This window comes from Micrasema longulum, unplaced genomic scaffold (assembly GCF_059751315.1).
Source record: "Micrasema longulum isolate JH-2025_06_02 unplaced genomic scaffold, ASM5975131v1 h1tg000049l, whole genome shotgun sequence".
Taxonomy (NCBI): Eukaryota; Metazoa; Arthropoda; class Insecta; order Trichoptera; family Brachycentridae; genus Micrasema; species Micrasema longulum.
Genome location: NW_028277256.1, coordinates 41,587 through 113,675, shown reverse-complemented (window position 1 = coordinate 113,675; position 72,089 = coordinate 41,587). Strand labels below are relative to the sequence as shown.

Here is a 72,089-nt window from a genome sequence, read left to right as displayed (position 1 = left end):
GAAAACACATGACTGCTAGAATACAGATTTTAAGACTATCATTAACTAGAAAATACTCTCTCTCTTCAATCTGTGCCTCATATCTGAGGATGGTGATTACGCCTGACTCCAGACATGGCTCATCTGTGGACAGTCTCCCTCCAACTGGAACGGTCTTGTGCTCTTCTATAGGCATTCGTCAGTGATGATTCTGATAATTTAGTGACTGTGCCACATCATCTTGTCGGTTGACGTCCACGCGACCTTGTCCCTTTGACACATCCCAGGAGAATAGTATTCAACTATCAGAGTTTCCCCTGGAAATATGCCCAAAAAACTGCAGGGTTCTTTTCTCGCACATGTATGTTTGTCTTTCTCCTATGTCCAGTTCCTGGAGTATAGATGCATTCAACGTCTATAATTCACATATACTTACAAAAACAGTGCAGTGCGCACATGGATGTTAGTCTTTCTCCTATGTCTAGTTCCTGGAGTATATATGCATTCAACGTCTGGCCGTCCACGGAATCTGCAGCATTCACCACCAACACATGGCTGCTAGAATAAAGATTTAAAGACTATAATTAACTAGAAAACACATGACTGCTAGAATAAAGATTTTAAGACTTTATTTAACTAGAAAATACATGCCTGCGAGAATCTTCTTCTTCTTGTGCCCCTAACAGGTGTCGCCGCCGCTGGCAATCACTTCTTGAAAAGTATCTCTCTCTTACGCTGCTGGAACAATTTTTTCACACATCTTATTCTGGTCAAGTCCATTTAAAATTATTTGAACATAAAATTAAAATGATGGAAAAGTTTAACGCTTCTGAAAATAGCACTGAACTTGATAAAATGATTATTTATGTAGGCAATAATAATACTTAAGCAATGTTAAATAATTATATTACATAAACTAAAGTCATGTCTAGAACAAACACTTGTTTTCCTCATTTTTATCACTTTTAGAATACCGATAGAAATACCGTCATATTTTTTTTATAAATTACAAATATTTTATATTTACAAATCACAACGAAGACGCAAAACATTTTAGAGAAGGAAATGTAGAAGTCTAGGCATTTGCACGGCTTGTGACCTGTCGTTGACTGGCGTGGCCACTTTACACACTGTAACATTAACCACTCTGCCTATGATTGAACATTAATATTTCTTCAATTCTTCCATCAGTTGATTTTAGGCAAGGGAAAGGGCAGAAACCTTTACTGTTGTGAAGAGATTTATCTGTCTGAATCACATCACATACTAGGACAAGCCTGAAAACAATTTTCCAATTTTCACACTTCTTCTTGGGCCAGTTGATTTCAATAAAATATTTTGAGTGTTTCTAAATGCTTGTGGACAAAATACTGGATTTCACTCCTTAAGGAGTTATTACAGATAGGCCATAATCCCTGTAAATGCGACTTCCACATTTCATTCAAACAGACACGCTCACAATATTGTAATATGGACATAATTACTTAATTAATTCTTTACTTTTAATTTTCTTCATTTTTTAATTTTAATTTTAATTTTTAAACAAGTTTTATTTGTGTTTTTTTTTTCTTATCTTTTTTGTACTTTAATTAATTACCTTGCATATAATTACTTTATAATATGGAAACTTCACTGGTCCATTTGAGTCAAGTCTAACTGTGTAAAATATAAAACTTTGTAACTGTACTGTTTGTTTCCTAAATAAAAGAAAAAAAAGAAAAAAAATACAATAGAATTATGTTTTTAAAGCTTTAAGAAAATGTTTTGTCTACTTTAATGTGCAGTGGTCAGCATGTTTGCTAACCATGTAAAAAGTCTCGGGTTCGATTCCCGACAAGGTGGAAACAAAAAATAATTTAATATTTTACTTTCACCTTGCCCGAAATTGAACCCAGTACCTCCGGCGTGATAGTTAAACAAACCAACCACTAAAATAACAGGCGAATTCGTCTGCGATTTATTTTTTATTCAGGATTTTCACATAAGAGAAGCCATCGAGTCGAAAATACTCGTCCAGGATGCTGGTTCCATTTCGAATACAAAACTGTAATCTTCATTCGCCTGGACGCAGAAGTAGGATTTGGATTTAAATATTGATTTTGTATGTATACAAAACTCTGTTGCCAGGCGGATGAAGAATACAGTTCTGTGTTTGAAATAGACCCAGAACCCTGGACGAGTGTTTTCGACTCGATGACTGCCACCCAGAAAAAATCCCGAGTGCGGAAATCGTGTGAAGATAAGTCTGCCTCTTCTTCACTTAAGTGGTTCTTCTTATTCTTGAGTTCCTGGGTTCGATTCCTGGCAGGGAAAATGTGAAGAATTGATTTTAAAGGTTGTTAAAACTGCAATATTTTATTGTTCCTGGACTGGCATTTGAAGCGTAAAACTGATCACCGTACCTTTATATAACTCAAATAACTTTACCACTTTGCAGCAAAGAACTGATGACTTCCTTATCAAAAATCAAGACTTTGAACTGTAAAAATGTAATCAGCTATTATTATTTTTATTTTTTTTTCTTAATACCTAGTATTGTTTTATTTTTTTACTGTTTCCTATGTTTTTAATTTATTTTGGAAACGCGCCGTTAAACCTTTATTTATTATCAGTTTGGTGATTTTGTTTAAATTTGATGATAAAAATAAATAAATAGATGTTAGTCTGCTTTAGCACAGGTCTTCTCCTTCTAGGCATTACTTTATTATAAAAAAAATAATATAAAAAATAAGTATATCAACAAAAAAAATATGATCGAAATACACAGCATTTGTTTTTCCACTGCAGTGCCTTATGCATCACTGGATGTGGAGAGGGAAATTACGATAATGATATGTAAAAAACATTGTTTTATTAATAATAATAGATACGTTAGGTAAGACTGCGTGCTCCAACAAATAAAAAACCTTCGTTGTATGCCGAGTCCAAATTTCTTTTTATATTATTATTTGTTCCCGTCTATTCAGGAGTATTGGTCCCCTATTGTAAGTGGTCTAGAGAACGTTTGAAGGACTATGTAGATGTTATTCTAGATCACACGTGGGCAACCTCCGGCCCGCGAAAATGTGCAATTTTGATTATTCCAAAATTCATTGCAACACTGAAAACATTTTTGAGAAGAGAATATGAATTTCTAGACATTTAGAGGGCTTGTGACCTGTCAGTGGCTGTTTTAAGCGGCCATTTTATAAACTATGTAATATTCATCATCAAACCTTAAGTTGAACATCTACATTTCCTCTACTCTTCCATTTGTTGACTTTTGTGAAGTTAGAAAATTATATTTATTCCAGGGCCTTAAATATGTTCACTTAAATAGGGAATTATTTGGTAGTAATTAAAATCGTATTAGCAATAGATCCAATAGTGTACTGTAGGTTCCAGGACTCAAAACTAAGTTCGCACTGAGGCACTTCTTACATGTTGGTCCAAGATCATTCAATCTTCAACTAAGGAATTACAAAACATTAAATAACTGGTACAGTTTAAAGTAGGTTTGTGGTCTTAGATTAGCATGGCAGGAAAGGATAGACACCTTTTAAAAAAAATGAATTAAAATTACAAATAAAATGAAATATCAGCATGTGTTGAATTTGTTGCTCTTTTCATTTAAAAAAAAAAAAAAATTTTAAGAAACATTTATTTAAAGTGTATTTTTGTAATATAAATTCTATGTAAATATATGGATGGAAAAATAAACAAATTTTAAAAAAAAAGAGCCTAAACCTGTATGAACCAATTCACCTCCTAGACAACGCCTGGAAACATTTTTCAAATCTTTGTCCTTATACCAGTAAGTTAAATCAACAATGTTTTGAGTATGTCTTAATGTTCGTAGATATGCTGGATTTTCTCCCGAGGGAGCTATTTAGATCTAAATTTGTTGCAACAAAGAGAGAAAACTGTATTTATTCGATTTCTATATTCTCTTCTCAAAAATGTTTTCCCTTCCGGTTGCAACAAATTTGGATCTAAATAACTCCCTAGGGAGGAAATCCAGTATATCTGCAAACATTTGGACATACTCAAAACATTTTCGGATAAGCAGATTAAATTAAAACACATTTTTTTTCAAAACATGGTTTATTAATGGAATTTCAATGAGAAAATTTTTAAAAACCCGTGACGTTTATTTTTACAATTATTAGTATTTTTTTTAATTAATCAAGCCAAAAATATTCTAAAAAAACCACATTGGAGTTAGTACTCAAACCATTAATGGGCTAAAATCTTTATGTAACCGCATGGGGGGGTTACTTACAATCTTTCAGTTGTCGTAGCGAAACATGGATAGATACCTAGCTAATTAAATGCTGATACAAGTCAATGAATAACTCAAAAACGACAAAATGTGAGTTGCGGCGGGCTATGCTCTGCACGGCAGAACTGTCAATCTGACCCAGACTAGAAAAAGGTTGCCCATCCGTGTTCTAGATTGTTCCACTCAGAAAGCGTATCTATACAGTATGGTGATGTAAAAAGGTGTATTTATTTTTTAAAACATTCACTAAAGGTTATAGCAGATTTTAATGTAAAGATGCCCTTTTGCTCACTGCCTGCTTTATAATCTTGTAGAGCACAATTCCTATGGATTATTGAACATATTTATAGTTAAAAGCATAAAAATTATTTGAAACTAATAATTAGCTTGTATAATTAATTTATTTATCAACGGACATTGTCCATTTATACAATTTATAGGGTTTAAATATGACAATAAAAAATAGTTGAAAACCTTTGAAAAAAAAAGCATTGACAAACATAAGGGACATCAAGACAAGATCTGGACTATTTATTGAGGGCTTTTTAAAATCTCTCTAAACTTAAACCAAAAAAGTCCAGATCTTGTCTTGAGTTAACAATACGACAAATATGGGTCATTGAATAATTAAGGCCATAGTTTGTTCTATGCTGATCGATAAACAGTACTTCATTGTTTCTCAACCTACAAATCGGAATAAAGAATGATGATGAAACATCAATTACACCATTTGGTATGCCGAACATATATATGCAATCAATATTAGTTCTACGTTTTTGTATCCTAGAAATATTTAACATTGACTCTAAATCAGCATAATAATAATTACGTCTCTCTAGTCCAAGCATCCACGCTACTTTTCGAAGCAAGCGATGTTGGACTAATTCAATGTGATTTATGAGATTCACATAGAATGGGGACCAGACCACGAAAGCATACTCTAGAAGAGGGCGAACAGTTGAGCAATAAAGAGTTTTGATTGTACGGACATTAGTAAAATCAGAGTATAGTGTTTTGTTATATATATATACATATATATATAATAACCGTATTGTTATATGTGGTATTAATATGAAGGCATTATGGGTAATCAAACAAATAAACTCAACTATTGCGTGATATTGCTTTTATTTTGTTAATATTTTTAAGATTTTTCCTAATGCTTGTGTTTAATTAAAGGTTTTGCTTCTTTTTTCTTTATTATTGTTATAACTCGTATTCTGTATCAGTTATACTTTGTTCTGTTCGTGTATGTGTGTGTCGTTAGTAATTTGTTACTGTCTCAAAAAAGCAAAATAAATTAGAATCAAGAATAACCAGATCTCCCAAAGTCGACATTCATCACAATATTTATGTTAAGAGCCTGTTTTAGATTCAAACAGAGGAGGTCAAATGTCACAAACTGACATTAGCGCCTTGCTATGAAATTCTATTTATTTCAAGTTTGCAAATATTCTATTTTGCAGGACGGAGTACAATAGAGCAAGGGTCCGTTTTTTACCATTGCCTATTGAGAAGAATTAAATTATGTTTTGTGAAATGGGAGTATTTGTTATATTACGGAACTGCGATAATTTTAGCAAACAGGCATATAGATAAAATCATATCAACACAGACAAATACATTCTTAACTGAAATGTTGGTTGAAATACCATAATTAAAAGTAGTAAAGTTACCAATGTTTAAAGTAATACTAAAAAAAGATCAACTTTCTCAACCAAAACATTTCAAGTTGATAAAAAAAAATTAACGCAGGCAATTGCAATCTACAATTAATCTCTACTTACTAAAACAGCATAAAAACAATGCAAGTAAAATTACGCTAATATAGGCAAAAAAAATTAAATAGCCTTCTTTGAGAAAGTAAGAATATAAAAAGTATAAAAAATTGAAAATAAAATTTACGGAACACCTTGAAAAAAAAAACAACATGATTCATAAGAACTAATGAAGAATGTCAATTTATTACATTTTTATTTTTATAAAATAATTATAATACTTGTACCTTGTATTGACGCAGTGTAAGTTTCTTTCCAAGCGCAAGAGCTGGTCTTGTTTTTAGAGAAAAACAACATTAAATTAAAAAAATGAAACTTGTGTATAACGTAATGAAAACTGTAATAAATTTAACGGAATTGAAAGTTAAATATTAAATACAAAATAAATAAAAAATACAAACGCCCAACCTGCCTACCCGGATCCGTCTTAAAAGTTTTGTGGCCTCTTTTCAGATCCGCGCATCGCAAAAAAGTTTATCTTTTATAAAAGGTTAATTATTTTTTTTATTTTTTTTAAATTCTGTGTTTGAAAAAAATTCGTCATTTTTTAAGAATTTACATTTACAGAAACCTCAGTATATATGTCAGTCACCCTCAACCTAATTTTCCCAATTCTGACGACGCCGACGGTAGGGTATGTTAGTTCATTAGCTTGTTGGTAAACTGGAAGAAACAAGTCCGATCGGGAGAACTAGAGCCGTCACCAAAAAATAATTCATTTTACAAACAAAATAAACAACCGAACAAGCAAACCATATTTTCCCGCCGTTTTCCCTTAAGGGTAGGCAGAGAAGATAAAACGCCACATCACTCTGTCTTTGCATACGTACATATCCGAATTACAGGGATTCGATTACAAACACTATCTTCACGAGTACATATCGAGACGATATAAAGTAAAATCAAAAATTTGTACGAAAACTTGAAAGAAAATTTCAAGTATCTTCGTCGGTAACCTGGTAATTGAACATGTTTGAAATAAAAATGTATGCATATTTTATTTTTTATACAGAAAACATCATTTGACTTTGTAGATAATTTTAAAGAAATGTTAACTTCCCATTATAATACGGGCTCTGGTCGTAGATATCTCTTCTTAATTGACTTTCATGGCGGGTTTATTGCAACGTACCAATCTGTTAATGCCAGCAATTCTTTTTTATGAATGTGTCGGTATTTCTAGAATGTTCTTAACAGTACTTAGAAACTCGGTCTGACTTTCCTTTATACCAACGTATCCCCGTATTTTCTCTTTGGATTATGGCATTAGAGTAATGATTGTTTTTACACACTATATATATATTTACTATTAGCGTGTTTCTAATGTTTTGTTTTATTTATAAATAGTTTCTTATAGGAGATAGGACCATACAAAAACCCCTTGAGTACCCAGTTTTATCTGTCGTCTTTGGACGTACGGTGAGCAAATATGATAAACATTTTTGAAAAACGCAAAATACCGACACAGAAAATTTCATGATGATTACGTTATATTTTTTTATACAGAAAACATCATTTTACTTTGTAGATAAAATTGAAGACTGACGCTAAGGCTGTAGTCTGATAAAACGAACGCAAAGTTAGGAAATCATACGATTTTACCATTTTAAAACGAATGTTTTTTTTTAATCACGCAATAATAAAAAAATTTAAAAAACAATATTTTTAACGAAAACGATAAGGACAGATCTGAACGTAAATAAGATGTTATAAATTAAATATTACAACTAGAATTATCTTCTTTAAAAAAAAAAGAGAATACATTTCTATAAAAAAAGGTTTCAACTAAAGTAATTAATTAAATTTTTACCAAACGCATAATTTTACGTGAAATAAAAGAAAATGTCACAAAAATGTATGTGATGCTTGTATTTTTTCTCATTATCAAAAAAATAAAATTTGGCTTCGGCCACTTTTATGTTAAACTAATTATCTTTAAATTATTAGGGAAAATTTTAGTTCAATACTTAGTCTTTATTGAGATCCCAGATACCTCAGTTAAGTCTTAATTTAAAATGGCGAAATCTGCCGGTCTAAAAGTCATTATATTTAAGTTAAACGTATATTAGAAATCAAACACTGCTGTGAGTCTATTGAACACTATATTTTATTTTTACTAATATATATAAAATATAAAAACTAAAATTTCGTGACCATTGTTTCGCCTTGTTAGGGCATTTTCAAACGAATGTGAAGATTAGATGGATTGAATGAAATATCTTTATGTATGTAATTCCTCTGAACGTGTGATGTCACCGTACTTATCCTAAACGGCCAGCCGATTTATGTGCGGTTTTCAGAGAAATAAAGGTCTTTGCGCTGTGCGTGTTCGTAGATATTAAAATCTTCAATCGAAAATGTAAAAAAAAAGTTAGGAGCATAAATTTTTTATTCATCGATCTACCAGGGTTGCATTCGAGCAAAATGCATTTGCAAAAAAATGGAAAGATATTGTTTTTTTGTGTATACGACAAGCTTGTGTTTGAATGTTTACAAACATCATTTGTTTTTTATGGATCTCAATCAGATTCTTTCCTTAAATTCTTAATAATTTCTACCCATTTATTTATTTTTATTTGATTTTTGGAAAAACTAAAATAATATTAAATTCAATACATAAAAAAAATCGTATTCCTACATTAGTACACCCCTTTGTTGGTGAGACGACTGGAGTTTGACATTTGCAAAAAGTATGCCATATTTGAAAAAATATTTATTTTATGTTTTGGAATTCAACAAAAACGGGTACCTACTTAAATTCAATATTTTTTTAATTCTGACAATTTTTAGTTTTGGAATTTTATCACAAACAAGTACTTAGGTACCTATTTATCAATAAAAAGTATTTTTCTAAGGCAAGCCAACGTTCGTGCAGGACAGCGTCTGTCGGGTCAGCTAGTATAGTTATATAACTCAAGGTACTTAAGTAAAAAATGAGTTGTATAACTAGACCTTGAGTTATATAACTATAAAAGGACATTCAATCCATCTAATCTTCACATTCTTTTGAAAATGCCCTAACGAGGCAAAACAATTGTCACGAAATTTTCGTTTTTATATTTATAAAAATAAAATAAAGTGTTTAGTAGACTCACATCAGTGTTTGATTTATAAAAACATAAGTTTAAATATGGAGTTCTACAAAATAAACACTATATCAATCAATATTTTAGTTATATAAAACTTTAATGTATATTTTTAACAGAAGTACCTTTAAAAAATATTGTTTTTATCTAATTTATGTTTTTTTAAAAATATAATTGCGCAATTTAAATAAATCATTTCTTTTCAAATGGCAAAATCGTATGTTTTCCTAATTTTGCATTCGTTTTAATAGACTACAGCCTTAACTTCTCATTGTCATACGGGCCCAGGTCATACTGCCGAACGGCTTTTTTTTACTCGTATAAGCTTTTTAAATAAAGCTAAAAAAACTACACATTAGCAACCCTGCTACAGAGAATACTTGTATGATATAATATACATTTAAAAATATACACTATCGTAACCAGTCTAACTAGGATAAGTGCCTACCCCGGCATTGTACTTTTTTTAAAGTTACGAGCATGGTAATAATTTTTATTTATTTTTTGTATTATGACAAAAACGTAATTTATCAATTTATTTATTGTGTATCCAGACAATTAGTAGAATTCAATATTTAATTTGGTAATGTATTGAAAATAAAACAAGTTTATTGGATTATAATTCTACTTTATTTTTTATAAAATATACAAAGTGTATATTGTGACGCGTTTCGTCTTGTTAGGAAATTTTCAAACAAACACCTGTTTGAAAATGTTCTAACAAGTCACAATATACCCTTTGTATATTTTATAAAAAATATAGTAGAATTATAATCCAATAAACTTGTTATATTTTGGCTAAATTACCAAAATAACTTATCAAGCTGAAGAGAAAATATTTTAAAGAGGCATAGTGATAATATCCTTCCGACTGCTTTCAATTTTTCATTACTTCCAGGTATTTTTTGTTTGGAAATAAAATGTATTTTAATTCATATAAAGTAATAAAGCAGAAATTCAAATATTAAATGCAAACCCTTTGAAAATCCCCGCAGCCCCAAATATGTACATATTATAGTAGACCTTTATTTAAATGGTTAAGGCACATAAATCTGTTTCCGGAAAAGCGGATAAATATATATTGACAGGGACCTGATTTTGTGGGATTTCCTTCCACAAACTACACACGCTTGACTTTTGTATGTCGTGTTGCCCCCACACTAGTGATACCGTAGAAAGCATTCACATTCACATTGCGAATTTGTGAAGAATTGAAATTAGCAAAAGCACCTGTCAAATTCTCTCTCTATTTAATATTTTTTTTCTTCGTGGAATTTTATTATTTTTGTTAAAAATAGCAATGGCGTACTTAATGCAGAGTTGAATTTTTATTTATTCGAAAACATTTAAAATGGAGATGTTCAGCTCTACGGGAAATCATTATTTTTATTAATTAAAATTTCACGCCCATAAGGCTTTTACATACACAGAAGTTGTATAAAACCTGAGTATATAAACAACATAAAATTTAAAAAATACAATTTAAAGCAATAAAAGATAGAACAGTGGTTAGAAGTAAAGTTGGTATAAAATAAGAAGATGAGTGTATAAACAACATAAATTAAAAAAAATACAATAGAAAGAAATAAAATATAGAAGTTTAGTTGGTTTTTAAAAAAAAATCAGAATAATAATAAAAAAAATAAGCTAAAGAAATGCAATTCAAGGTTTAAGGCAGCTAGGTACACACTGTTATAAAATACAATATAAACAGAATTAGATGTAAAAAATGCATTTTTAGACGCCGTTAAAATTAGAGCATTAAACTTTCATGCGTAGTTTCTTGAAAATGTGTGAAAAAATAATAAAAACAAACTACTTTGTACGACATCACTAGTTCTTCCAAATGAGCCGATACGAGAGTTGTGATAGGTTTCCGGTTTACGGAGGGTCAACTGATGAATAAGCGGAACTTATCGAGAAGAAGGGGAAGAGAACTGTGTGGATAATACGTAGTATGTAAATTGAATGAACAAATGACAGTCCATAAGCACTATAGTAACCCAGACAATTGTATCACCTTTTCAAATAGGTTTTTATTCTTTTTTTTTGTTGTTTTTTGTTCATTTTCTGTCAATTTCATTTCGTTATTTCTATAAAAAAAAAAATATTTTTCCTTAAATCATCATTACAATTATTTTAAAAGACCTTTTTTCACGAACATGTAAAAATAACATTTGTCGGCATAGGTATTTTGACGATTTGGCGAAGTGATAGTATTTCGCATGCTAATAAATTTCGCACGCTATTTAAATAAAATAAAAATAATTGCCATTACTACCCTACATACACACATCCTTATATAGAAAATTCGTGTCTCGGAAACTAGGCAAGTTTAAGGACACAAAGGGTTGCCATATCCTTGGCGTATCTTGTAGCCTTGACCGTGACCCAAACTAGGTTGTATACCTTTGACAAGGGTAAACTATGGAAAGGTCTTCATTCACTTCTACGATCTACCTGAAATAGCGCCAGACGGGATTATTTTTATTGATACTAGTAGTACTCAACTAAATGAAATGTTCATTTTGTTTAATTAAAGCAAATAATTTCTCTTTCGTATTCTCGAAAAGATTTTCAAACGACTGATTATAAAAAAAAAATTAGTTTTTATTGATAGTTGAATAGGTACTTACTAATTTACGATGTAACATTGACAATTCTGCTTTTGTTTTAACATCCACTTTTTTAAAATCTGTTTAAGATAAAAATTAAGTACAATTTTTGTAACGTAATATGGATTATCCATCTCTCTTGAGATATACTACAATAAATTTTTATCTTATTCACAGAGGGTTAAGCCCTATACTTTTTACAAAGATTAAGGCATTCTTAAACTATTTCATAGCATTTAAATTTTTTCATAAATTCATAAATCTTTTCTGTATTTAATATTTAATGGAATTTGCACGTAAGTTTATAAGTTAGTATAAATTGCACGTTAGCGCCCTGAAGAATAGACAGCTACGTCTCGAAACTAGTAGACATAAAAAACTCGGTAAGTGGTTATACACAAACCATTACTAACAATTCATTTTATTTTATTTATGTTTTATCTTTACATAAATATATCTTTCTAATAACATCATCATCATAATTCCCTTTCCGCACCTAACGGTGCATAGGGCACTGAATTGGCACACCAATCGCAGCATATCTTTATCATTTTTGTTACATAAAGGTAAGATGATCATGCTTCAGGTACCAGTCTAGTGACTGTAAAATATTCTAGTAAGAAAACATTCTTTTTAAATAGATATTTCATATCAGCCAAATCGAAAATCGAATCCAAGACCTCTTGCAAGCTAGGCAAACGAGCTAACCATTACACCACGAGGCTGACAAAATGAAAAAAAATCTAATGAAGCATAATGTAATCCGATTCTGCAAATATTTCTCTAAACTATTTATTTATTTTTATTTAAAACTTCATATATATATATATACAATAATATATATATAAGGGTGGGCATATTGCCTTAAGGCAATTTCTTCCTACCTACCCAAACCGTTCAGTTTGAGAAAATTACAAATACATGGACATATTGAATCTTACAATTTTATACAAAAAATAAAAGCAAAGATTAACAAAAATAAATGTATATATAAAAAAAAAAAAAATAACACTATACTATGAAGAGAGGAGAGGGGATGGGAAAGTAAAAAGAAGGATAAAGGAACAATTTAGAAATTTAGAAAGTGACATTTCAATCTTGACTTAAATGTAAATAAAGAAGGGGCTATCAAATGACTACAGGGATGGAGAATACCTTAAATATGGGAATATGGAAGTCAATGCATTTACAGGGATTATGACCTGTCATTGGCTGGTTTAAGTGGCCACTTTATACACTGTGTAACATTCACCATTTTGCCTCCACATTTTCTTAAAATGGTTTAATCAAAAATATATTAATGTTCAAACAAAGGCAAAATGGTGAATGTTACACAGTGTATAAAGTGGCCACTTAAACCAGCCAATGACAGGTCATAAGCCCTGTAAATGCCTTGACTTCCATATTCCCTTATTTAAGGTATTCTCCATTCCTGTTGTAATATGTTAATCTTAATGACCCCCGAGGGGGTGAAATCCAGTCTTTTGTCTATGAACATTTGGACAAACTCAAATATTGTAATATATTTTTAACATTGAAAACAATATATTTGTCTTATTTCCAAAAGTTTCGCTTCTTGGAATAATTGGAAAGAGAGAAAAGTTCCGGGTTTGATTCCCGGTGAGTGTGATTTTTCTAAATAATGTGATTTTTCACAAGTCTAGGCGTTCTGTGCCATAACTCACCCCTGTATTTGGGTCTCCTGGCGTGTTGTTATGAAAAAAAAACTAACTTGCATAAAAATTTCCTTTTATAACTTGATATCAGCAAAAATGACTTGTACCGCTTCACCTATTTTAGTTTAGGGAATTAAATTTATTCTAAAATAGCACACACAATTGTATGTGTATAAATTGAACGTAGTTATGCAGAAAGCAGTCAGACCAAAATAAAATTTGCATAAAACATTCACAACTTTAGAAAAATCTAATTATATAGATGCTGATGGGAAGATTAATAACTCCAAATATCTAGTTATCCTAAATAAATTAAGTAGATTTATTAATTTCAAATACCTGTAATAAAAAAAACATGATTTAATGCAGAATGTCACCTCACATATTTAATATTAGATCTGACTGTTTTCTCATTATCATTTCCATGTCCGATCCCTAGTTGGAGCATATGGTGTCCACAAAGATCCTCCAGGCTTCTCTGTCTGCTGCCGGCTCATGTGCATCCTCCCAAGTCTGGTTCGAGTCCCGCAGTTCTGACACGAACCGCCGACAAACAGTCAGCGGTGGAAGACCAGGACGTCGAGAACGTGAAGCCTTGTAAAGCAGGCAAGCGTGGTTGAGGCTCTCAGAAGGCATCCGCAGTACATGGCCAAGCCCATTATCTTAGGACTTCATTCCACACAAAGTCAAAACACCGCACACCAAGATTCTTCTGTGACACCTATTCTAAAACTCAGTATTTTGCTGTTTTCTACAAAATCTATATTTTTGGTTGTGTGGTCAACCAGACTTGTAAAAAATAACTAAAATTCTTTTAACACGTAAGGTAAGTAAAGTTATTATGACAAATGAATTCAATGTTTCTTTACAATTAAGTACCCAAATGTAAAGTAATATGTTCAATACGTATTAACACAACATCCATCAGAGTTTTTCTAGGGCTGGCTGGTTTCTGCAAAATGCAGCTCTTAGGTTGTGCGGTCAGCCAGACTATAAAAATTAAAAAACTGGTCAAATTTTAATTGAAATTATTAAAAAACCAAAGATTTGCATTAGTTATCATTTGAAATTATAAACAAAAACATTCTAACTGTTGTTTGAATATGATTATTAACACTTTTCATAAAAGTGCAATTATCTCAGCTTCACTTTTCTATGGCTGGGTGCTTTCTGCATTACTACGTACAATTACATGGTGTTTCTAATTTGATACATACTTAATATTATGTTAATAAAATTTGTATAAAACCACTCACCGACTTGTCTGTCTACCGGTTTCGAGACGTAACCCGTCCCTTCGTCAGAACAACAACACTACACCAACATGCAAATACACACCTTCACCATAGTAGATTTGCAAAAATATAAAATCGACATGCAGGTTAGACACATGCTTCACTACGCCACGTGTTGTTGTCCTGACGAAGAGACGGGTTACGTCTCGAAATCGGTAGACAGATAAGTCAGTGAGTGGTTTTATACAAATTTTATTAACATAATAATAAAATGTTGGACCACAAAGTTAATGCTTTGAATATTAATAATATGATACATACTTGTTTATTAAAATGTTTTTTATCTAGGATATTAAAAAATATTTTTTGATTAATTTTTAGCGTGCGAAATATCATTTTAATTTTTTTTAATACGTACAAAAAAATATCATGCAATGAACGGTTAAATAATGAGATCAATATGGAACTAAAATTAAATTATATTCCTGCACACTGAGCTAATAGTGACGTGTTCCTCTCTTCCTAAATATCTCAGAAATTGTCTCGATATAAGTTGAGACCGTGTCTTATTTTCAAATTGTTGAGGTCATTCAAGGTTAAATTTGTAGTTCTGCAGAAGCGAGCGATTTCTTAGTTAATTATTATGCAGAAATAGAATGAGGGATCTCCATTTGTCAGTTGGTCTACGTTTAGTCCTGCAGGGAAAAAGGTAGGCGCAATAATGCGCAAAGAACCTGCACCCCGATCGAGTCCGGCGTCCCTTATGAGGTCCCGAGCTTATGGGGCTGCGGCGCGTGTGCTCTATTCAACTATACCCCCATGGGGATGAAGATTTACGGTGTGTTGTAGAAATTCCCATTGTTGATCTTTAATTTTTGCTACCAGAGGTGATTTAATAAGTACAACGATGGCTCAAAAATCTAAGAGCCAGGATTTTTTTAGCCCGATGCCCGTATTCAGGGATAAAACTCAAGGTGAGAAAATTCTATTGTCTTCACTTTGAAGTTATTTTCTGCATTTGAGATTACAATGTACTTTTTTCGAGTTTTGTCTCTGAATACGGGCATAAAAAAATCATACATACACACAGTAATGTACCAAAGAAGGGAAAACATAATTTGCTGAAAGTAAAAAAAAACGCATTCATTCACTTATTTAGGCATTGTTAACCAATATCAAAATTAACATATTACATCATTGAGGTATAAAACTAGAGTAAACGTAAGCGCTCAAAATATGTTCCCTTAACTTGCGGCCAATTAGTCTATGTTTGATAAAATGGACTTTAATCTGTTGTGAGCGTTCGCCGGCTATTTTTCTCCTCGAATTTACTAAAATGCCCATATGTACGCTAAGATACTGCACAAATCGAACTCGAAAAGCGATGATTTAACCATTCACCGGCAAGTAATGTTCTTACCTTAATCGGTACTTGATTAAAACAGCTATTTTCTTGTAAAAAAACGTCTTATTAATATGTTACAATTCGTGAGTTATATTTTGTCTCCGTCCTGCTCAGTTAAAAAGGCGCAAAGCGAAACTATAAACAAAGGTGACGCATATGCGGAAGGGAGCAACATTCTGAATAGAATTTACAGTAGATCGATGTAAACAGTCCGTGCCTTTTACTGTATTACTCGTTTTGCTTGTCAAAGTCGACGTGATATGACGTCACGATACTTGCTTTCTCCGCTGGTCAATCCCTGCCTTTTGAGGACGACTTTTTAGCTCAAACTTGTATGAAGTGTTATCTCTATTTATTATATCTCAATGATTACAACAGAGATAGAGAACATTTTAGAGAAGGTAATATAGAAGTCTGTCGTCAAGCGGAGGTGATACGGTTAATAACTTAAAAATGCACTCAAAGCTTTGTGATACAACTTTCAGATGCCATAAACATCTACCAAAATGTTAAGTAAGACATTAAGCGTCACATCTCCTAAAAAAAATCTGATCATAAAAATCCTTACAAAAATTGTACGAAGACCCAACGGTAAATCTAGCATCATTGTGCCAAGAATATTTGAACGCATCTTGAATATTAATTGCAAGTTTTATTAGATCTCTGATTCTTAATTTATTTGTGTGTCCTTAGTAAGGAGCATCACCCAGATCACGACCTAATGTGGTTTCAATTGAATTCAAATCAAAATATTTCAATTTTAACACCTTTACTCCCGAAAATAATTGTACTAGTGTAATTGTAAATATAAATGAATTTTTTACAGTAGTAACTAAATACAGAAAAATAATTTCAAGTTAAGATTATATCATAATAAATAATGCCGTTAGATAAAACGCACATGAATACAAATAGATTCCGGCCAATTAGTTGGAAGAATAAAGCACAAGAAATATTTTTTTCTAAGTTTCGTCTGGGTGTTGTGGTGTAATTTTTATGACTTCGTTCTTTTTTCTCTCTTTCTCACCCGTTGACAAGCCTCTAGAATAGAGACATAGAGGGGTATTCATAATAATAATTGAACCCACTTTAAAAATTAACTTAACAAATAAATTGATTAAATTAACTATGTCAAATTTATCTCGAATTTTCAATATTCTATACGGTTTCTAGTTTACAATGCTTCATTTTTTATTATATGTTGTTAAATTTTGTTTTAGTTTGTTTTAATGCTTTATTTTAATATGTACAAACAACTAGATCTTTTAAATTGTAAAAATATACAATTTATACATAAATTTAGATAAATTATACAAAAATAATACAAAAATTATCCAAAAATTAAAACTCAAAGCTTTAAGATAATTCATTATATTTTATAGAATTGTTATATTTCATGGTTTGATATTATAATACTACTGTGTCAATCGATTTGAGAGCTAAATTAGTTAAAAACTAGTCACCATATATGAAAGTTAAACTTGGATTGGTTTGTTAAAACTGCTTCCATAGAGCTTCTAAAGATCTCGATTTGCGCATGCGCGAACTTCTGAATTCAGTACTGAAAGATCACTTCATAAGAATCAATAGACTTTTGCAATTCCTTATTCCAAAATTAGACCGACCGCAGTGATTTTTTTTTCCATTCGCGCATAACTGCGTAGGCAAAAGGTTGTTTGTGAGCTCATATCATTTTTTTTGAAATTATTAATGAATGAACATCAAATCCATATCAGATCGCTACGGTTAACAAATAACTAATTATTTAATTATTTGGTGATGTTAATAAAAACATTAGTTATCTCACTGTTGATTTTTTTAGCATTAATAAGGTACCGATTGTTTAGAAGTAAAATTTTTAGGAAAGCATTTGTTTCATTTAATATATGAACGGATCGCGCATGGTAATATAGAAGTAGTCTCTCCAGAATCTTTTGGTCTACGCCAACTCCCGTGAGTCATTCCATGTCAGTCTATGGCTCCTGAGTCAACGCAAACAAACCATCATGCCGTGTCCTCTTAGGGGTAGGATTATAACGACATAGAGGACAGAACGCCATATCACTTCGTCTTTGGATACAGATCTCGCTTTTTAGCCGGATTTTTCGCCGTTCTTTCGTTCTACATGTCCAAGCCAAACTTTTTTAATCTTTTTGAGTGAGGTAATCAAATGATTCTTGATTCTTAAACATTACATTACTTATAACCCTTTGTTTAAAAATAAATAGTTAATAAAACAAAAATAATCAGTATTAGTGAGTATGAAAGGTTCAAAAGGGTTGAATTCGTTATCAAAATACTTATCGTATACAGCGAACAAGCATGTAAATTAACATATTTTACAAGAATCGTATTCATTAGAACTTAATATATTTTTGTTGTTGACTCATTTTTTCATTATTGTTTGAGGACATTGATCTCTAAAATTGTTTTGTTCACTAAAAATATACGCATATTGTTTTATAAATTTTGTGAAACTAAAAGAAAATATAGCGCTAAGCAAAGGTTTTTATTTTTAAAAGATAAAAGGGCGAAAACCATTATTCTTAATATATTACAACAGAGGCGTAGAAAATTTAATAGAAGAGAAAATGGAAGGCATTTACAGGGCTTATGAATCAATGACTGGTTTCTGTGTCCACTTCACACACCCTGCTGTATTCCGTTTTTTTTCAATCTTAAGGTTATTAAATTCGTTAAGGGTGATACTTGCAAACCCGGCAAAATTCAAGATTATAAAATAAAGAAATGAATTGAAACTTGTTCAGAATACAATTGTTTACAATAATTTGAAAAATCTTCAATTCAAAATACGGCTTTATTTGTGAGAATCTCACATCAAATTATTAGGTTTGTTTCAAACATGGCAACCTCTACTTGAGAATTATAAAGTTGGCCATCTCCAAAATTAAATTAATTTACACTATGTGAGTTTGTCCAAATGTTTGTAGACAAAAGACTGGATTTCACACCTCGGGAGTCATTAAGATTAACAAATTACAACAGGGATGGAGAATACCTTAAAGTAGGGAATATGGAAGTCTAGTTATTTACAGGGCTTATGATCTGTCATTGGCTAGTTTAAGTGGCCACTTTATACACTGTGTAACATTCACCATTTTGCCTATCTTTAAACACCCACATTTTCTCATCTGTTGACTTTTGCTAAATTAACGAGCTAAAATCATTGTCATGCGTCAATGACAAGTCATAAGTCAACATCCATATTATGTTTGAACATCCATAATTCTTAAATTCAACTATTTGTTGATTTTAGTGAAGATAAAGAGCTGAAACCTTTATTGTTGTGAAGAGATTCATTTGACTGAATTATTTCACATACTATCCCGAGGGGTCTTTTGTCCAGTCTTTTGTCTACAAACATTTGAGCAAACTCAAATATTGTAATAAAACCAACTAGTCTAAGAAGAAGTTTGAAAATTGGAAAATTGTTTTCAGGCGTTGCCTAGTATGTAAAAAAAATCAGTCAAATTAATCCCTTCACAACAATAAAGGTCTCAGCTCTTTAACTTAACAAAAATCAATTTGTAATTTGTATTTAAATTTGTTGCAACAGAGAGGGTAAACATTTTTAAGAAGGGAATATTAAAGTCTAGGCATTTGCATGGCTTATGCTCTGTCATTGGCTGGTTTAAGTGGTCACTTCACACACTGTGTAACATTAACTATTCTGCTAATGTTTGAATGTCTACGTTTTCTCAACTCTTCCATCTGTTGACTTTTGTAAAGTAAAAGAGCCGAAACCTTTATCATGTGGGAGAGATTCATCCGGCTGAACCAATTCACCTACTAGGCAATGCTCAAAACAATTTTAATACTTCTTCTTTTACCGGGTAGTTAATTCAACAATTTTTTGAGAATGTCCAAATGCTTGCAGACTGTCTGGAACCCTGTAAATGCCTAGACTTCCATCTTTCCTTCTAAAAAATGTTTTCCCTTTCTGTTGCAACAAATTTTATATGAAGAACTTTCCCCAGGGAGGAAATCCATCCAGTCTGCAAGCATTTGGACATACTCAAATAAATATTGTTGAATTATATTCTATAAATAATTTTCACTAACAAACTTGAATATTTTATTATTATTATCAAAACGTCCAAAGCTAAAATCCTGATTTGTTACCCCATGCTAAATGATCGAGGATTCGTGTCCTTCACACATTTCTCACGAGGAGATAATTAATGATAGAATATGTTCTAACTCCTGTTTTGCAAATAGAAAAGGGGTAACAGTCGAGGCTTAGCTATTGCAGATAAAGTCGACAGAATCCGAACACCGTCATCTTGCATACTAAGCAGGAACAAATTAAAAAATTATGCAAACTTTGGATGCCTATCTTAATATTCGAGACTTTTGCAGGGTTTATCTTGCAGGTGAGCAAATCCTGCAGGTAACGCTCTACAATATTACTAGTTTGATAGATTTGACTTGTTAACCTGTTTATAAAATAAAATAATAGGTCAGCATTACATATTTATATACATGAATCAGGTTTTTTGTATGATTATCCATATTCTGAAATTGTAAAGAAGGAGGAATTATGGATGAAAATCACGAAAGTGTTAACTAAGGGGTGAGCCGTAATTGGACAAGTGTTAAAAATTTTCCCAAAGTAAAGTGGAGCATTAGAACTATAAACCATAGTAAACAGAATTAGTGTGAGGGTGTGATAGAATCTCCGGCCTTCGGCTAGGCTGTCATATTTTGAGCTTTTCAGTTGCCAACGATAGTAAGATACATATGTATTTATTCATTGAATGTCGTCATACTTTTTATAAAAAATAATATTTGGTTTTATTTATTTACAAATTTTAGTTTATTAAATTTGGAATACAAACAGATGTACAGGTTGCAATGCCTTTACTTAGAAAAATAAATTAAAAATAAAAACATAATATAAACGAAAGTAAGTAAAAAAATATGGTATTTGAAAGGGATAGTGAGGATACTAACTGCATAATAAATGTAAACAACAAATGTCTCGAACAAGTAGAAAGGTTTGTGTTTCTGGGAAGCATGTTTTCAAGAGATGGAAAAGTAGAAAAAGATGTTGGAAGGAGAGTAAATGCGGCAAAAAAATGAACGGAGTACTAAGGACAGTAATTGCTAATAAGAATATGTCAATCGAAGTGAAACTGGCAGCACAACGGAGTTTTAGTCCAAACACTTATGTTTAGAAGTGAAACATGGAACTGGCAGAGGAAAGATAAAAGCCGAGTGAACGCGGTTAAAACGTAATATCTTAGACGAATGTGTGGGAGATCAATGTATGCCAGGGTTACGAATGATGAAATCAGGCGAGAGTGTAAATCTGAGTCAAGTATAATTGATAAGATTAAGAAAGGGTCTCTGAGATGGTTTGGTCACGTAGAACGAATGGACGACAAAAGAATGGTAAAACAAGTAAATATGGCGAAAATGAACGGTAACGTGAGACGAAAACGACCAAGGAAGACGTGGCATGATCAGATAAACCAAAATTTTAAGTCCGGTCATGTCAAAAGCAGACAGAACCGAAGAGCATGTATGATAAGATATATGAATGCGGAAGAAGCTACGAATGTATGCCAGGATAGACGTGTGTGGCGGTCCATTCTCTTTGCCTACCCCTACGGGGAAATGGCGTGATGGTAGTAGTAGTAGTAGTAGTAACATAATAGGACCTGCTATCCAATTATTCTGTATTCACTTAAATCTTACAAAAAATCGACAGTTTAAACATTACAAACAATAAAATACTAAGTATTCTTGACAAAAATATAAAAAAATTCATTTACAAAACAAGGCAATAATGGGAAGAGAAAATATTGAATGTGATGAGAAGTGCTAAAGGATGAATTAAGGAAGGTTAGAGTGTGAAATTGTATTTGATTTTATTTTTTATTTTATTTTATTTTATTTTTGCACCACAACAGGCCAGGAGGCCCAATTACAGTAGTAAATTACATCACAGAACACTCAGGCTTGAGAAAAATCACATTTGAATTTTTGTCTTCTCACCGGAAATCGAACCCGGAACTTTCCGTGCGTGAGTCAAGCGTCTCGACCACTACACCACGGAGGCCACCATTTCTTGACGAGAAATAAAGAACCAAAAATACGACTATCCTCTGTTAGTTTGAATCAACTTGGTGAGTTTTTTCTGTAGCTACTATATGGAGGGTTTGATTAAATCTCAATTTTTTAAACTCTCGTTAACTGATTCACAAATATGAGGGATTGTAGAATGTTTTCGATGGTCAGTTTTAATGTTAGGAATGTAGAAAATATCAAATCGTCTAGTTGGTCTAAAAGGAACGTGGAAAGATAGTGCGTTAATTAATTCCGGCGAGTTAAACTTATAGTTTACAATTTTATATAGCAAGCCCGATTACAATGAGAAGTTATATTCGACTGTTTATGGAGTATAATGAAAATATAACTAGAATGTATATTCATACTTGTATGAAATCAGTCTTCGTCAGTTACCTGTAATTGAACATGTTTAGAAAAAAATGGATGTATATTATATTTTTAGTAATAAAATTTAAGAACTGTTAACTTCCCACTGTAATACGGGCCCTACAGCTCAATCACAAATAACTATCGACGTGCGAATAAGCGACGTGATAACAATTTTTCACCATGGTTGTTTATCGTATTCGCGATCACAATGGAACCTCCGTGAACATCTAATGTTAAATGTCAAAATATTTACGTTTCGCGACGTATAGCCCCTGTTGCGCAATCACATTTTTTTATTTCACCGGTATAAATATGGAAAATATTCCAAAACTGCTATTTTTATTCATTTATTTATTATTTATCATTCTATTTATTGCATTTAGCTAGTGGTTGGCAAGCCAAATGTCAAGAAAATCAGTCGCCATAGTAATTGTAATTTAGTTTTCACTTTTTGGTTTGAGATAGTCCTTACTATTTTGCGAATGCAATATAGTGTATTATTTTTTTATAGTAAACGCCGATTTTTTGCCAGTGAACTGTATTTATTGAAGAAGAAAACAAAAAACAAACCGACACTCGCGTTGACTTGACTGCGATAACTTTAGTATGTTAAATATTGTTCATTGTGATCGCTCAAATGCTTAGCATGTTTTTAAGCACGTCGACAGTTATTTGTGATTGAGCTACTGGTCATAAATATCTCTTCTTTACACTCGTACAAGTGAAGTTTCATGGCGAGTTTATTGCAATGGAACAATGTGTCAATGCAAGGAATTCTTTTTCATGCTTTAGTCAGTATTTCTAGAATATTCTTAACACTACCTAGAAACGCGGTCTGACTTTCCTTCATCCCTGCGTATTTCCGTATTTTTTCTCTGGATTATAGCACTTGAGTAACGATCTTTTTTACACACCATAGATGTTTACCATTAGCGTGTTCTTATTGTTTTGTTCTATTGATAAATTGTTCCTTATGGGAGATAGGACCATCCGAAAACCCTTAAAAGCGCCCAGTTTTATCTGCCGTCTTCAGACGTACGGTGTACAAATATGATAAATATTTTTGCAAAACGCAAAAGATACCGACACAGAAATTAGATGCCTTAAAATGTTAGCAAGTAAAACCAACATGATTACTTGTCAAAATGACTACGAAAATCTTTTCCCGATGTGTAAAGTTTTGACGGTACAGAATATGATATACTATCGCCTGGTAACAGAGGACTTCATGGATTTCTACAAAACGCCATATTTATCACAATATCACATAAGCATGAAACGCGCCAAAAAGTGAAAGGAAATTTCATAGAAATAAGAGCTCTAAATGCGTATGGAGAGAGGACCAGGGCGTATATACTCCCTCGCATAGTAAAGAGACTCCCGGACGAAATAAAGAATAGTGAAATAAATAAAAACAAAGTAAAATTGGTTTTAAAAATCTTTTTTTAAATTCTAAGTTTAGTGTGTAAATAAAAATATGGGGAAACTAAACAATTTAAAACAGTGTCAAAAAAGGTGTTTGTTTATTATTTTTTATATATTTCGGAATCAAAAAAGACTTGATTTACTTGTATTTAATTTTTTTAAACTTGTATTTTATTAATATATTTAAGATTTTTTTATATTTTTATGCAAACATTATTATATTGTGTTACCAAAATGCTTAAAGAGAGAAATCCTTGCAAAAAAACTGCTTACAAAATCAGTTGGAGTACGGAAAGCGGGATATGAGACCTCGATTTGCTCTGCCACTTCATATCCTCTTAGCAGTGTATTGCGAGATTAATTTAAAAGAATCTAACGATGTCTTTACGACACAAATGACCTACGGCGAGTATTTTATAATGAAATTCCGATGCAACTGCTGACGTTGTTTGACCATTCTTAGCATACCGGAGATAATGCAATGAAAAATGGATTATAATTTCAATGCAAGTCTCGTCTGTCCTTCAATTAACATATTTATGAGCGAACTCGCCATTTGAATCCAAATTAATTATCCCGAAAATGTTAAAATAGTCGGCATTAAAAATGAATGCAATTTATCCAGCTGACTATTGTTAGAACTGTATCCTTTTCTGGAGAATACGGACAATGGTTATTCTAAGGGATGTATTTTGGTTATTTATTCATGAAATCAAGTGTCCAGACCTTTGGGGGTCATTTAGGTGACTGCTCAGAAGGGTAAGGGGAGTATCACAGAGCCCCAGAGATAACATTTAATTTCTAAAATTACCATATTAATCCATTACTCGAAACCTGCGATTCTAAATATTTTAGACATAACATTTGTGTGAAAGTTTTTTTTACCATGTGAAAATATACAAAAAATTCTCTTATCTCAAACTCAATATTTATTACTTCTCAAATTTATTTAATAAAAGTTACACACCTATTTTATATAATTTATGAAAGATGGTGAAGTGTTTTCATTGTAACGAATATAAAAATAGCTCGATCTGTCACTTGTCTTCATACCAAATATTTTGAAATCAAAAAAAAATATGTTTAGTAAAATGCCGTTTAATTTTTTTATATTAAAATTATATTTAAAAAAATAAAGCGGGTCCTTAAATCTTGATATTTTAATTATATTTATAATTATATTAATTCTATTTATATGCTCCATTAAATTTTCATGTATAAATTAAGCCGTTTAAATTTAAATATAATAATTATATTTTGTAAAATGCCTCTTTGAATTTTCATACTAAAAACGTATTTTATCAGCGCGTTTTCTTATCATGCCAAAAGTTTCGGGTTTGATTCATGACTTGATTGACATGAAACGTTTATTTAAAATAGTGTTTTTATGCTAGAATATTTCATAATATCTCGACTGGCACCGGAACCGCAAGACTGATCATTTTACCTTCATGTAATAAAAAAATATCAAAATAAGCTGTGATTGGTGTATCAATATAGTGCCCTATGCACTATAAGGAGCGGAAAGGGAATGATGATGAGAATGGTGTTCTGCCAAGAAATGTCAGGAAGGAAGCATTTAGCAATAGTTAAATTATCCAAATCTTTTTAGACGATTAGGTACTAGATTACATTTTTTATTTGTTTTTGTGATTTTTTTTATTTTATTGATATGCAATTACAGGTATCTTCAATTTAAACATTATAAACATGTACGAGTATGTATATTTTTCAAAATAAATATTTTAGCTTTTTGATTTACCCACTTTCTTGAAAATTTTGGGGGACATTTTCAGTGAGTTTTAAAAGATTCTTTTAGGTTTCAATTCAAGATTCCAGCTTTTATGAAAATGATGGTTAGAGATAAGTGGGTTCGAACATCGGACCTCTGATTCGTTAGTCCGCGATGCCACGGGACTACAACTTGATTCAAATGGTTAGATTTATTCCCTACATACTACTGGCTATAAATTGCACTAGTCATGAGCCTTGAACATACCTAGACTTCCATATTCCCTTCTCTAAAATGTTCGCCATCTCTGTTGTAATATATTAATATTAATAACTCCCCCGGGATGAAACCTTATCCTTGTCTACAAACATTTAAATGAATTCGAAAAATATTCCAAAATAAAATTATTTAACAAAAATACAAAAAAGGTTTGAGAAACGTTTGAAAAACCGTTTACCCTGACCAAAGATTCCTGGTTTTCTGACCCCTGGCATATTAGGGTTAGAACTACAGGTTATGGTAATATTTGATAATGCAAGGGTTTGTGCAAGAAATGTTCCTAGCTGCATCACATCTACTGCACTCTAGAGGCGTGAAATCGACAAATCTTGTTATCTCATTGTTGACTAAACCTTACCTTGCATTTAATGCACTTGCAACCAGTAATGTGCAATGTACATTCAGATAATTTATAATCCTATAAATTTAAAACAGCAGTAAAAACATTAATTTATGTTGCAGTTTACATGCCAGTTTTTTTAATGCTTAAATATTGACGTGTCGGTCGCGTGGTGCAATGGTTAAATCATTTGGCTACCTAACGTAAGATCACGGGTCAGATCCCGGAAAGGTGGATAGAAATAGTTAAACACAATTTTTTTATCACTACTTTACCATCGCACTCAAGGAAAAACTCACTATTATTTTTTTACGATATATAATATATATATTTTTTAATAAATGCTAGTAAATATCAAACACTTACCGACTCTTCTCTGTCTACCGGTTTCGAGACGTACCCATCTATTATATTCTTTCTATTATTTATATCTTTGAATATTATTATTTGTTATATTATTATGTATTTAACTGGTTCTTATAAATTTTGGACTATGATATAAGTCATTTTAATTGCATACATTTTTTTAACTATAACAACTTCAAACTCAATCTATGTATTTAACTGGTTCTTATAAATTTTGGACTATGATATAAGTAATTTTTATTGCATACAATTTTTTAACTATGACAACTTCAAACTCAATCTATGTTACTCGTATTTTAAAATATAATTTATATTTTTTTATAAATTTTGGATTTGAAAATCTTTAAAGTAAGACTTATTTATTAATTGTATATTTATGATAGTTCTTAATAAGCTACAGCATCATATAATTTACTAAAATACTTCATTAACTCATGTGTAATATCCTGCACCTGCATATTTATTTGATGCACTTACTTGATTTTATTTTCTCTAATTTGTCTTATTTTACTTTTTTATTTTTATTATAATTGTTATTATTATATATTTTTTTGTTTTATTTATTTATTTATTATATATATATATTTTTTTTATTATTTTTTTTTTATTTTATTTTATTTTTTTTTCTTTTATTTTGTTTTATTTTATTTTATTTTATTTTATTTTATTTTATTTTATTTTATTTTATTTTATTTTATTTTATTTTATTTTATTTTATTTTATTTTATTTTATTTTATTTTATTTTATTTTATTTTATTTTATTTTATTTTATTTCATTTCATTTCATTTTATTTTATTTTATTTTATTTTATTTTATTTTATTTTATTTTATTTTATTTTATTTCCTTCTATTTTATTTTATTATATTTCCTTCTATTTTGTTTTATTTTATTTAATGTTGTGTTTTACTAATTTTTTATTATTTATTTTTTCGAATATTTTTTTAATTTACAAAAAAAATGTGGTAGGTATTATTGCAATGTAATCAATTTATGACTTGTATTATCTATCAATTTTTTCAATTATTCTAATATTTTAAATGCATTTTATGTAAAAAATTTGGTTAATTTCTCGAGCAAATGAAAAAAAACACAAAATTTTCCATCTCTGTTGGAATAAGATAAAAAAATTTAAATAAATTCAAATAATTTAATTAATTAGTTAATTAAAAATAAATAAATTATAAACTGTGAATCGCTGAAACTTGAAATAAAAACACACAAATTGAAGAAATTACAATCTTCATAAATATTTAATTCCAATAAAGTATTAACTTTACATACGAGTTTTTACTTACTAAATGGACCCAAATAATTGTATTAAAACGCGTTCATTGTTGATTATCGACTTAATGATAGTAAATAGAAAAAATATTATTTATCAATTCTTATGAACGAAATAGTTGTTTAATAACTATATGTATTATGCGTTAAATATTAAATTTACATTATTCGAAGACTAAGCCGTTATGTGGTGTTGGATTTTTATGAAATGAATAGTTACTTGGTCTACATCATTTACGGAGATATTTTTTACCAAATCTGTTTTTTTCTGTGTCCAAGCGGACATAGAATACAGTTCTGTGTGTGAAATAGAACCAAAACCCTGGACGGCTGCTGTCAGGTAAAAATCTTTAATTAGGAAATCGAGAGGAGATAAGTCCGCCTCATTGTGTATGGCTGGTGGGTTCACTACCATTTTTGAGGTTCTAGGAACGTACCCTGTCGATGAAAATTGCAGTTTATTATATTTATGATCTTATTTTCCAGCACCTTTCTAAACACTGAAATGAGGCGGGTTTACATTTACGCGTAATTTTATATATTATGCCTCTATAGATGTTTATTATATTTACGCGCAATATTGTATATATATTATATGAGATCCGGGTGTATATTTGGAGGTAATATAACACACGACTTTCGGATATATGTTTAGTTGTAAAATCATATTTATTTTTTTCAATTAAAAAAAAATTAAAAATATAGGGTTAAGTGCATTTCTGTTTTTAGGTAAAAGCGCATATTGAGCGCAAAAGTCTTACTTAAAAAAACAGCAATTGAATACGACCTTCTATTTGTTTATTTCACATTAAAAATAATGTATAATATCAGTAATAATAATATGCATTTTATTAAAAAAAAAAAAACTATTTTTCAAATATACAATAGCATTGTTTAAAAAGTAAATTATTAGTACGTTTAGTAAGTAGAAAAAACAAAACTATGAAATATGCGTGGGATTCGAACCACGGACCTTTGAACCGTGAGTCCGAGACACTAGCCACGAGACCACAACCCGATTCTAAAATGAATACAAATATTTTTAAATTTCAATAATAATTTGAAGCAAAAGTGTGCATTTTGTATTCTATTAAAAAAATCTTAACATCAATAGTCTATATACTAAGAATCAAATGATAATTAGTAAAAATCTTTCCGAATATCAATAAAAATTCAAAATGAAATAAAGTTATATATATAATAAGGGTGTGTTTAGGCGTAATATTACATGATGTCCGGGTGTAAAAGGAGCAATGTTATATGAAGTCCGGGTGTATAAATAGGAAAAATGTTATGTGAAGTCCGGGTGTACGAGTATATTTAGGCGTAATGTTATATGACGTTCTGGTATAGGTTTTAATAAGGTCTATATAGCCGTGATATTTCGGGTGTTTTAGCAAATTTTTGTACAAAGACCTTGAGTATATTTAAGGGTATTGTGAAATAAAGCCCAGGTGTATATTTAGACGTGATGTTATGTGAAATACGGGTGTATATTTAGGCGTAATGTTGTATGAAGTACGGGTGTATATTTAGGCGTAGGGTTATATGAAGTCCGGGTGTATATTTAGGCAGTTAGCCCACCTGACCTCACTAGCGTTACATCCTCGGCCATTAACCGCCATAGAAGGGAAGTGGAGGGGAGAATTGCAGCGAGAAAAAATCAAATTAAATCTTCTCGTAGTGTGCGTGCAAATGCACATCAGGTCGAATTACATAAATGCCTCCAAATTGCGGCTGACATAGATTTACTAGGAATTTGGTCTTATAAACTGCAAGTTCATTATGAAGTGGCATTCTGGATGTATATGAGAGTACAAGCAGATTACATTCAATCTGAATGGACCGGGACGTGCTCCAGGGCCTCGATTATGATGGGAAGATAAAATTTATCTTCAAGTTTATCTACAAAGTAAAATGATGTTTTCGGTATGAAAAATATAATATGTTTACATTTTTATTTCTAAATATGTTCAATTACTGGTTACTGACGAAGATGTTTTGAATTTTCATACAAATATACGCTTTTTCGTACATAAATATTGATATTAGTTTATACCGTCTCAGTATATACCGATAAAGATAGCCGTTCATAATCGCGGCCCTGGTGCTAGTGTCGCGGACTCACGGATCAGAGGTCTGAGGTTCGCACCCCGCTTTACCACAACTTGGTGCGCATTTTATAACAGTAAGTTATTTACAACTCGTTGGAAATAGTCCCCAAAATAGAAATATTTAAGAAATCATAAGAACGCAAATATTTAAAAAATCAAATATACTATTATAAAACATACTTGGATGAAGTGCAAAAGAAAATACACTTTACAATCGACAAGGAGAACCTATTTAAGAAGATAATTTGAAAGTCTAGATATATACATAGCTTATGAGTTGTCATTGACTGGTTTAAACTGATCACTTTTAACACATTGTTAAACATTACGAAATCTATATATGTCACCCATATTTTCTCCTACCAGGCTTAACCTGAAAACAAATTTAAATTTGTGAGCTCGCGTTTAGTCATCTCATTTTCAATTATTTTTTTTTTTAAATATATACCCGAATTTCGAAGACCCTAGATCATTAAATCGATTTTCGGGATGTGAAGAGAGGGCTTTCACTTCAATTTTCCACCGTCTGAGGATTGGCATCTGAAGATTGAAAGGCCGCTTACACGTAGACAATACAACATTGTTTGGTCCCAGAACTTGGCCATTGTCTATGTAAATAGCAATTTATAGGACAAAAAATATCTCCAGACACCGCCACTGAGATAGACAGACATACTATCTCCGCGGAACAATGATTACCCCTACTACCGGCGTATTATCTTCATGTGAACACGTACGGACAGGAACTTGTGGCAATAGCAATTTGCCGACAACTGCCGAAATTTGCGGCAGGAAAAAATATTTTTTATTATTTGGTTCGTCTTTTAACAATTCTAATACATCTTGGTGTAAAATTCGCTCGTAACAAACGTCGTCGTGTATTTATTTTTGCAGCGTTCACGTGTGAACTATGACCGAATTTTCGTATTGTCCCAGCGTTCTGTTCTGCGTGGTCGAGGTTGTTTGCCAAGCTGGGACAAGAAAATATTGTCATCTATTGTATGGTCCAATGTGAACGGCTCTTAAGACTGATTAACTAAACTTAATTTAACAGATGAGAATTTCGCATATGGAGTACCAATGAATTACCCTATGAGCCATCGGGTAAAGAAATAGAGATGATAATGATAAAAAGAGTTGCGAACTGTGTAACGTTAATGGTTTTTTATACTAATGTTTAAATATTTTGTTTCAATCTTTCGATTAAGATATTTTGTAAATAATTTATTGTTAAGTGACTTCAACCAACCATTAACTGCAATATAACTCAAATTATCCGAACTCCGACTATCCAAATCGCTGATTATCCGAATCGCTTTCAAAATTTCAGAAAAAAAAATAAGACGGAAACATACTGCAATTCGCATAATAATTATTCTGTCTTCACGCGCAATTGTCCTTCCCTCCGCGAATTGTCCTCCCTTCTTCCACTGTTCGTTTTGATCAGGCAGAGTGCTGTTGACCTGCTACGGTGACGGTACTTGGACAGCACTTGTAACTACGCTTAATATGTAAAAGTGTTTCCTCTTCATTTCATTAATTAATAGCTCTTTTTCTTAAAAAAATAGTTTTTACCTCCCCTTTTCAACATACATACAGTACCTAATTAATTAAAATAGACCCTTTTTAGGAAAAAATCAAATTATTCGAATTTTCGACTATCCGAACGGGGTCTGGTCCCAATTGATTCGGATAATTAGATTTCTACTGTAGTAGCAAATTTTGTATATGCCTAAACATTAGTATTCAACGACTTTTCGAGTTTATTTTTTTACTACTAGTATAAACTAATGTGTAATATACAGTTTGTTGCTTAGTTTGAGCGTGCGACTTATATGCATATATATTATGCATTTGTGCTCAATAGTCTTCGTAAAGAAGTATTGGTAAAACTAGACTGTGTAACAGTGTGTGTTCATTTTGGAGATTGTGTGGCGATTTTTTCTTTTATTTGTAGTGGTATGGTAACTAACCCTATTATCGCCGCTCCGATCAATTAATTTCAATGCAAAAAACATAAAAACATTTTTTTATTCGAATAAAATTTATTATGTCCACCAAGTAGTGTGATAGTTAGCGTGTTTGTTTACCCTGCAAAAGGTCTTAGGTTCGATTCCCGACATGGTTGAAATGAAATATTTATTTGAAAAATGTGTTTTTACTCTAGAATATTTCATAGCCCCTGGACTGGTACCTGAAGCATGGGACTTATCATCTTACCTTCATGTTACAAAATAATCAATGAACTCTTTGATTAGTGAACCAATGCCCTATTCACCATTTGGTGTGGAAAGGAAATATTAAAAAATAAATTAAAATATATTATAGGATTTGAATTATGTATGAGGATTTGAAAGCCACCAACAAGATAAAAAAAGTGGCTTGGTGGGATTTTAGTTTTAGTAAAAATAAAACAAGTGAAATTTTTTTAAATTGTAAAAATGTACAATTATACTATTAAATAGAATAAAATAAAAAAATAAAAATTCTGTGGCTTGGATCTAAAAGGGCTAAAGTGTTTTTCATTTGTTTTTGTCAACATTTTTTTATCAATGTACCACTTCATATGCTTTAATTAATATTATTTACGATGATTTTGCTCAAAACTGTTAGTGATAAAGTCATACGATTCCTGATCATTGTGTATCCTAACTCTCTTGCTTTTGTCCGTGTCCAGGCGGATGAAGAAAACAGTTCTGCGTGTGAAATAAAACCAACATTCCAATAAGTGTTCTTGCCTTAATAGCTACTCTCCGGTAAAGTCTCGAAAAAGACAATGGTTTGGGGATAAACCTACCTCATAGAGTACTGGTGAGTGCATCTGCATATACTGTTAGAAGTTTCGGGTTCATTTTGAGAGAATGGAAGTAAAATATTCAAAAGTAAAATGTTATTAAATGATATAAAAAGAAAAAATATTTTATTGGTTGGGTGGAAGAAATTGCCATTTGGCAATAAACCCGCTAATAAACAATTAACATTATGTACATAAAGTTAAATAAATTCATGTTATGATACCTGGTTCAGCCGATTATTTGTTTTTTTTTTGTATTTATTTTTATTAAAGAAAGTAAATATGAACAGAAAATATGAAAGGAAAAAAATAATGAAACCCACTAAACCACGGAACCGGCTTGTCAGCAAGATTCTGATTTTTCCTTTACATAGAAGAACGTTAGAGAGATTATGGAAATTTAAAAAGTAAAATAAAGATTATGAAGAACTATTTACGTATTTTTCAAATTTATTTCAAACGCAAAATATGAATTCAATTTACACGATTAACTAATACTCTATTGTCTATTTTTTCATGCTTTCAATGACTAGAGTTGTAAATGGGAGGCCGCACCTCACGTGCGCGGGAGTGAGTGCGAACACCACCGACATTAGCGAATTCACGAGTGTGTTGGTGCATTTTTGTATGCGCCAGTGTGCATTTTTACTGGTGTTGAATTTTTTAAAGTGTATGCACTTTGCAAGTGTGTGCGAGTCCACGCAACTTGTTTTTGGCAGTGCAATGGCCTAGCAAGCTAGTGCAATGGAAAGAGGAAGGGGGTACAGGGGCGGGTAATAAAAATATTTTAATGCATGTATATTTTAATGAAAATCAATACAGCAGTGCCCAGCCAACTTTTATGCGAGAGACTACACAGGCCGTCATAAAAAATGTATCTTTGTGCATATTCTATTATGCTATCAATTCATTTATTCCAAGATTGAATAGCCTAGGAAACCGTATCAGTTGTATTGACATTTTTCACACTAGCCAAATCAAGTTTACACATGCAATTAAAAAAAATTCTTAAGGAATCTAACTATTGTTTAAATGTTTTTGTCAATCTGTTAAAATAAATATCGTCTGATTAACTTGCAAAACTCCAAACTCGAATAATTTTTTTTTTACAGGAGAGTGAAAAAACAGTATAGTTTTAACAAATTATGCTGTTTTTTTACCCTACTGTAAAATTTTTATTTTTGGAGATTGGAGTTTTGCAAGTTAGTCAGACGACATACTATATGTATGTGTATAACAAGAATTTTGCAACTATATTTTTTAAATATTTAAAATAGGCTTTTTTTCGCCAAATGTCTTTTTTAAACGCCTCCACTCGTCTGCTAGTGATTTTGGCTCTTAAAAACAAGAATAAGAGAGAAAAAGAATATACGCTTTAATGAAACGACAAAAAAACCTACCCCTGAAAAAATTATATAATGTGAGATGTTTAGAATCAGTATGAAAGAGTTATGTGATAATGACATATTATTACTGTCTAAATTAAACGTAAACATCAGATGACATTGTGGGCTAAAAGTAGATAGAGACATTCAATTAATCTTGTTATTTATATTTGCCCTGAGGTCATAGCACAAGACCGTTTGTATTATACCTAGAGTATTAAATATCAAGTAATTACAACAATACCAACAAATGAAGAATTTATGTTTTTTATCCATAGAATTATAATATATCAGAAGGCGTGAAAAACCAAGTTTACAAACATCGCATCGCAAAAAAATCCCAATTAACCCCGCCCCCTCCCTGCATGACATTTCGCCTGTGCGATTGTGTGAAGTGGCCGTGTAATGTTGCCAGACCGCAAACAATTTATTATCATAGCACAAATAAAAGATAATTTTGTCTTATGTTACGTTATGTTTTACCAGAAAAAACATTTACTGACTGGACTATAAAAAAAAACAGGTCGATAGTCAGATGGCAGAAAGGACCATCTGTAATTTTCAAAAATGTTCAGGAGAGCTGAAATACGTCTCAATTTCAAGACTTTAATCCACAAACTAAAATATTTTTGTATTGTTTTTCAATAATAAATTACCATTCTAAATGACGCTGATTTTGTTAATTTTTTTCTGCGTGTATTTACTGAAATATAAATTAAAACTTTTGAAAACTAAAACAAAGACAAAAATACAGATAGACCCTTCTGCCATCTGACTACCGAGGTACTTTCGTTGGACAAATTAAAAAAAAAATATTCATCAATAATTGAGTAATTAAGTAAATTAAAACCGTTTAATATTAAACTAAGGCTTATTAATAGGAAGTCGGGAAAAAAATTCGACTACCCTGGCAATACTAACAAAATGTCGCTCTTGTTTTATTTCACAATATTACAGGCGGTAAAGTAATCAAATTCTTAAAAAACATTAATTGTGAATTCGCTATTTACACATGAAATGTAATCCCACCCTGCCCCATTTAATCCCAGCAGTATTTTGACACTTAATTACGACACAACACGGCATAATTGAATTTAAATCGGCAGTTGCGTACTTAGCGACATCTACAGAGTAAGTAATAACAATAACGTAAAACTACTCATTTATGAGTAGTTAACTCGGTTTCAGTTTGATGCGCGTACGAGGTTTCTAGACTTGTATGATTCTGTATTTATCGTTCTCAATTATCTTTAACTTACGCTACTTTTATTTTTATTTTCCTAAGTATGTTAAGTATAGTATATCGCATAGTATTATAATATGGTACAATGTATTAATATAATTTTTTAATCTGTGTAATATGCACGAGTATAACTATATTGTTTTTTTAAATTTACCGTTTTGTCATAGAATTATGTTATGTTTAATGTAAAAATGTTTAAGTTTATAAAAGATATTTATGCCGAATACACTAATAAAATAAATAAATATAAATACAATGCGTTAAAAACAATAATTTTGGCAATTAATCTTTGTTATCACCATCATAATTATTTCCGTATCTGCATCTAATAGAGCATAGTAGCATATTGTGGTTTGTTTATGGTTATAAAATTTAATAGATCGTTTGTTTATGGTTATTTAGTATCGGCTGTTTATGGATTGTTTACTCTTTCTTTAAATATTAACCAGTAAGAGTTATGTCTAATGTCAAAATATACAAAAACAGTGCCCTGAACAGCCGATTTACTATTGTGACAATAATATTTTGATTGGCTATTTGATTTTAAAAACTTAATTGCGTACTAACAGCCATTACATTTCTTGATATTATATGTTTACTCGATAATTTATATTCCTACTGGTTCAATTGAGTGGTATTATTTCTAAACACAATCCATGGACAGATTTGACACGTCATGTTAAAGTGAGTATCCTGAAGGGAAAATTGTTTTACTTTATATTTTATTAGTCTTAAATGTTTTTTTCATATTGAAATCTTATTTTTGTCCCAAATTGAGTTTCAGTAACTTCCGGGAATTAATACATTGTTATTGCTTTGTATATGATTTAAATTAAAATATCAAAAATACGTTAATAGTTTTATTATTATAATTTAAATGCAGTTCCACCCATTAAGATATGTTCTAACAAGAAATGTCAGTAGAAAAATTCAATCTATAATGTGATTTGGAATTTTTTTATTTATTATTATTTTTAAAAAAATAACCCGCCAAATCTCTATTCAAGAAGCTTGTCAGCAGGTGGATATGGAACTATTGGAGAATAATTAAATAGAGATGATGCTTCATGGAACAATAGGCTCAAATTGTTTTTTAAAAATCAGCGCTGTCGAGTATTACCGCATCAACATTACGCGTATATAAACAAGCATTGTAGAGTAAAAAAGGCTCACGGTCTATACAAGTTTTCTATGAATTTAAAGACGTATGTTGCGCCTATTTAAGCTGCTTTATATTTACTGACCGCTGAGTGTAAAACACTATTTTCCACTAAATACAAGATAAGTTCCGGAACCTCAGTTGAATAAAACACAGGACAGGTGTTTTGTGCCGCATCTAGTTTATGCATATAAGCCAATGATACGGAAGAAAATTATGGAAAATATACCACAACATTATTTTTCAATCCACCAATCGATTTTTTTTTCTTGGATTGCTTTCTTGCTGAGCTGGCGGAAATCGAACCCACAACGCCAGTTCCACAGTTGGCCTTCGAACTAACTACGTCACGGCGCCCGTCATTTTCTAAAAATAAATTAGAAGTCGTGGGAGTTGGAGTATCAGTCGACCTGCTAGAATTATTTAAATACAGCTGTTTTAGTGGGCAGATAGATGGAGCGTGTACATATAGACGTATTACTAAAAATACTCATGTAATATTTTTTATGATAAACAACAGAATGCTTATAATGTGAGTAAGGAATTTGGAAGGATACAGGGAGAATTATTGTTTAAAGGATGTATAACAATGTTTCAGGAACTTCTGAAAGGTGACTGATTAAAATGCATTTTTGATGAGTCCAGTGTTTTACATCTTAAAAAAAAATATATTACTGAACAATGCTGTGGCAATTGGAGGAAAAAAACATGTCTTCTTTTGAGAAGAACAAAGCGATAAACCACAAGCAGAAAGGTATTTTGTTAACAATATATTTTACATTGGTTTATTTATGTGATCACCTTATTTGCTTTGTAACATAAACAATTCTACTTCCGTTTAAAACATCCATCTTCTAATTTTTTAAACCTAAATGTGGTTGATTTATTTCCCGAAAATCACTCTTGCCATCCTTTGAATTTTTGTGAAAAGGTAAAGCATGAGTGAAGACTGTTCTAGGTTTATAAAAACACATTTAAATAGAGATAATTCTGAAAAAACAAAAATCCAAAATGTTAATCCGCTTTGTGGTCAAATGGTCTGTGCATTTGTCTACCATGCAAAAGGTCTCGGGTTCAATCCCGACATAGAGACATGAAAAATGTATTTGAAAAAATGTTTTTAATTTACCTTCATGTTACAAAAAAATAATCAAGATATGCTGCGATTGGTGTACGAATGCAGTGCCCTATGCACTATTAGGTGTTTAAAGGAAATGCTGATGGACAGTTAAAAACATTAATTTCTTTTACATAAGTATTTTATTTGCTATCTACGAGTAAAGGATCTGTTATGAATTTATATAACCATCTTTCAATCATTTAAGTAAATCAAAAAGATAAAAGACTTAATTTATTTGATAAAAAACCCTTATAAACCCGAAAACACGAAACTGGGCAGTGGTTCTTACATATCAGATGTCTGAAGTTAAAATTCCACTCTACCAAAACTTGATTTGCATTTTATAATAATCAGTTATTTACAACTCCTTGAAAATGTGTTTTTGGGAAAAAAAGACTTTCCCTTTCTTCTTTCTTTTCCACCCCCTCTCCTCTCTTCAAAGTATTGTGTAGATTTTAAGTAAATTTTTGTTTCAAATTTTGTATAAAATTATAAGATCCTGTAGGATATGTCCATTTGCTTGTAATTTTCTCAAACTGAACGGTTTGGGTAGGTAGGAATAAATTGACTTAAGGCAATATTTATTTACTAGTGCTTTATTAAGTTAGTTCACAAAATCTTAAGAACTAATATAAACTTTTAATAACATGATAATTTTATAATGAAAATTTCTCAATAACATATTTTTTCCAAGTAATTTGAAATATTTCGATCTTTTCTATCTCCTTAATTTCTTCAGGTAACTCATTGTACTGTTTCAATCCCTTAAATATGCCCGCCCTTTGTTTGTGCATAAATTGTATTTATATATATAAATATAAAGTGTTGAATAAATAAATGTAAATGTTTCTTTTTTTTAAATCAGCAAGTAAAATATTAATGAATATATATGTTAAAGTATGGGCGAAATATTACGCATTGCGTAAACTGATAACTTCAAATCTGTCGGTTATAAGCCCTTGACCTTTGTATTTGGAAGTGGACTTAGAAAAGTTCTTTTAATTTTTTAAAATCAATATGGATATTGTGAAGAAATGTTATCATACATAATTTTTTTTAAATATGTCTTTTAAAAAACGCGATATGTTTGGCCGTCAAGATTCGTGAAGATGTTCTTTTAAATTTAAACGTTCACAAAAAAATTCAAAATGTACACGAATCGTGACGTATTAATGGCGTGGCAAATGCAATGGATCGTTTTAGTGAGAATTTTAGATTTTAAATTGAAAAATATTTTTTATGCTACTTTTTTAAAGTCTTTTGCTCTTGACAGACTTGGCTCACGTTATCTAAGGTTAACTAACCTAAGGTAACCTCAGGTTGCCACACAGTGAGTCCAGGTAGTTTTTTCACACAATATAGTGTACTTTTTTTATTAATAACTTATATGTAAATATAAAATATTACATCAATATATTAAAGGTCAAAATAACATTAAAATCAAAATTTTACGTCCACCCTCCCAAGAATCGAAGCTGGGACTTCAAGAATGGTAGGCGAATGCATCAACTATTTTGTAACGAAGCGGAATTATTTCACTAATCAAAATTTTTACATTAGAACAAAAAAAATTCGTCCTAAGTTCGAGTTTAATTTCACAAATATCAGCCTAGACGCAATATAAGGATAACTGAAATCTACTTCCATTCTGTCATTTTTTTTTTTTTTTTAAATAAATCAATAATTCGCCGCCTTTGCGTTTTGAGGCCATGACTGAATTCGGGTAATAAACAAGTCCATAATGACGAGTGATAGAGACCCCAACATCCGTCCCAATAGGCCAGAGAGAGACGGAGCGATGTGCATGTCAGATGCATTAGGCACGACAATGCACAACTGGCTAAGGCGGATTTCGGGTGCAAGGAAAAAGAAACCAAATAAAACAGCATAGTGCATACAAATATAGGTGTATTATGGCTAACCCCTTCAAGGCTAGTTACGCACTCCGGTTGGCTGAAAAAAACGTCCATTCGATTAAAAAAAACAAAACACTGTCCTGTATTTAAGATCAACTATTTTGAAAGCGTATTTAATACCTAAAACCGTCTAATTCTCATTAAGAAAATTGACTACGTAGTCCTAGTAATCAAAATTTCACTAGTGTGTAGAAAATTTCACTGGACTTGAGGAGAAAATTTCACTTGGACTAAATAAGGAAATTTCACTTGAACTAGAAGAGAAATGTTGACTTGGACTAGAGGAAAAAATTCCACTTGGACCAGGGGAGAAAATTTCAAATGGACTAGATGAGTAGATTTCACGTGGACTAGAGAAAAAAAAATAACATGGACTTAATAGAAAATTTTATTTAGGATGCTGGAAAAAAATATGAGTGAAAAGTTTGAATTGAAGTTAAGTCTTAACATATTACAACAGAGATAAAGAACATTTAAGAGAAGGTAATATAAAAGTCTACGCATCTACTACACTTTACACACTGTGTAACATTCACCATTCTGCTATATTCCTTCAATTCTTTCATCTGTTGATGTTTGTGTGCCTTTTTTTCTAGATTGTGATTCTATGTCATTATAATTTGATCTAATTAATTAAACTATGTATTTTTATTGTTATTTATTGTGGTTTGACACAGGCATAGCCTTAAAAGCCTTAATAAGTTCATAAATATTTAATTTTGTAATTTTGAATGAATAAATCAATAAATAAATAAAGTAAATAAAATTATCTTCTCTTAAATGTTCTTTATCTCTGTTGTAATGTGTAATTATAAACAGCTCCCCAGGAAGTTGAATCCAGTCCTTGTCTACAAAAATTTGGACAAACTCAAAATACAGTTGATGAAGTTAAGTCCATTTAAATCTTCAATCAAGTTATGAACTATAGTGGTGAAAATTGGATGGTTAATAGTGCATCGAATTTTGGTAGGATGAATGGCATAAATTTAAATAAACCTTGTATAATATATTTTTAGGAAAAGTAAGTGAAAAGGTTTAGTTTGTGTCCGGGCGGAAAAAAAATACAGTTATGCCTGTGAAATAGAACCAAATCTTAGACTTATGTTTTTGACTCGACGTCTATTCTTATTTAAAAATGCTATTAAAGGAAATCAAGTGGGAATAAGTCCACCTAGTAGCAGAATAGCACAAGACTGATCGCCTTCCCGTGACAAAATATGATCATGACACGCTGCGGTTGGTGTACCAAAGCAGTGCCCTATTCACCATTAGGTGTGAAAAGGGAATGATGTTAGTGAAATTAATAATGGAACATACGATAAAACTATATATTTTACTAATGAAACTTATCAAGATATGCACTTTGTATCAATCATATTTCGATTCACCAAACGGATGTGTCGTTCATTCGGAAAAATGTATCAGATAATAAATCAGAATAATTTATTGCGTATTCTTAGCCATATCGAAAAAAACATGGTCTCATCTTCAGTGCATTTATAAATATTCATTGCAAACCAAAAGCGCATTCATCTTTCGTCTGTCAAACCCGACAGATTACCTTTTCAAATGTAAATTAATGTTCCAAACATAAAAACGGTTTGATATGTAATTCAATCAGATAATCCATCATTAAAATAAAATAAGCGTTAGAAACACTGACTTGTAATAAACAGACACGTTATTTCTATACCAGCAACATTTCGGAAAAAAAAAATATTGCGTTGGCATTAATAATTAAAAAAATAAATAATTACTATTAATCACTATACACAAGCAATCATTCATGTAAGAAAGAGATAAAAATATTTCTTTAGTTCATATTTATTTCTGAATAAATCGCCACATTCAACAGTTTGAAGGCTGTCTGGAGATCGGATATTTACTCATTGAAAACGAAATGTTGCCCATATAACGCCGCCATAACACCTATTCTAGATCTAAATAACTTCCTAGGGAAGAAATCTAGCCTGTCTGCAAACATTTGGATAAACTCAAAACATTGTGTATTTTTAATAATATAAACTCAAGCTCAAATCCTCTGACTATCAAACCAAATCATTGAAATGGTCGAGAGTTTCAAATACCTGGGAGTATATGTACAGAAAATGGCAGCTTTTAAAAAGAGCTGAATCTGCTGCTAGGAGTAGCAGGCGTCGCATTCGACAGTATGAAGACTGTCTGGAGAATTAATTTCTCAGTAAATACCAAATGCCACCTATGTAACGCCTGCATAATACCTATTCTCCTCTACGGATGCGAATTGTGGCACCTCACTAGGGCCCAAAATAGCAAAATACTGAATTTCGATGATTGGTGTTTCAGAAAATTTTTGGGCGTACAGTGGATTGGCCTTGTGAGGAATGAAGTAATAATAGAACGGACGCAGCAAACCTCAGTGACAAGTGTCATCAAGCGGAGGCAATACGATTGGCTGGGCCATACACTGCCTTAACTGCGCTTGCCTACTTTACAAGGAATCAGGTTTTGTACGTCCTGAACGTCCACTGCTGATTGTTCGTCAGCGGTTTATATCAGAATTTAAGGACGAGAACCTGACTTGGGAGATCGCACAGGAGCTAGCAGCTGATAGAGGTGCATAAAGGCTCTTGTAAATACCATATGCTCCAACTAGGGAGCGGACATAGAATAATGATGATGATGATGACTTAAAATATCATTTCTATAAACTTTTAGAAACGACACTAGCTAGCCGTTTAGTTAATAACAGCATATTTCGATATTATTCCTAGACGATTACCTTTCTATTCCATCTTTCCCTTGACCCGTCCTTATGGTACTTACCTCACATCAAGATATAAGAAATACAAAATAAGAACATTTGGATTTAGAACAAAACAAAACAACATTTTGACATTACAAAAGATTGCATAAAAATACTTGGATTTGTCGCGCGTCGTTGTAAAAGTTATCATAAATCGTTACATAATTCATAGGAAATTTCATCATCCAGTGCATAAAATTAAAAAACATCCTCATTGTATCAAAGGTAGGTACATATTCCGTGTTCCTTTCCTTTCTTCGAATATTTTCATCATTTTACAAAACGGAATGAAATTCGTTTTTTCGCTACTGTCCGCTTTTCGTTGACACTAGCATCTATCACCATTGCGATGAAATGTACGTTCTTAAGATAAACTTAACTAATTGTCGACTTATTCTATAAATTTGATTGTATTTAAGAATAAAACCACGCATTTTTAAAATTCATTTCGAAAACGCAAATATGTGCAAAAATTTACAAAATAATTTTATATTATATTATGGCCAGAATCGGTCAAACAGACTTGTACTTTGTTATGCTGGAGATGGTTCAGAATAAATTTCTGAGGTATCTTTATTTAAGGGAGTGCTGATACTAACCGTGGTTGTACCCGTTTGACTTCATACTGGGAATGATTGGCTAAAATAGTTTGGAGAAAAGAAGAATTGCATACTTGCCCATAGATTTTTTCAGATAAATCAGTGGTATTACGATCAACATAGGTGTAATGGAGAGTATTTCTCTCAATGTTCCTAATGACTACCTTAGACATAGGCAGCTTAAGTTTATCTTGCAGAACCAAAGTGCCGATGGCAATGCTAGTAGGAAAATCAATGTCTTTACTCAACCGTATCTCTTCAGATATCGACATCAGTGAAAAAAAGTTCAGATAGGATAGCATCCTTTTCTTTAATTGCTGGGTATTTTTATTTTACCATCTTTGTATATTTAAATTTAAGTATAAATGTTTTCGTGTTTTGTATGCCTTGAAATATTTGTAAATGATAAACGTATAAAATAAAGAAATTTAAATTGAAATATAGTAAAATATTTGTTCGGATCTATCGGTTCCAACAATATTTGGACAATGTATGTTCTAAGGAACCAATGTGTTGAGTTAAATAATTGATTCCTATTTGGGTAAGACGAAAATCTAAATAATTAAAAAAGACGTAATGATATATAATTAATTATTAATTTTCAAAATACATAAAAATACGAAAAATAAAAAAACAGAAAATATTGCTTATTAAAATAAAATGCTGTTTATAGTAGGATTTTTTGTTTATTAAGTTTACTTTGAATTTACTTACAGATATATTTGTCATTCGGGAGATAATTTTAATTTTTTATTCCTTTGAAAATAAAACTATTTTGACCGTGACTTGTGTGGAATTTAGGAATATTGTTGTTATTTTGGTATCTGAGTGACTTATTCATCTCAAATCCGTTTATTTTTTCTTCTTGGTAAATATTTATTTTGTTTTTTATTATGAACAGAGAAAAAAGAACATTTAATTATGTTTTTCTTTTCATACACGATGGGATATATCTGCGGAGCATCACGTTTAATCATGATGAAAGTCCGTTACACAATAAAGTTCCAGAAGGCAAAACCCACGAATTTATTGTAAATGCCATTTCTTCGCGCTTGTTACGTGTTTGTTTAATTAAACGCCATTGATTAGAAATGTGGCCACTGGCATTAACATCAGTGCCATAGCAGATAGGGAGAGGATGAATGGCGAGTGTCCGGCGCCATAAAACGGGACCCCTCCAGCTATGAGCTAAGCTAACCCCGGCGGAAAATTCCACCGAAGAAGGCAACGGGAAACCACTTCGGTTAATAATTCCCAGGATATCACTATGAAGAGAAATCAAACAATGGCCCCGAGTCCCGGGCGGTCCTTAAATGGACCAGGGGTGCGAAGAATCTCCCGGCTCGACATAGAACTGTGGAGGAGCTGCTTCGCACTGCTCAGTATAGGGAAGCTTTCTCCCAAGTGATCGTCAACGTCGGGGGGACCCGACATGACACGTGAAGAAGAAGAAGATTAGAAGATATCATTTTATAATTAATCATTATTATTGCGCGGCGCGGCACTGTATTGCTAATTTTAACATATTTTGATAAATTTTTATTACATGCATAGTAAAGTGAGCAGTTTCACATTTAAGATGTCAGTTCAGTGACATTGAAATATTGAAGTGTAAAACCACCTTTAAAAAAAATTATTTCCCAATTTTGAATCGAACTTGGAACCTTACGCATGATAAGTGACAGCGCAAACTACTACGCTTCGAAGCGGACTAATTTTCACTCGATTTCCCTATCGGGATACTAAAATGAGATAAGCCATTATGTTGAAAACTTTCTTTCAGGGTTCTAGTCCTATTGCACATATAGAATTGTATTCCTTATACTTCTGGACACGGTTTATTTTATAAATAAACGTATCAAAATATTATCTTTATTGTATAAGTGAAAATACATGTATATATTTGTTTGTCTGTTTGTCCGTAACAGTATCTTCTCCGAAACGGTATGTTGCAGCAACGTGAAATTTGGACACATCATTTTAGATGCAATTTTTTGATCAACTGTGATATTTTGGATTCACATTACACTCGGCCTATACTTGATACGAACTCTTACTTTTTAACGGGAAGTCGTAGAGACTTGAAATTAAGAGCCAACATTTGAAATTGCATTCCTAGATCAACAGTGCTATTTTTAAGCCAATTGTCTCTGGCTTTTCGTTATATTTTTTTTAATGTTTTGTGAAGTTTACAATCAATTATTTCAAGATCAGCCTCGCTGTTTTCAAGCCGAATGTTAAATTGTTAAATTGAAAAATAGACCCTTTTTAAATGTAAGATGAAATTACAATTTAAAGTGAACAAAATAAAAATAACAATACATTATTCTTTATAGCCATTGAAAACTGATTTAAGATCAATTTCGAGCAGAGCCGAGCAAAAGTTCTAGTAACTTGTAAAAAAAGTGTATATGGAATATGAAATATATTTTTACTTAATTTATTTAGAGGCAAAATAGTGATAAATTTTATAGTATCTTATTTTACCTTATCTTACAGTTTTGCAGCGTATCTTGATAATTTTTGTTACATGAAAGTAACATGAACAGAACATTTAAGATAATGTAATATAGAATTCTAGGCATCTACAGGGCTTATGACCTGTCAATGGCTGGTTTATGGCTATATTACCTTCTCTTTAATGTTCTTCATCTCTGTTGTAATATGTTAAAACAAACAGCTCCCCAGGGAGTTGAATCCAGTTCTTGTCTACGAAAATTTGGACTAACTCAAAATATTACAGTTTTACCCTTAAGGTTTCAGCCAAGGGCCCGTGCAATATTCTTACGTTATGAAATAAATATTTAATATCAACTATGGCGAGAATCGAACCCGAGACCTCTTGCATGATAGGCAAACGCGCTAAGTATTAGACGAGGCTGACAAATTGTACAAACTAGTATTACACATATTAACTCTTTGCGTATTATCTACTTCTAATACGAAAAATGCAATATTTTCTAAATGCAGGGGAGTTTCTATTTTCCCTGAAACTTATTGGCATCATTTTAAATACTTTAAAGCCTTTATAAAGCAGTTTTGAGCTCCAGTAGGCCTTACCTTATTAATGAATCTGTCAGAATAATTTAATTACGACTTTGAAAATAACTTTGAAATTACAATTTTGGATAAATCATTATTGCGATAAATTTTACAAATAAATCATTGAGACAATATAACAAATAATAAATTCGCTATACCCTTAAAAACTGCATCTTAAAATACCTATATTTGTTAATATTTTCTTAGAATTTATTACCATAGCCATATAAATAGTTGTCTTTATATGCTACATTTAAATAAAGTAAAAATTACCCTCTAATTATCTAGTCATTTACTAAATTGGATTGTATTTACGACTGAAACAAAATACATTTTATCTGTTCTGCGTTACCGTGCTATTCAAGTATTTTATCATCTCTCCAAGACACTTCATATTCATGTTAAAATGGTCAAGTGTTTTATAATTAATAACATGTATGTTTATTTAATAAATTTACAAAAAAAAAAAGTTATTGACGTCACCTCACTCTGCATCGTAGAGTAATGGTTTAAACGTTTACTCACAATGCTTGAGATTCATTCCGGAAGGAATGATATCGTAAAAAGTGGTTCATTGCAATATTTCATAGCACCTGAAATATTTGACCGATAATCCGATAATCTGCTGCATTGACATGTTTTTATACTTTTAAACTATTTTTAATTACTCATTTTGTATATATACCAATATATAAAATAAATATATTGCTGCTTTTACTATAATGTTTCATTAATTTTGAAGATGTTTTTAAATTGACTTAAATTTATTGTCTTATTTAAATATTCTTCTCGTCGTTTCTTTGAATCCCTTAAAATATGTTTGTAAATACTTATGTTTTTCCTTTTTAAAAATGTTGTTATTATTTTATTTTATTTTTGCATCTGAGCATGTTTTTCATTCTTTATTTTAATTCTTAACGTATAATTACTTTTACAAATTTTCTTCCTTTTTTTAATTTAAATTTTAGTTTTTAAACAACTTATATTTGTGTTTTTTTTCCTTCTCTTTTTTGTACTTTAATTAATAACCTTACATATAATAAGGAGACTTCACTGGTCCATTAGAGTTAAGTCTAACTGTGTAAAATATAAAACTATGTAACTGTATTGTATGTTTCCTAAATAAAATAAAAAAATAACCCATATCTAGTGTAAAAATTGAGTAAAAAAGGAGACGATAGCTATATTGATGATAAAGGCTGTGATTGTATAATAAAAATTCACTACCATGTCGATTAAAGCATCCGTTTTTTAAATTTTTAATGTTTTAATGAGTAAGTTCATACCATCTTAAAAACCAATTAAAACTTTTGATTAAATTACGTATTATGTCTAAATTTATCAAGAAAGTATTTTTCAAATTGATTTTTAATATTTCAAAGCTTTTAATTTCTTGAGGTAACTCATTGTACAGTTTTTAACCCTCGAACAATCAGTTAAGAGACTCTTGTTTTTCTCTTTATTGGTAATCTAATCTTTTTATATCTAGTTTCGTATGTTTGGCATTGTTGGTAAACTTTTTATTTGATTTAACCGATTAATAATTTAATTACGAAATCGTATCATTACACTTTGTTTGTTCCTACATTGAGAAAACCAATTTGCTATGTCATAATTCTGAGGTTTTTTTTTTGTTTTCCTTATTTTCTTTTTATGTTCCATATTCACATTTGAATGTTCAACCTTCGACTTTCGCAGATAAAAAATATTTTAATTAAAATTACTTTCCTGCAAAGTAAATACTATTTTTTGCACTAACATCAAAAAATTTGTCATAATCTTGTACGTAGAGATGTTTATCATTCTCACGTATACGGCATAAAAAGTTATTTGTATATTATGATCGCTTTCATTTTGGCAGTGCAGTTTTGATAAAACTGGGCCCGGTTCTAGAAGCATCCAAACCACAATATACCTACGCAGCTAGTATTACGTTTTGTCTTCTCCAGGTATGTACTCACCTGATATAAATGAGAAAATTTGAAAAATACTACTACATTATTTGACTTTCCATATTTGAGCGGAATCGAAAATATAAGAAAAAAGGTACTAGTTGAAATATGTTTTATGCGAAGGTTAGCTACCAGGGGCGAATCGTCAAAGTAAGCGATGATGCACAGCTTACCATTATATTTGACTTTAAATAATAATAAATTATGGTAACCATGTTTATGGGAAAAAAAAAAAAGTAATTGTCATTTATTATAAATCACCGTTTATATCTTTCTACAAAAAAATACCTATGAAGCGCGCCCAGCCCATTCTTACTGAACGATGAAACTAGCCGATTACCTCAGCTTATTCTTCCATACAAAAAAATACACTCTATTTTTCGTCTTTAACCCAAGTCGGCTTTTTTAGTACTAAAACAAACTCGCAGATTACAAATATTTTTAGAAGATTCTCGATTTGGAAACTAGTATTTTGAACATTATTTCCGAAGGACTATTTTTCTTTGATGGGATACCGTTGACATATTATGTATCACATAGGACAGATGGCGTTCGCAGTGGCCGTTTTAGGCATTATTCATTTTAAAAGAAGTCGGCCAGTGCTCAAGTCTTGACAGTACTGTCAATGACAGATCATAATGGAAATATCTGCGGAATGTCATTGTGGTATTTGTTAATAAACTTTTGTGCAAGTATTGTAATAAATAGTGTAGAATAAAACTACGTTTATCGCGTGGTTAATAATAATTGTTGAGTTGATTTTCACAGAATTACAAAAAAATAGTCATTTATAATTACATTACTTACATGTTATGTTAGTACTTATATGTAGTACAAATTAATGAACATTTTTAATAGATTACCTATTAAATAAATCACGGCTCGCCACTGTTAGCTACATCTACAGCAATTGAAATCATCATTAAAATCATTGAACCCCTTTTTGCACCCAATGGTCTATAGGGCACTGCATTATAAAATCAAATGCAGCGTATAATATGTTAATAAAAAGTAAGGCGATAAGTCTTTCACTTCAATTCCCAGATAAGGGACAGTGAAATATTTCTGTAAAAACTACATTACGTATAAATATTTTACGTCAATCTTCCCAGGAATTGATCTCAAGACCTCAAGAATGGTTTTTTTCTCCACTCGATTACCCTTTTCAGGATTTTAACCTGGTAGCGGCCATCGATTCGAAAACACTCGACTAGGATTCTGGCTAAATTTCACACTCGTAGAACTGTATTTTTCAGATGCAGATAATGCAATTATCCAAGCAGTCACTAAGTTCGGCAAACGTGCATTGAGAGTCGTAGGCTCAGACCCAATAGCATGCAATGCTCTCCCGTCAGAAGTGTGAAACTGTGGAGAGGATCGATGATTCTGAAAATCTAAAAGACTATAAGCTTTACAACAAAAATAAAATTTTTAGCAAACAAAATTTTTTTTTTAAATATTTTTTTTTATTGTTTTTTTTTTTTTTTTGTTTTTTTACAATAAACATAATAATAAAACAGAATTTAAAAAAAATGAAGCATAATTACATAGCAATGAAATACATATTAATAGAAAAATAGTAAACAAAAAATCCCACCAAGGCATTGCCTGTTCATGGGTATACAAGAAAATGTTAATGAATTTTCGCTACTATAATAAATAATGGTCAGTTATAATATTTTTGTATATTACATAAGAAAGAAAAAATAAAATATTCTGTAAAAGATAATATGGTATTTTTTTATAGTAATTAAAAAAGGAAATAAAAAATATTAAAAAAAACACAAAAATAAATTTAAATTGATATCTTGGCTAAGCAAGATTTCAGTTTCTACATCTTCTCTTAATCCAAATCAAAATCACTACCAACTGCATTTAATCACGTTTGTAAGGCGCTTTTGGGGTTTTTGCATAGCAAAAAAGTGTTTTATAAGTTAGCTATTCATATATTTCATTTAATTTCTTGTATTCCTTATTTCCAAGTGGCAATTTATTCCAACTAACTAATAAAATAAAAACAGCATTTTGAGTTGGTTCAAATTTTTGTAGACAAGAACTGGATTCAGCTCCCAGGGGAACCGATATGAAGAACATTTTAGAGAAGGTAATGTAGAAGTCTAGGCATCTCTAAAATGTTCTTCATCTCTGTTGTGATATTTCATTATTAATAGCTCCCCAGGGAGTTGAATCCAGTTTTTGTCTACAAAAATTCAGACAAACGAAAAATATTATTAATAAATCCGCCTGGTCCATGAAGAAGAATAGAAATTGAAAAAAATATAGTTTTCAGGCGTTGCCTAGTATGTAGGTGAAATAATTTAATTAGATGAATCTCACCCGCATAAATAAAGGCTTCAGCTCTTAAACTTTACAAACATCAAGAGATGAACGAATTGAAAGAATAAAGATGTTCAAATATGGGCAGAATGGTAAATGTTACACAGTGTGTAAAGTGGCCACTTAAACCAGCCATTGACAGGTCATAAGCCCTGTAGATGCCTAGACTTCTATATTACCTTCTATTAAATGTTCTTCATCTTTGTTGTAATATGTTTATAAAATAAAAAGTGTTACGTTTAAAATTTATGTTCAAAAACATATTGAAGAAAAAAAAATTGAGTAACTCAAGTTGTTTCCATTTTTTCCAATGTGTGAATCGTAAAGGCAAATACAACGTCTTGTAGAGGAAATTTTCGACAATTTTGCTTTAAAAACATCATCATCATTTATCTACATATTTTATTTCGTAATTATATTTATCTCAAATACCCTAATTTGACTCTGATCTCTGATGTTGTTAAAGCACAAGAATAAAAAAATGCAACCACTACATCTATACTCTATACCGTATAAGGCTTCAGATTCAAGGAATGCACTTTAATGTACCTACTAGGACCAGACATTTAAGGTTCCCGATTTGTTTCACAGGATATGCATCGGGTTTTTTTAAAGCCCTATTGAAAGACTGCTTGAAACATGGGAGATATCCTATTTGAATTTAGCATATACATCTAATTTTAGCATAGTAGAAACACAAATTAGGTAGTGCAAATGACATAGGTACTTATAATATTTTTGTAAAAATAAATGTTTTGAAATAATATTTTTATTTTAGATTTGTATACTTTTTTTAACTACACACAAACAGCATATGCATTTAAATTGTACCCTATGAAAAACATTTATAACAATTTGTATTTTCGATTAATAATTCTTAGACTAGTGTTTTTGACTCAAATTAGTAGAACGATAAGTTCATGCTTTTACCAGCTGAGACAGATTAAATGCATACGCAAAAATTTGCCAGTTGATGCCGCCCGTCAATTAATAAATGCGTTTGTAGTGTCAAGAGTCGATTATTGTAATGGTATCTACGCAGGTCTACCAATAAATAAAATTACTCGCTTACAGTCTGTATTGAATGCCGCAGCGAGACTTATTTTTGGAATCTCTAAGTTCAGTTTTATCACTCCACTACTTCGGGAATTACACTGGCTACATTTATCACACAAACTCTGTTGGCTTATGTATAAATCACTGCACAACTCTGCTCCAGAATATCTAAGGGAACTTTGCATTCCAGATAAACTAGCTGACAGACGTTTTACGCTTAGATCAGCTACATCAACGTCAAAAGGAAAAGTTATTTTACCTCTACGCAAACAGCGCACTAAATTTGGCGAACGCGCATTTGCGGTCGCAGGCCCAACGGCATGGAATGCTCTCCCAGCCGAGGTCCGAAACTGTGAGAGTGAAGTGATGTTTCGGAAGAAATTTAAAACCCACTTGTTCTCTAAATCATTGGAATAAATTCTTAGCATGTGGTGACAAAATAATGTACAAAGTACATTATTTTTTTTAAATTAAAAAGTTTAAATAAAATTTATATAATCTTATTCTTTATATAATCACTTCGTAAAGCGCCCTTGAGGTATTATATTACAAAAATGGCGCTTCATAAGTTATCCATAATTATTATCATTATAATAGTAACTCTCGTGTGAAATACTGAAAAATAAAATCTAGCGGAGATAAGATTGCCTGGTAGTGTAGTGGTTGGCGCGTTTGCCTATGCGATCCCAAACTCGATTTCTATGAGGGTAGACATGAAATGTTTGTTTAGAAGGTACTGCAATATTTCATTAATTGGCACCTAAAGAGTGAGACTGATCACCTGAAAATTAATGTTATTATTTTTTTTTTTATTGTTTGACGTGTATTTTTATTATTACAGGTTGAATACATTGTTAAAACATATAATTTTTAATGACCATGTTTTCGTTTTTCTTCTTCTTGTGTTTAGAAGAAAAAGAGCGTGATGGATTAGTCTTACGCTTCGGATGGGAATTCAGAAAATACTACAGTATAAAAACGCTTTTTAAAAGGAATAGTTCTTTAAAATTTCAATCGAGAAAATTTCATTTTATTTTTTTAAGAAGAAGTCTATCTATTCCTTCTATGCCAATCTTAGACCTCAAACCTACTTTAAACGGTATGAGATACTTAATACTAGACTAAAAATGTTTTTAAACTTATAATAATTAACAATGCACATAATGTTTCATAAGTTATATCTAAATAAGGAGAATCTAAATAAAAAAACTAAAAAAATAATTGTTTGTGCATTTGTGCCTTTATGAATTCAAAATATAAATGAAACAAAAAATAGTATCGCATTTCATTTGTACTTATCCTAACCTACCTATAATGACAATTCCTGTGCTGTAAATTTCCTTAAATTATTTTTTTGAATAGATGTCCAACAAAAAGTGCTAAAGAATGCATTTTCAAAATCTGGTTTTGAGATGCGAATTCCGATGCTTGAATGCAAATTTTCGCGGTTCAAATCATCTTAAATCATGAATAGTGGTTTCGAGTGCTTTGACCACAAAATTGCCTTTGGTCAAACGTCAAACAAAGCGTTAGTGCTTATTGTTGCTTCTCTCATTTTCCGCTTATTCTACACTTGAGCGCCAAAAAAAGGAGATTCCGAATTATGTACACACCCGTGAGGGTTCTTTGCCCTTTAGGGCCGAGTTCAAAATTCGAGAAGAAACATGGCGTCCATTGCCAAACATCGCCGTGCGCGCGAAAGTTGTTTCGCGCCCGCGCATTTTTGAAAACATGGCGGGTCCGTAGGCACTAGGCTGGGACTTGCACTGACCTAACCACAAATATGTATTAGTGTCTACTAATCTTCTAACTTATTGCGTTAGTTTTTTTTTATTCAAGCCTTCTATCTAAATGTTATGAAATCAGTCAAAACACGAAATAAGATATTACTTACCTATTCACATACTCGTAAAAATGAAATTCAACTAAAAAACATGAATTTATTTATGTATTAGATGTAAAAAATTGTACAAAATATTCCCAATTAGCAAAAGTGTTGGTATGAGAGGATATAATATTTATTTATACTTTTACAATATCGTTTTTTTTAAATACAAAATAATGATTCCTCGTGTCTCGTGCCGAAGGAACAATAAGTATTTATTTATTTGTTTTACAGAAATAAACAGTCAACAATGATATAATAACATAAAAACGATTCGGTTTAAAGACAGACCAGCGAAGTTTCTAAATAAAAATCATACATATTAAATTGTGGTACAACAAAAGGGTGTGTTCATGTGTATTTGTATGAGAGTGAGTGTAGAGATGTGTTTATGTGTATTTGTGTATGAGTAAGTGTTCAGGTGTGTGTAAGTGTAAGCCTCATTAAATAGCAAGTGGGATCGTATAGCAGCCAGAAAGAATGTAGCTTAATTTATTTTATTAAGTTCAATGAAACATGCCTTAAATTAGTTATTTAACAAAGTTAACATAGTAAGAAAATAAAAACCTAATTATTATTATTAATCTTATTATCACAGTGAAAATATTAAGCAAAATAAACTAAAGTAATTATAAAAACATAATCACCTCATGTAGACTTGTAGACAAAACTTTATTATTTTTCCCTATTTTCTAATAAGGTTTTTAACGACAAACTAAAAACGGCCCTAAACTATAAATATTTAAGAAAGTCGTGAGAACGTTGATTTTATTTTTTCAACAGCTGAAAATAATATTTTGTAAGTGTAATGATATGTTAGTTGTGCCTTACTTATGTAAACCTGTATCTTAAAGGTAAACTATAGTATCTGTAAAAACTCAACTTTTCAGAGAGGGTTAAAATTTTTGAGAAGGAAATATAAATCTCTAGACATTTACGGGAATTACGACCTGTCATTGGCTGGTTTAAGTATCCATTTTACACACGGTGTAACATTCACCATTCTACTTATGTTTAAACATCCGCATTTCCTCAATTATTACATTTGTTGACTTTTGTGAAGTAAAAGAGCTATAAACCTTTATTATTTGGGTGAGATTCAGCCTGCCTGTCCGCAGACATTTGGATATACTCAAAACACTGTTGTAATAGGTATTTATTTATTTATCAGCGGTACTATTTTTTTTCCTGTAAAACATTATTTAGAGTTTTCTTTGCTAACTACTGTATATTTTCTTTCTGTCCTTTACCTTTAATGTGGTGTGGAGTAAATTAAAAAAATATGTGTGTTAATTGAAGAAATTAGGAAGAATTTCTATTGACATTGCAATAGAGGACGTAAAAATTTAGTTTTGATAAAGTAATAAAACTAAATTTCATCATATTTGGAGTAACCGTAATTTACTACTTGCACACAAAAAAAATATTTTTATCATTCATGATATCTTATTTTGTACAGTGATTTAAGCAACTGTTTATGGTATTAAAGGAAATTTGATAAACTCAGCCACGCTTCGCTGTGGCTTTGTCTGATATGAATTATTAGGGGAGTAAATCAAAATAGTCTAGCAACTATACATTTACCGAGAAACACTGAATTTGCGTTGCTGGGATAGTGTTGTAGAAGATAAGGAAAGAAAATTGTAACTTTAGCTAAAATTAATAAAATGGCAGCACTGGGTAGAACTGTCATTCAGTACTTGTTAACTATGACAAATGATGAGTCAACTAAATACGCGTAGAATGTTCTGTTTCGTACATAGAAACACTCTTCTGCTAAAGTGCAATGTTCTGTAAAAAAAATGAGTCAATCCATCGATTACTTTCCGAGATAAGCGGCTACAAACATAACTAACTAACTAACTAACTAACCATCACGCCATTTCCCCAGAGGGGTAGGCAGAGAGGATAGAACGCCACACCACTCTGTCCTGGCACACTTCCTTTGCTTCCTTCACATTCATACATCTTCTCATGCACGCACGTCGATTATTCCGACTTTTCACATGACCACTTTCAAGAATTTGTTGTACTTGATCATGCCATGTCTTTCTCGGCCTTCCTCGACTTCTACAACCAGTCACATTCGCATCATAAATCTTTTTAGCCGTTCTTTCATCATTCATTCGCTCCACATGACCGAACCATCGCAAAAGACCTTTCTTCATTTTGTCGATAATGCTTAACTCAGCCTTGCATTCTGCTCTAATTTCGACATTAGGGCACCTATCATACATTGTTTTTCCGCACATTCGCCTGAGGGATCGCATTCCAACAGCATTCAGTCTACTTTCGTCCCTTTTTTTCCAACTCCATGCTTCGCTTCCAGAACCTAAATTTGTATGTATATTAAAATAATGCATTTATACGCGTTACTTGCGTACATAAATATTATCTACCTGTTCGGTACATAATGCACAGTCAAAAATGACCCGCACACTTACCCACCCTCTCACACACTCACACACACACATGCAAGGATAGAGAAATCGACCGAAGGTATTTATTTCTACATAAATCATTGCAACTTTCCCGTTCGACATTTTTGTGTACTAAATTTTGGTACACCGGCAATCTGACGCAAGAGCTGAGAGATTGAGTTTTCGAAAAAGTGGCGAGCAACGCGGGCGATTGTGGTCTTTGGGCGGTGCTGGTTAAGGTGCGGTTTTCGCCCGAGGTTCGTTTTGGCAAATTTGTATTGTGGGCAATCTAGTTTTTTTGGCATACACGCATGCAGGTGCTAGTCCGCTACACGGATGCACTAATACACGGGAAGTGGGCTTACTAGCTGCACCGGCGCTGACGTTGCGATATTCGGCGAGCGGTAGAAATTCGCCAACTGAAAGAGTTCTCTACTCAAAATTCAAACTGGGAAACAGTTGAATCAACGATGTTTTGAGATCAGTTCAGTTCAGTTTCGAAATACGGCGTTTATTGGCAAAAAAACTAAAGAAGATATAATAAAATAATAATAGCAGCTTCACTAGATACTAAAATACCCATTCTAAAGTTGCATATATTATATATCGAGGCTATACTAACAGAATGCATTAAGTCAACAGTCTGTATACACTTCTAATAGTTTTTTATATAGATGCAAGATTTTGGTTTCAAATTAAATGTTTTGCCTAGAACAAAGATTACCCTCTCAAAGCTTTTAAAAAAATACATATAAAAGAAAATTGGGGGAGAAATAATGCGTTGAAATAATACAAAAGGCTTTAAATGCGATTATCTCGGAACTTGTTTAAATTACTTAATGCATTCTGTCAGTAAAGCCTCGATATATACTATAAATATACACTATTATAATAAATTATAATAACAACAATAGTGTTATGGTGTAATAAACATGAAGAAATTCCAAAAATGCAACACTTGAAACATTCATAAAAATGTTACAAAATGAAAAACAGAGATAAGAAAAAAAGTAAATGACCAAATAAAAAATAGAATTGTTGAAAAGTTTTTTTTAAAATGGCAACGAACAGTCAGAATTCCAAAAAATTTAAACCGAGTAAAGAAAATTTAAAAAAAATTGTAAATTAGAGATGAATTTTTTTTTTTTTAAGTATGTCCAAATGTTTGCACACAGGCTGGATTTCCTCCTTAGTAATAATAAAAACTGCCTAGGGAGGAAATCCAGCCTGCTTGCAATCATTTGGACATACACAAAACATTGTTGATTAAACTAATTGTGGCTTTTAAATGTAACTAAATCGTTTCGTAAATTCATTCATATCGTATGAGAGGGAAGAAAAGCGAAATAATTTAGATTGTTTTGGAGTGAAATGGAAATATGACGAACGAACGACCTTACGAAAATAAATTGTGACAGAATAGGCCTGCTGGTATAAGATGAAGTATAAAAATTTGAAAGTTATTTTAAGGCGTTGCTAAGTAGGTGAATTGGTTCAGCTGGATGAATCTCACCCCCATGATAAAGCTTTCAGCTCTTTTACTTCCCAAAGGTCAACAGATGGAAGAGTTGAGGAAATGTAGATGTTTAAACACAAAATGGTGAATGTTACACAGTGTGTAATGTGGCCACTTAAACCAACCAATGACAGGTCATAAGCCCTTTAAATGCCTAGACTTCCATATTCCTTTCTCAAAATTGTTTTTGTCTCTGTTGCAACAAATTTAGTAGGAAAAAGTTATTTCTAAAAAATCTATTAAAACTTTCAAAGAATCACTAAGCCCGCCATCTACTTGCTGGTGTTAAAAGTTAGATATTAGTTACATCACTTTGCTTTATTCTTACAGAATAAATATTACTGATTATTAAACTCTATGTGCGAATGACAGTATCTAGTAATCAATAGTTTCTAAAATTGCTGAAGGGTTTAAAGTTTTCATAAAAGATAGTATTTGGAAAATAAAACAGAGTTAATTTAAATGTAATAATATCAGCATTAAGCATTTTAACTAATTTCATACTTTATCATTTAATTTTTTCCAATTTTTTTTAAAATGTAATTTTCATTATTATAATCATTGTATTTTAAGTTTTTTTTACTGGTTAGACTGTAAGAAATTTCCAGTGCCAATAAGACCGCCTTTCAGTCATACATGTCTTTGGGTTTTTTTTTTTATTATGATTAATAAACATTTATTGTTATTATTCTATGAAATTCTAGACATTTACTGGGCTTATGACTGGCTGATTTTAGCGATTTAAGCCAAGCAAAAAGCAAAGACAGTAAAAAATACACTCTAACGACTTAGGTACCTTACTAATTCAAAAATTATATTCGAGTTAAATTCTGTACAGTAGAGAATAAAACATAGGCGTCCAATTTTCGACGTTTTAAAGTTAAAAATGTATAAATTATCGCAGAGCTATTTTATACGTGAATCAAATACCGATGTCCAGTTTTGTCGTAAAAATGCCTTTTAAAGTTGAAATTATTTTAATAATTACTTCAGTAAGTCCATTAATTTATTCTTTTACATTGAAATTTCTTTATATATTGAAATTATCTTATTTGGTTCAAAAGCTGCGATGTTTTGGAAACCACACAATCACATAATTTCGTTTCCTGAACTGAATTGAATGTTACTGCCATGGTTACTTCTTTATGGTAGAGAATTTTAAATCTACATTTAAAGGCAAATAACGTTAATAATAATTAGAAGTTAACAGAGTTTTCATAAATTATCCATAATGTTAAAGTCATTTTTTTTGTGAGAAAAATTTTATATTCATATTTTTAGATAACTTTTATTATGGATTGTGACGAAAATTTTTGTTTTTTTTTACGAATTTCTGTTGAAGTAGTTAAAATAATTCAGTTTTAATAATTCAAATTCAATCATTAAATTTAAAATGATATTTTCACTTGTTGTTTTTATTGCATTTATTAAACCCGGGAACTCTGGCATAATAGGAAAACTACGTTTTTAAAGTTAAAAGAAAACTATTAAAAATATTACTACTAAAATTTTCTGGACAGATACACTAAAACTGCATAGATTGCGTATTAAAAAAAATATGCGTTAAAACGACTATAGAAATTTTAGAAAATATCGTAATATAGTAGAATATCTCGATTTAATTTCCTTTTCGCAATCCTAACGGGAAGCATAATAAAGGTAGGATATTAAATTAATTTATAGTATCGCTAAAAACCGCACTGATTCCGAATTCAGGACCTTTCCACTCACTTCAAATATCGAACATTCCTTCAAACCTCAACCCTCATCCTTTGTACCTCCCTCTCCCTACCCTTGTAACAAGTGGCGAGAGGCAATCCTTTTCTCGCAGTAATTAAATACCCTTAAAGGTTACCCGCTAAGAACTATAATGATTAATTCCCCTAAATACTACTAAGCCAGGAAGGAATTTTAATAAGGGTCATTCATCCTGAAGTGATCATCAATAATATATACCATTGATGCGAATTTAGGATTAATCATATTTAACATATATGAAGAGATAAATAACCTTTTCAACATCTTAATGGAAAGTAAATTCCATTTCCAAAATTTAAAATTTTTGTGTGAATAATAACGAAAATAAAAATTACGTTAATAATTATACTTTTCCAATGTATTATGTCCCACATTTTATGATATAAAATTATTAATCCACGTCAGGGATTGACCCCGAAATTTTAGACATAATAAGCAAATACGCAAAACATTGTTTTTAAATAATTTTACAAACTTATAAAATAAAATTTTTCCATTAATTGACAATAAATAAATATTTATATATATTTATAAGGGAATAAATTAATATTTCTGCTCTCATGACGATATTTCTTTTTGGGATGCCATTTTCAACGATTTGTAAATATCTCTTTATTTGAATATGGGAAAAAAGTTGCGGGAAAGTGGGGTTCAAACCATAGATCTCTGATGCATGAGTTCGCGACACTAGCCATGAGACCACAACCCGATTAAATAGGTAAACAAATGCCCACCTCGTAGTTTACCTACCATTTATCCTTTGCATTTACCTACCATGCAAAAGGTCTCTGGTTCGATTCCTGAAACGGTTGACACAAAATATTGGTTAACTAATGTGTTTTTATATTATGGTGTAATATTTCATAGTAATATTAATATTAATATTATTAACATTCAAAGCATTAACTTTGTGGTCAAACATTTAATTAACACTTTTCATCTTACATAAATGTAACAAAAATGTTTGCGTACCGATGCAGTGCCCTATGCACCATTTGGTGCAGGTACCAAAATATTGATTAAATTGTTTTATTATATATTGCATTTGGCAGGAAATAAAATACTTGAAAACGAGAAAAAAAAACGTAAGGGGTTCAGGGTTTAGGCCAGTCAGATATTCTATAGATTCAAGAACCGATAATGATGATGATACTGAAATACATTACAGATGATGCGCATATAAGTAGATCATCATCATTGCCTATTTGTATATAATGGCACATAGGGTACTACACTGGTACAAATGGTACACTAATCGCAGCGTATCTTGATCATTTTGTAACTTGAAGGTAAGATGATCAGTGTTACGCTTCAGGTATCAGTCCAGAGACTTTGAACTAATATATTATGAAAATACTCTTTTAAATGAATATTCCATTTTAACCATGTCAGGAATCGAACCCGAGACCTCTTGCATGGTAGGCAAACGTGCCACTATTGCACAATAAGGCCGACAAAATAGGTACTTTATTTAAGTCACTAAAAACTGCCATAAAATGCAAAAAATTAGATCTTTTGAATGTGAGTTTTTCAAAATCAATACATGTTATTTAAAATGGGAATAATAGAAAATAAATTAAAATAAAATCAAACCTGATAACAATTTGTTTCTTTTTTGGGTGATACCGTGTATGTTGAATTTATTTCGACGTTTCGGCTACCATTGCAGGAGCCATCTTCAGAGTAACCTTAACACACACGGTATCACCCAAAAAAGAAACAAATTGATAACAGTGACCGTGAAAACCTTCGTACCTATGAAACCTGACAATTTTGTTATTTTCTTCTCCATTTCTTCCAATTAACCAAATTAAACAAGCTTATGTTGATTTTTAATACAATTTGCGAAGGTTGCAAGAAAAAATAATGACGTTTTCTCATGCTACTCGTTTTGTCATATGAGTTTAGTTTATATAGAACGGCCCTTCACCTGTGTTTCATGGGTAAGAGAAGCTAGTACCTAATAGTTCTAGATAACAATTTTTTCATCATTTAGTATTCTTCTAAATTGTTTAAATTTCTTTGGTTATGTTTTTTTTTCTTTTCTTTTCTTGATTTTATTTAAAAGTACAGAATATTTCTCTTTTTCATTTTTTTTTATCAGTTTGTATTTATATATATATTTATACTAGCTACATCAGAAGTAGTTTAAAATAATAATACATGGAGTTAAAAATTTAAAAAAATTCCGTTTAGTGTTAATAATATTATGTATCTTTTTTGGGTGATACCGTTTAGTGTTATTCGAAATTGTTTTATTTTTTTTTAATATGTATAGCTTTTTTACTTTTTTACCGGTTCAAAATAATTATTTTACCAAATGTTTTACTTTTTAAGTATTTTTATAACTGGTTATATATTTTTCAAACTATGTATCTTTTTTGAACTCCCTTATTATTTGTAAATAACGGTTTAGTAAAAATTTGTTTTAAATACTATATTTTACTTATAATTCCATTTACATGAATGTATTTTATTGTATATGCAACTAATACGTAGAAGGCACTAAGTGCTGTTTATTTCAATAAAATAAAAAATAAAAATAAATACCGTATTAGTAAAACAAAAAAGTGCGTAGAAGTTAATAAAATAAAAAAAGATGTTAATTGAAAAAATAATAACCAGAGCACCTGTATTGCATGGTTACCCTATAGATCATGTGGCGAACTATGTGCAACTAGTTGCGAGGAACCGGCAATTGCAGTTTCGGGGCCCGCTAGTCTCCCGAGGAGTGTGTGTGAGTGTGAATGTGAGTGTGAGTGGTACCTGTTTGTCTTATATCTCGGGGGTAGTCAACCTTTAGTCACAAAAGTCTACATAGAATGCAAGACTTGATATATAATGCACTAGTTGAGTGTTTGGTCATAGTGGCGAGGCTTTTGCGGCGCGGCGCGGCTGCGATCAACTCAAACTCAATAAAGTAAAGTGTCGATAGTAAGCGCGCGGGCGCGGCAAGATGTCACCTTCCGCGTCCGCGCTGCGTTGCAACGCAAACGCTTCGTCACTATGGCCAAGTACTAAATTATACAACAATGCTTTTAGTAAGTCCAAATGTTTGTTGACATGCTGGATTTCCTCCCTTAGGAGTTATAAAGATCTAAATTTGTTGCAACAGAGGAAAACCACTTTTGAGAAAGAATATGGAAGTCAAAGCATATACTTATGATCTGTAATTGACTGGTTTAGGTGTCCACTTTACACACTGTACAACATTCGCCATTCTGCCTATATTTAAACATCTACATTTCCTTAACTCTTCTATCTGTTGACTTTTGTGAAGTAAAAGACCTGAAACCTTTATCATGTGGGTGAAATTAAAAAAAAAAAAAAGGAGCATCCGGCTGAATAGTAAATGTTACTCAAGACATAATAACTTTTATAATAATGGATTAAACGTCTTACGTATTTATAAAAGACGCTTAAAGTTAGATAATTATGAAAAACTGGAAATTCAAAAAGCAGTCCATCTTTCCATTTTAATAACCGAATGAATGGTTTAAATAAGTCCTTAACTAAAAATAATTAAAAATATTATTCAATCAAATATCTACTCTAACCCTAGTATTCTTTTCTGAGTAATGTTATGCATTTATGGTTCATGCGTGTAATAACATATACTTTACATATACAGGATGTCCCAGAAGTCGACGTCAAGCCGGAAACGGATAATAGAGCGGATAATAGAGCGTATAATAGAACGGATAAAGTTATGCTAGTTGTAAGAAAAATGTGAAAAAAAATCTAAGTTTTTTAATTTTTTTTATTACAGGCATTAAGAAAAATTGAGAAAATCAACACCCTGTGATGATCTTTTAACTCTCGTTACTACAAATCTTTATTTCAATTTTATTTTTATTATGTAATTCTGAATAATGTTTCTGTAAATTGTAGTCCAAAATTAGGAGTAGGAATTTTTATTAAAAGCGCCAACTTTTAAAGTTACCTGCCAAATTAGCGTAGTATATTTTTTTTCAGTACGGTCAGTTGAAATAGGGCGTAGCGTTGATTTTGAATACTTGGTTGGGCAAAAAGTAACATTTTGTTATAAGCTAGAGCAGTTAGTTTTAAATTTTGGACTACAATTTACAGAAACATTATTTAGAATTACATAATGAAAATAAAATTGAAATAAAGTAAAGATTTGTAGTAACGTGAGTTTAAAGACCATCACAGGGTGTTGGTTTTCTTGTTTTTTTTTTTAAATGCCTATAATTAAAAAATAAGACTTGGATTTTTTTAAACATTTTTTTCTCAACTAACATGACTTGCTCTATCATCCGTTTCCGGCTCGACGTCGACTCCTTGGACACCCTGTATAATATACAAGAAATAAAATACCTAGATATTATATTAGGTAACACTAGTGTTAGTTTATGTTAATGCCTTGACAAAAGAACAATCTTGTTCTGGAACCAGTGGGCAAATTTAATGTATGTAATAATTTTACAAGAAGTAGATATTAAGTAAAAGATTGCGAATGCGATAAAACCAATCACTGGTTTTCACAAATTTGTAGATTATGGTATCACTTGTTTTTTATTTCCATAATAAATATTTAGTTAAATTATTGAACATGGCAGGTTCCAAAGTCAGTACTTTAAATATCAATTTTGTTTTGAAAAAAAAGACATGTAAGCCTTATAATAAACGTCTAGATCCGTATCCTTCTTCCAGAGTATTTTGCAAAAATCGATCAATTAAAGGTTGACAATGTATGCTACCATAATAACATACCTAAATCACCAACCAACACATTCCAACGAGATTGCACTTGTGTATGTATGTTTGCGTGTGCATGTGTGTGTGTGCAAGTGCATTTTCTGTAGGCTCTACAAGTTTCCCCAGTCATTCAAACAAACCCATAGGCATATCCTAACCAAGCAATTGCGAATCATTGAACTGAAACCCGTATAAAAAGATCCAAGTATTTGGAATCATTTGAATGGAAATTTTATCTCCGCACAAGTCTTTTTGATGTTGCTGTTGATTTTAATATATGTGTTTTCTTAATGTTTATAGTTGAATCTATGTAGGTCGCGTATATCAGTGAATAAAAAATATGCCCCTTAAGATGTAACCCAAGAAACCACTGACATTTTTTTTTATCACAGTACGTTATTTATTTTACAGAAACAGTCAAAAATTATATAATAACATAAAAATAATACGGTTTAAAGACAGACCAGCGAAGTTTCTAAATAAATATTATACATATTAAATTGTGAGACATCAAAAGGGTGTGTTTGTGTATATTTGTGTGGGAGTAAGTGTTCAGGTGTGTGTAAGTGTAAGCATCATTAAATAGCAAGTGGGATCGTATCGCAGCCAGAAAGAATGAGCCGTATGAATAATTTCCTTGCCATATCAAGATGATTACAAATTAAGAAAACAAATATGAGAATAGTTTAATACTGTCGGGTTTCTGGTACAAGTTGGTAACCACATTTGACTAGTTGTGAAATACTAGTACATATTGAACTTTTTAAGTAAAAAAATCATCCCAAATCAACTATTCAAATGAAACTGTAAGTTAGATACTATAAAATATATTTTTTTGTATTTCTATACTCTATAGTAGATTTTTTTTTATTAATCTTTTAAATGAAGATTATTTGAAGCCATTTATGAAGACATATTATTTTTTTGGAAAATTTGTAGTAACTAACATGTGCCAGAAACCCAACATATAATAAACTATTGCTAATTGAAACATAAAATTATCTGTTTACTTAATTTTTACAATATATATTATACTGTATACCTAAATGTATTCCTATTTTTTTTTATGAATTATTTTTACTATCGAAAGTAAAAACTTTTTTTTTTTGCTTTTTGCTTGCTTCACCATGTTTTATTAACAAACTTAAATGTATTTTTTTTGCCATACATAAATTTATGTATTTTGGATATTGATGTGTCATGATATTCATGAATATAATAATTTTAGTATAGAAGAAGAGTCTAGACTTGACACAAAATTTTCCAACAAGTCAAGACATAAAAATTAATAATAATTGTGTTATGACAAAATTATTATATTATAATAAAATTATTTTTTGAGCGTTTTAATTTTTTTTTTTTTAATTCATTCAAACAAATACGCAGTTAATTGTTTACTATACGGCAGTAATTTAAAAAAATCGATCAAGAAATTAAGTTTTGAAATAGTCGATGCCCGAAAATATGAAGACTGAATCAAAACTTGTTTATTTAAATATAAATATAAATATGTTATTATATTTACATTTACAACGGTTATGTGAAGAAAAAATTGTACATGAAACTGGACAAAAATTACATAAAACTATGTAGCAAAGACAAACGAGAGCAAAAAAATATTGGTTTACAATATATTAAAAAACCCGATTAACATATAAGACTTCAAGCTAACCCATTCCAATCCATCTTCATTGTTGTATTTATTTATGTGTTGTTGAATTCTATGTTTTATTTATTTATGTGATGTAGATTTATAGATTAGTGTATATTTATGAAAATAATTATAAAAATCAGTTGACTTGCAAATTTTATGCTTGAAAAGAAAAAAAAACAATCGTAATATTTAAGAACCGCATAATTTAACATTAGCAGTTTTAAGGGATCTTTAAAAAACTATACACTGACTTTTATGATGTATGAAAGCGTCTACTTTTTTATTGTGATTTTATTAAAAAGTTAAACAATAATTTATTTTTTTTAAATTAGACGGGTAGAGAATTAAGTAATTTAAAAAAGTTGAATGGCTTGACAATAAGTTAATAAATGACTTATGTGGTTTCAGAAAATTCCAATTGAAATATAACAATATTAATAAATGTTATTAAATATTTGTAAACGACCACTTACCGACTTTTCCATATCTACCGGTTTCGAGACGCACCCGTCTCTTTGTCAGGACACCGATCAAACCAACATGCAAACTAACATGCAAAACCCACTATATACCTTCACCATAGTTGTTGCACAAATTAAAAAAACCAACACGATGTGCATTTTAAAAAGCACATGCTGATTAGGACAAACATGCATTGATTAGGATAAACATGGACTGATTGAATAATGAAAAAAGTGGAGAGAATGGAGGGAGGGAATAAGCTTAATAGGTTTAATAGGGTGAGAAAATACATGAGAAAACGTAATTGTTTTTCCTTGCAACTGTCCCAAAATGAGTATTTAAAAAAAAAAAAATTAACAATATTAGTTTCCTATTGAAAAAATAGCCCTTTCTCGTTTTATTTTTATTCAATGTTCCTAATTTTTGGAGAGAATTATTTTACTCCGAGAGCTTTCCGGTACCAGCATCTTTCGTATATTAATATTATTTCAATGATCTTTCGAAATGGCCGGGCGCGCGAAACGTTGAGTGTGGTTTTTGTTAGGCAACGCAGCGTTTTGACATTTGGCCAGTTATTTTTTGGACAGAATTCTCGGAGTCCCACTTCCGCCTCGAGATGTCGAAAGAAAATAAAATGCATCGAAAAAATGCAGTAAACCATAAGCCGAAAGCCGAAACATCGTCACTCGTGCGTCATTCTGCCATGTAATCATTTTGAAAGATGGCCTGCTACGTCGAATAAGCTTTCAGGCTTTCTAACAATGCATCTGCAATTCGTTGTAAGTCTCTGAGAAGCCAGTTGCACGAATCAGTAAAGTTAAATAAATTATTGTTGTGTTTTCGCCAAAGACAAAACGAGTTGCATGAAAAAACGTAATTATTTTTCCTTGAAACCGTCCCAAAATTGTACCATAAACTAACCTATGCTTCTTTAGTTAACATATTTTAACAAAGATAAAGAACATTAAGGTTAGGGTAATATAGAAGTCAAGGCATCTACAGGGCTTATGACCTGTCAATAGCTGATTTAAGTGGCCACTTTACACAGTTAGTAACATTTTGCCTATATTAACACATTTACATTTATTCAACTCTTCTTTAACGTTAAAGAGCTAAACCTTTCATTAATGTAGGTGAGATTCATGTGGTAGAATTAGGCAACACCTGAAAATACTTAAAATAATTATATGGCTTATTTTACCAGTTAGTTTAATCAGCAATGTTTTAACAAGAACTGGATTTAACTCCCTGGGTAGCTGTAATATTAACATATTACAACAAAGATGAAGAACATTTTAGAGAAGGCAATATTTTAGAGAAAGCATTTACAAGGCTTATGACCCGTCATTGGCTGGTTTAAATAGCCACTTTAGACACATTCCGCCCATATTCATTTTGTAAGGTTAATTATTTTTTTTAAATTTTATTAATTTATTTGGGTTAGTTAGATTAATTAAGGTTACGTTAGATTAGGTAAATTGGAAGAACTGGAGAAGAAAACAACAAAATTATCAGGTTTAATTTTATTTTAATTTATTTTCTGTTATTCTCATTTTAAATAAAATGTATTAATTATAAAACTCGTGTTCAAAAGATCTCATTCTGCGCATTTTATAGCAGTTTTTAGTGACTAAAATAAAGTACCTATTTTGTCGGCCTCGTGGTGCAATGGTCAGCGTGTTTGCCTGCCATGCAAGAGGCCTTGAGTTCGATTCCCGACATGTTTAAACTTTTCTTTTTATTTAAAAATGTTTTTTCCTTTTTTGTTTTTTCATATTTATGTATTTATTTCGTTATTATTTTTGGTTGCTTTTATGTATTTACCTGCTTGTTACTATTGTTATAGTTATGCAATTTTTATAATTTTTTGTTATGTTTCTATATATGTATTTTTTAATTTTTTTTTTTTCATATTTATGTTCAATATATGTTAAAGGCAATTTCTGCCGTTTATGTAAAATAAATAAATAAATAAATAAAATAAATAAATGTTTGATATAAAATATAAATATTGATTTGCAATTATGTTTTCCCTCCAGAATATTTTATGGTCTCTGGACTGGTACCTGAAGAGTACGACTGATCATCTTACCGATTTGTGTTCCAAAGCAGTGCCCTGTGCACCATAAGGTGTGGAAAGGGAATGATGAAAATAAAGTATTGTTTTATCAAAATACTTTTTTGTTAAAAACATTAACATAATTGCCACAGAGATTTAGATCATTTTAGAAAATAAAATACGGAAGTCATGGCATTTAAATCATTTCATTAGCATCAATAAAGGTTTCAGCTGTTTAACTTCACAAAAATCAACAGATGCAAGAATTTACGGAATAAAGATGTTTGAACATAGAAAGAATTATGAATTTTACCAACCAAATTTTAGGTCATTATTTCTGTTAATGCCCAGAATCTCATATTCCTTTTTCTAAAATGTTCTTTACATCTGTTGTAATATGTTAATCTTAAAAACTTACTAAAGAGTGAAATCTAGTTCTTGTCTGCAAACATTTAGACATACTCCAAATATTTTTGAGTCGTGTAATTAGTCAAACAGAAATTGCAGCTTGAATACGCAAATTTCAGATAGTTATTTGAAGTAAATCTATGAGAATGGAATGTTTATGACGTTTTTTTATTGTAATTTCTTTAATACACATTTTTGCATATTTTCAATTTAATGTTTACAATATTTTTGAATTTTGAAACCTTTCTACCTTCTTTGAGAGCTTATGGCAACTCATCAAATACTTTTAAGCCTTTATAAAACGGGTTGTTCTGAGTATCTATCAGTCTCACCTTAAGAAAGCTTTCTTGAAAATTGTCTCTACTTTACTTTTGATGCTGGTGAAAGTTCTAGTTTCTCCTGATACTCTTCAATATGTGATTCAAACATGTTTTTTTATATATTTAAGAGGAAAAAACCACTTGTATTTGCATCCCCAAAATTATTTTATTTAATTGATTTAATTAAATATTTGTGGTGATGTACTCATTTATCTGTGTTAACTTATTACTATCATCTATTATCCCAACTCAATACAGGACTTTTGGTTCTATGGAGTTAGGACTTGTTTCTCAAAAAATGTGTATAAAACTGTTTATAAGTAAATAAATAAGTTAATTTATTAGTTAATTATGAAAAAATAATCGTAGAACTGAAACGATTTCGAATCATTTAAAAGAAACTTAATTTATAGTTCGCAAACCGTCCGAAAAGAGGAAATTTCAAAACAGGTATGTTAAATGTACAGAATTTTATTTAATTATTAATTATCTCAAAACTATCATAATGATAGTAACTTCTGGCCGTAAACCAACATAATTTTTTGTATTATTTCATTCCAAATGAAGGGTACACGGCAAAATATGACTCGTTAACAAAAAAAAAATTACAGAAAAGCAAAAAGAAGAACTAAAACCTTTTTTATTGGACATTGGGTTCGTGTATTTAATAACATAGGTTTTTAATTAATATTATATACATTTGAACGTCCAATCGCAGCACAAAATAAACAAAAACAAATAAATATTTTATTTTTTAAAACTTTTTTATTCAACTGACAACAATGGTCACATTTTGTCTTTTTTTTTATTTATGTTCAACATTTTTGCCATTTTGCCAGTTGTGACCATAAAGCTTTTCCTTAATTTCTTCAACAAAAAAGTCATTCGGTTTTTGTGTTCGTAATCTCTTCAATGAACTTAAAATGATTAAAACAAATATATCAGTAAATCATTTAAAAGTAAATTCAAAGAAATTTTTTGATCCCGAGTTAAAAGTTGGAATGTTACAGTTATAACATTAACTTTATTTGTAAAAGTAGATTGTAATAGACCAAAAAAACATGTATCATTCATGTTACTATATTAATTGATAAATAATAATATTATACCGTTACCCAATGAATTGAAACGGATTTTTATTCGACTTTTTTCTAAGAAGAGTCAGTATTCTTCGTGTCCATTGTTTGATATTCCGGCATTATTCTTTTCCCGCCCTCCAAGAGAAATGTTAAAATTAGAATGAAAAGGCGCGGAGGCAGTAACGGTAAATGCAGTGCCTGTTGTATCTGCGCATCGCACAGAATTCACAGCCTCCTCGACCTTTGTCGCAGCCAAGTACCACGGAACATGTTTCGATGCTTTATGGCGGCTATCTGATGGTACTAAGTACCTACACAAGCCGAAAGACGAGAGGGTTTTTTCCGCACGACATTTCTGAACGTGACGCCCAGGGGCCTTATGCAGGAAAGATGTCACACATTGTAACCCTTTTCGACTATAATAGTCGAATGGTCATCTAAATAACGTTGTCAAATACGTATTTTTAAAATCCATTCGACAATATTATACCAACGGCAAATAAAAATGTGTCTTTAGACTACGTATTTATCTGACTTTATCCTAATTTTAAATATTGTTTATCTTTATTCTTTGGGTAAGACTACTTAAAGTACGCGTACATAACTAAATTAATATTTTATTAAGAGGAAGATGTTGCAACAGTGATGAATTGCTATAAGAAAACCTCTTACTTTCATGGGGATAAGTATTTTATGTCTTCTAGTTTTTTTATGCATATTTTTACAATCATCGTTATATTTCTAACACTTAACTATACATTGTACTATAATAATTCAGGTGAAGTAATATATTTATATATATTTAAAATAACCCACTTAAATGCACAAAAAAAGTTTATTGTTCGAAGAAAATGTCACGCGCGACACTTAGTTTTGAGTGTTTTCAAGATAAAGACTACTAGTTATTAGTGGACTCCAATGGATAGTCGCTGACAGGCAGAAGATAATGTTATTCAACAATTGGGGATCGTTTATTCAAAATGCGATATTCACCCCACATGGAATTTTGTATTTTTGTGTTGACACGCATCGATTACTTGAAAAAAAACTCACGAGAACACACTTCAACCCGCCTTAAAAAAATATTAAAATCTTGCATGATGAAATATTGTGTATTGAAAAAAAGATATTTTATCATGTTTTTTCAATCATTTATATTGGATTGTAATGAAATATAAAAGATAATTTTAAACTCGCAATAAACTTATCTTCAGGTAAAGTGGTAATGTTTTTTTTTTTTTTAAACAATGATTGCTCACGCGATTTGAGCGAATCACAATAAACCCTATTCTGAAAAATTACGTTTCAAGCGAATGTCGTATTTTGAAAAAAAACTGTCTTCAATTTGTAAATAAACCAAAGTTTAAATAAACCAATTTGTAAATAAACCAAAGTGTAAATAAACCAAAGTTTCAAATAAAAGCGCTACAAGACATGTGGCAAGCTACAGTCAAAGTCTAGGTAAATACTAGTTTTCAATCGTCTCTAGTGGAAGAACGCTGATGAACAAAATACATTGTCACTCGACAAATCACCAAAGTCGGACTCGGTTTAAAGCCGAGTGAGTGCAGTATAAGGCCCGAAGCCTGCATTTCAAAGAACAGTAATCATGTGTTTTGACCCGAATGCACCAGTATATTTCGGCCATTTTTATTTTTACTTCCCCAGTAATTTGAGTGATTTACTCGTAAATTATAAAATATTTTTTCAGACGATGCTCGCTCAAATCCTTCACGAACTTTCTTTTTTTCTCGACCGTTACGCATAACTAACGATAATCGTATTTCCTGATCTTTAAGAGCATAGAGCAAAAGAGAAAACAAACCGTACTCTTAATTATAAATCTGACACAGTACCTACGTATATTTTTAGGACCCGCTCCAATTATTACCGGATTCTGAAATTAAATTATTACAAATAAAAAAAAACGTTTTATTGTGGACAACAGCAGACCAAAATAAAATGGTGAATTACAGCACAGAAAACCCAGGCATTAGAAAATTAACTTTTTTTTTGTTCTCGTTGGGAATCAAACCTGGAGCCTTTAGTGCGATGGTCGAGCGTCTCGACATAATACCACGGAGGACGCTTTTTTAAAGATATAAGTGTTTACAATTTTTTATATTAAAATAACACAACTCCAGTTTCGGAAAAGCACTCCTGTCCTAGTGTTTTCTGTTCATCCTTTGATAGTAGGAGTACTCTAATTAAACTGTAGTTGTGTTCTTTTAGTAGTATAAACGTGTGTAACTAATAACAGTTTTAATTTAACGTCTAGATCTATAACTGGATTTTATCGAGGGGTAGGACCATTGTGTAAAATTACTTCGGGAATTAATATAAAATATCGATTCTGACTTCATTATTATTCTTATATGTAT

The 72,089-nt window shown here is 31.0% G+C and overlaps 1 long non-coding RNA gene across 2 annotated transcripts; it reads left to right on the top strand.

Moving 5' to 3' along the window:
* The first annotated feature begins 35,917 nt into the window (after nucleotides 1-35,917).
* Nucleotides 35,918-67,964, top strand: LOC148285173 (uncharacterized). 2 transcript variants are annotated; one of them, XR_015822696.1, is made up of 3 exons: nucleotides 35,918-36,146; nucleotides 37,220-37,375; nucleotides 67,882-67,964. It is a non-coding gene; the product is annotated as an uncharacterized LOC148285173 (long non-coding RNA). The 2 variants fall into 2 exon arrangements; XR_015822695.1 differs by lacking the exon at nucleotides 67,882-67,964 and adding an exon at nucleotides 49,292-49,457.
* Nucleotides 67,965-72,089: the final 4,125 nt, after the last annotated feature.